At 39.9% G+C, this 60948-nt stretch overlaps 5 protein-coding genes across 8 annotated transcripts; 2 read left to right on the forward strand and 3 right to left on the reverse strand.

The window, feature by feature from the left end:
* Window positions 1-3446: 3446 nt before the first annotated feature.
* Window positions 3447-8217, reverse strand: LOC306834335 (uncharacterized protein). The gene is made up of 2 exons (XM_079360192.1): window positions 3878-8217; window positions 3447-3789 (listed from the first exon to the last, which is right to left on the reverse strand). The coding sequence occupies exon 1, from the start codon at window positions 8212-8214 to the stop codon at window positions 4270-4272; it is 3945 nt and encodes a 1314-aa protein (XP_079216318.1). The 5' UTR covers window positions 8215-8217; the 3' UTR covers window positions 3447-3789; window positions 3878-4269.
* Window positions 8218-19197: 10980 nt separating this feature from the next.
* Window positions 19198-26803, reverse strand: LOC306834511 (potassium channel subfamily K member 15-like). Of its 2 annotated transcripts, XM_079360442.1 has the most exons (3): window positions 26721-26803; window positions 21139-21522; window positions 19198-20967 (listed from the first exon to the last, which is right to left on the reverse strand). In XM_079360442.1, the coding sequence occupies exons 2-3, from the start codon at window positions 21434-21436 to the stop codon at window positions 19964-19966; spliced, it is 1302 nt and encodes a 433-aa protein (XP_079216568.1). In that variant the 5' UTR covers window positions 21437-21522; window positions 26721-26803; the 3' UTR covers window positions 19198-19963. The 2 variants fall into 2 exon arrangements, with proteins under 2 accessions (XP_079216568.1, XP_079216567.1); XM_079360441.1 differs by lacking the exon at window positions 26721-26803 and having other exon boundaries at window positions 21139-21920.
* A 1757-nt stretch (window positions 26804-28560) lies between these two features.
* LOC306834173 (uncharacterized protein) lies at window positions 28561-34113 on the forward strand. 2 transcript variants are annotated; one of them, XM_079359984.1, is made up of 7 exons: window positions 28561-28723; window positions 29412-29477; window positions 29569-29650; window positions 29764-29842; window positions 30285-30351; window positions 30981-31129; window positions 31212-34113. In XM_079359984.1, exons 2-7 carry the CDS (start codon window positions 29451-29453, stop codon window positions 32299-32301), a joined length of 1494 nt encoding a protein of 497 aa, XP_079216110.1. In that variant the 5' UTR covers window positions 28561-28723; window positions 29412-29450; the 3' UTR covers window positions 32302-34113. The 2 variants fall into 2 exon arrangements, with proteins under 2 accessions (XP_079216110.1, XP_079216109.1); XM_079359983.1 differs by having other exon boundaries at window positions 28562-28950.
* A 1980-nt stretch (window positions 34114-36093) lies between these two features.
* Window positions 36094-51934, forward strand: col9a3 (collagen, type IX, alpha 3). The gene is made up of 32 exons (XM_079360397.1): window positions 36094-36472; window positions 37353-37421; window positions 38612-38647; window positions 39534-39605; window positions 39767-39820; window positions 41975-42010; window positions 42471-42494; window positions 42670-42723; window positions 43797-43850; window positions 44138-44179; window positions 44288-44344; window positions 44467-44520; window positions 44674-44727; window positions 44854-44907; window positions 45014-45067; window positions 45195-45248; window positions 45333-45386; window positions 45470-45523; window positions 45607-45660; window positions 45851-45895; window positions 45985-46038; window positions 46189-46242; window positions 46947-47000; window positions 47089-47160; window positions 48134-48169; window positions 48301-48345; window positions 48836-48868; window positions 49539-49685; window positions 49802-49856; window positions 49944-50126; window positions 50536-50613; window positions 50865-51934. The coding sequence occupies exons 1-32, from the start codon at window positions 36407-36409 to the stop codon at window positions 51047-51049; spliced, it is 2037 nt and encodes a 678-aa protein (XP_079216523.1). The 5' UTR covers window positions 36094-36406; the 3' UTR covers window positions 51050-51934.
* LOC306834481 (uncharacterized protein) lies at window positions 51133-55919 on the reverse strand. 2 transcript variants are annotated; one of them, XM_079360399.1, is made up of 7 exons: window positions 55744-55919; window positions 54768-55319; window positions 54475-54631; window positions 54209-54368; window positions 53904-54084; window positions 53158-53299; window positions 51133-52742 (listed from the first exon to the last, which is right to left on the reverse strand). In XM_079360399.1, the coding sequence occupies exons 2-7, from the start codon at window positions 55289-55291 to the stop codon at window positions 52617-52619; spliced, it is 1290 nt and encodes a 429-aa protein (XP_079216525.1). In that variant the 5' UTR covers window positions 55292-55319; window positions 55744-55919; the 3' UTR covers window positions 51133-52616. The 2 variants fall into 2 exon arrangements, with proteins under 2 accessions (XP_079216525.1, XP_079216524.1); XM_079360398.1 differs by having other exon boundaries at window positions 54768-55298; window positions 55744-55916.
* Between the last annotated feature and the right edge of the window lie 5029 nt (window positions 55920-60948).

Below are 60948 nucleotides of genomic sequence, written 5' to 3' on the forward strand. Positions count from 1 at the left end.
TATCATCATTTATGACACCATGTGACCACAGAAACACACTTGTGCACTACTGGGCATTGCATCACTTTAATTGTGTACAAAATGGGCTGTTTTCCCAAAAATCAATAAACCTGCATCAGCAATTAAAATGCTCCATGGTAGGTAGGCCTACAGTCAAAACTTAAAAATAAAAGGGTATTATAATTATCTGTCCAAAAACTTTTAATAAATCCACAAAGAATAGGCAAGCTTTAACAAGATTGTACACTAACAGCGACACAATGAAACACAATGACCCAAGTCTCTTGAAGTACAACCACACAGCTGCTCCAGTGTGCTACATTTTTTTGTATATTTGCCATTTTAGTTCGGTATCATTGATTTGATATGAACTAAATAAATTATAAAAACCTATTAAACTTGGAAAAATTAAAGAAATAAAATGTTTGAACTCATCAAAACGGCTGTCCCCTAAAACTTTGGTGTCTTGTTGCTACCTTAGTTAAATAAGGTCCGCCTTGAAAATGGTCTGGCAAGTATATCTGCAACCAAATCAACGTTTTGCCCTCCTTTGGCCATTGTTGGTTAAAAAAGCAAGTAGATATATCAGATTTCTCTGCTAACCGAGTGTAGCTCTGGTGCAGCTCAGTTGATCTGCATTAGCACTGCTGGCTCTCACAACTCACAAGTGAGTATCCAATCACAGGAAGCGTATGTCACGTTCAACGAGTTCAACGTGAGGCTAGCCAGAAAGTGTACTGTCAACAACTTGTGATCTGATTGGCTATCGCTACTGTCTATCGACTGTATGCGCCCGTTCTCCGACATTGCACAGACAATGACATCCGCATTGTTGATTCTGAAGGCCTCCGGCAGATTTCATCCAGCCTGGCAAAACAAGCTAGCTGAGTTGGATAAAAACTGTAACATAAAAACAACAACACTGGAAGGAGCCTAATGTTGTGAAGAGAATATAAAGAATACTTTTATTGAGGGAAAGTACATTTAAAATTATAATAACTTTCATCAATTTATAATCATAATTTATTTTAGGCCAGCAAAGAAGACCTTGCGGGCCCTGAAGGACCACCACTTCTTTTATTTACCACTTTTACCCTTGTGGGAATCAAAGGAAGACCCTAAATTTTCCCCAATATCACAGCCTGGTCATGTCAGGTTTTCTTCTGGAGGAACTTCAGTCAAGAGATGCTAATTTTTCTTGTGTTAGTTGTTTGAGACTCTTTGTTCTGTATGGCTGGGAAATTAACGAAAAATGTATCTATATCAACATTCGAGACCTCACCTACGCAATCTTGCCCATGTCAATTATTTTCAGGGCAGAGTTACATGACGACACGTCCAATCAGCGGCATTGAAGCAATGTCTGTTATTTGGACACATTCTGTCCTTAGGTGAAGATGACATAATTCAGCATATTTATTTCCACTGTTGAAGAGAAGTTAATTTCTACTTTAAAACTAAAATGTGTTGTTTTCATTTCAAACGATGCTTTGATTTCACTTTGAAAAATGTAATAAATAACTACAAAATAGTTAATCTGATATGCACTCTATCATAAGAAACAATATCCCTGCTTTAATAGTTGAGCATGTTTACAGTAGAAAGCTGTTGTGAAGATGCAGAATGCTGGGTCGGCACTAAAAGCTTTTGGATGCTTCTCCAGGGAGTCTTAAGGCTGTACTTTTACTCATTGATTAATGTGATTTTTGATGTATGAGGTAATTTAAATCAAATAATCTAATCAAAAGTCTGGATCCTAAGGGTAACTGGCAAAATGATGTTCATGTTGCACCACTGAAATTTACAATTACCTATGGCTGACTTTTAACTTTTGCCTCAAACTAAAACTGTGCTCATCCATTTAAGGACTATTTCTAAGAGTAAAACTAACTAAATGTCTGTGGCTCCCTAAAATGTTTTATCTTTCTTAGGATCATCAGGGCTTGGAACTAATGAAGCAGACAGCAGGGAAAGTCAGACAGATTCACAAGGCAGACAACATGTTGCTTTTGGTCCTTTCATTGGACTTGTGTATAGTGGCATAAAATATGAAATAATATCAGCTCATCTTTTAAGACAGACATCGAGAGAGTCTGCCATCTGCTCTTGAGTCAACACTGACTAATCATGTGACTACATTTTTTTAGTTTATAGTTTTTGGTGCGAGGCTCTAACTCAGCAAGGAAGCCAAGTTTTAATGCAGTTGAATCAATACCTCGACATTAATGTGAAAGTTGTTCCCTTCTGACAGCTGCTATAAGCTGTTATTGCTGCAGCAAGAGAAGGGTGATGGATCAGACTGAAGATAACACTGTTATTGCAACGATTAAACGTCATTATGTTAAAATGATAATGGCTTTTATTTGTCATAGAAGGAAATATCCAAACAGGTTTATTTGTTAGAGACTTATTCACCAAGATAGTTTGCTCCAAAGTGTTAAATAATGTGTGTGAAGACAATCCGACTTAAGAAAAACAACATGAAGAATATATTATGAGGCTGGGAGCCATAAATCAAGCAGAAAAACAATGAAAGTGTCAAAATGTTGAATTATTGCAGAGAACACTGCATGTTTGATCACGGCTTTGAATCTCTCATGAAAGCACATTTCCTTCTTCAAATGCTCCCTGCAGAGTGTGGTCTCAGTGAAAAATAAGAGAGAGAGAGCAGCAAGAGAAGGTTGGCTGGCGAGTACTGGCTCCCTGTGCGTCTTTTGCAGCACACAGCCAAAACAGCCATATTGTGTCTCTAAACAAATCGAACGCTTGGCACTGGGACAAGTCAGCCTCTGTGGCATCCGGATGAACCGAGTCAGCACGACAGTGCTCCTTCCTTCCCAGGTCACCTCATGCAGCAGCCAGCAGGGAGCCACACTTGTGTTTACTCAACTGCTGGATGTCAACTGTGTCATTAGTCTCTTGGCTGAGAGTTAGAAATAAATAAATATGCATTCATTATATTTTTCTAAGTCTGAAAAGTAAATGCAGTCCATCTCCTCCAAGCTCATTCCAATTCATCAAGCTATAGTGTGACTCCTCCAAGGCTGAGGCTAAGACCTATTTATATCGTTTAAAGAATGACCATCTAAACAGAGGCCTGAGGCTAACACATAACAGATTCATTTCTCTCTGTAGCCTTCTAACACACACTCACGTGCACACACACACCTTGCACTTTTTTTTTTCTTTTAGATCGCCACAATTATCAAGTCACCTCACTTTATTTTGTCAGACTAGCAGTATCAAAATCCAAATGTAATTTATAAAGCTGTAAAATACTGAAAAGCATCAAATCATCATTCATTTAGAGCTGGATCTTAAAAAATGTCTTATTATTTTTGCAAGAAAATTGAAATCCCTCAATAGGCTACTTAGGGCTTGTAGCAAAAGTGAGTCACCCCCGTGATGTCTCACTTAGGATGGGGGCTCAATTTTGTAATCACATCTTACAGCTTTATTCAAGGCTTTTAGTCATTAATGTCAAGAATCTGACAAACATTTATCCTTTCACAGCCTCACAATCGATTAACAATTGATAGGACAATTGATGCTGAAAAGGCAGCGGGTCACAATTTAAGTAAAAAAATATATTTGATAGCCCATTTGCTCCCATCAATATACAGCTAACTTTAGCATTGAGCTACATCTAAGCTAACATTTATAAGTGTTACTCCCTCCGAGGTCTTAATCAAGGCTCAAGTCGTTCGTTTTGCTCACAGACATTTATTTAGCCACGTCTTCTTCTTGTTACCAACGATGCCAAAACAGTGCCAAATAATGCCGTCAGAACTAATAAAATAAGCAAACAAAACTTACAATTAGTCTGACATCCAAAAAGAAAACACATTAATTTCACATACATCAGAAATAATCATACCTCATTGGCCTCATGAACTCCAAGGGAATAAAGTTTCTTTTAATCCGAGACTCCATTAACTCTTCCAAACACTTGTCGTCCCATGCTTCTTTCTTAATGAGTCACCTACTAATTTGTCCCCCCAACAACGTAATCAACCGGAACAAAAAATATGTTCCCCACTCAATATACATGGGCTTGTAACCAAAATAAAAGGTACATGAACTTGCATAAATTAACGTAAAACATACCCTTTTAAATCACATTTTATGTACAATATGAACTCTATTTATACATTGTATTTATTCACCTTCACCAACTATGGAAATTATGAATTATATACATGTTGCTTCTATCAGCAGCTACACTCCCACCAAATCTAATGTGTTTTCCTAGTTAAAACTAGTGTGGGTCTATTCTGCTTCTAACAGTGTAACTGTCTTGTGAATAGGTCTCTCCAAGTGTGTCTGCTTGTTGAGTCGCGTTCCATGGTCATCTAATGCAGAGTCACTGATTAGCAACTGCACTTTGCGCACACATCCATCTTTACTTGGATAAACTGCAGTGACCTTAGCGAGTTTCCAATCATTTCTAGGTGCTGTGTCATCTTGTATGAGCACTATATCATTGACTTTGGCATTTCTACTTGTTTTTTGCCATTTCTGTCTTTGCTGTAGGCTCAACAAGTATTCTTTTTTCCATCTGCGCCAGAACTCATTGGCCAGATATTGCACTCTACGCCATCTCCTGCGTAGGTATAGGTCTTCTTTCACAAAGTCGCCTGGTGGTGGTGCTATTATTGACGACTTCATGGTCAAGAGAAGGTTGGGCGTGAGTGGCTGAGGTCCGGTAGGGTCGTTGAGAAGGTGTGGGGTGATGGGTCTACTGTTAACTATGGCCATCACTTCGTAAAGATAGGTCCTCAACGATGAAGTGTCTAGTGTCTGGGATGACTGATCTAAAATGGAGGTTAAGACACTTCTGATCGTACGGATTTGTCTCTCCCAAACTCCACCCATATGGCTGGCAGAGGGAGGGTTCATGACAAACTCGCAGCCGAGTTTCTTCAGACCTTCCTGATCCATCTCCTTGATTGCTTCTTGGAGCTCTCGTCTGGCTCCAACAAAGTTGGTGCCCTGATCTGATAAAAGCTGACGCACATTTCCACGTAGAGCGATGAAGGCACGGAGTGAGTTGAGAAAGGCATCAGTTGACAGATCGTCGAGTAGCTCTATATGTACTGCACGTGAGCACAAGCATGTGAACAGCAGTCCATAGCGTTTCAGCTCTTTTCTTCCCTCTTTGACATAAAACGGGCCAAAACAATCCATCCCGCAATACGTGAAGGGAGGAGTCGTTTCCATCCTCTCACTCGGCAGGTTTGACATCTTCTGCTCCTCTGTTCCACGTCGATACTTCCTGCATTTGACACAGTTGTGGATAAAGGATGATACTGCTTGACTATAGCCAAGTATCCAAATGCCGTTTGCTCTTAGTTCATTTGTTGTCAAGCCACGCCCTGAATGTTGCACTTGCTGATGGTAGTGATCAATGAGTAGCCTTGTGATGTGGCTAGTCTTCGGTAAGATAGCTGGGTGTTTGACGTGTGGATGCAACGAAGCCTGCTCTAATCTGCCTCCCACTCTGAGGACACCCTTGTGATCCAGGAAGGGATTGAGTCGATAGAGCCTGCTTGTTTTGTCCTTAGTCAACTCACTTCGGGACTGAAGCTCCTTAATTTCCTTGAAGAAAACTGATTGTTGTACAATGGCTATGATTGCAAGCTCAGCTTCCTGTCTTTCTTGAAGACTTGTGGCTTCATTGGTTCTCTCTTGCATCTTCTTAAATTCTTTCACCAATCTGATGAGCCTTGCGATAGCTTTGACTAATCTTGACCAGCTGGAGAACTTCTCAAAACGTTCTTCCAAAGAAACCACCTTGAGTGTGTGGTGTACAACAGCTTTTCGTACTTCTGGGTCTTCAGCATCAAGTTCTCCCACCTTGACCTCTCCCTCGGGTAGCTCTACTTGCCAGAGAAAACTTGGCCCACTGAACCAGCTTGAGGCGATGAGATCTTTGGCTTTAAGTCCACGCGAGGCATGGTCCTTGTGATATTGTTTTTCTCTTTCAAATCTTTTCTTCAGACACTTAAGTCGATGTTCTGCACATTTCTTGTTGTTCGGTAAGTTTGGTCTGTCTTGTTTGAATGGCAAAGGTAGTTCACAATGACCATCGTCTTGCATTTTCACTCCCCTTTCCATTATTGAAATGAACCGCAAGTCTTCTTGGGAGAAATGAGAGTCTTCTACTTTCCTTTCGTTAAAATCGGACTCAAGCACTTTAATCACCTCCAATGGTGTGATTACTTCTTTTACTTGGGTGCGACAGATGTAGTGCACTTCCTTCAACAACTGATCAGATGATGATTTGGGTGTCACTTCTTTGACAACAATCCTGTGGCTGCATCCAATCGCATCTCCATAGTCAACACGTGGATCAAGTCCTCCAACTATGGTCCAACCAAGATCCGTTTTCTGAGCAAAGGGCTCATTGTCTCTTCCTGACACGACTTCTCTGGGCACCAGAGCTTGTGAACAGTTGTACCCTATTAGCAGACCAACATCGCATTCAATTAGAGGAGCGATCTCATCAGCGAGGTGCTCTAAGTGAGTCCATGCTCTGGCTACGTTCGGAGTGGGAATGTGACTTATATTGGCAGGGATGAACTCTCTTGTATACGTCATGGGAAGAGGGATTCTCCTTGATGAGTAAAAGCCTCTAACTTGTAAACCTGTCAGCTTTTGACTAGGAATGACTGTGTCTTTGGACGACAATGTGGAGAGTTTTAACTGCACTTCTTTCTTGTCCGTTTCCAGTACATCTGCCTTCTCTTGCAGCACAAACGTTGTGTCACTCTGACTATCCAAAAGAGCGTAAACCAGTATTTCTTGTTCTGGATTACTCGTTGCGGACAACCACACTGGAAGAATTGTGGATGTGAGGTCACTGTTGTCACTTTGAATCACACGGTTTGAGATGGCCTCATTTGGTGTTTCTTGACTTAATTCTTTGGTTCGTTTGGTTTCCTTTGATTCACTTGTCACTTTTGTTTCCCTTTGGCTGTCATTATTCTTTCTCAACTCTTTGTCTCGTTCTACATGTAAACATGTTGGGTGTTTCCCCTTGCATGCGTTGCAGATACTTCTCTTCTCACATTTCTTGGAGATGTGACCAGAGTTGAGACAACCGAAACACAAGCCCTTGTCTTTTACAAACTTCACTCTTTCAGCAATCTCCTTTTCCATGAACTTTCGACAGGTTGGAATGTTGTGATTTGACCTTTCACAGAATTCACACTTCCGTGTATCTGTTCTCTCTTCTGTACTGCTCGTAAACGTCCTTGCTCCAATATTCCGATTCTTTGGAGTTTTCGCTTTTTCTTTTTCTGAGTCATTTGCCTTGAGGGCACTTAGCGACGTCACTGGATTGCACGCGATCTTGGCTTCCTTTGCTACAAAGTTAACAAAATGGCTGAATGTTGGAAATGAACCACACTTCTCTTCAATCTCAACTACTACTCGATTCCATCTTGCAGTAAGCCAATCAGGAAGCTTGCTGAGCAGTCTCTGATTCTCATTGCAGTCATTTAGAACTTGAAGACTCTTTATCTGTAGCATTGCCACTTCACAACCTTTGAGAAAGTCTGAAAACTCTCTTAGTTCCGAATTATCCTTGGTTCCAATCCTTGGCCAGGCTGAGAGCTTATCTCTGAAAGCTTTGGCGATTATAAATGGACTACCATATCTTTCTTCTAGAGTGCTCCAAGCTGTACGGTATGCTATTTCTGTTCCCAGCAGGAAGTAGCCTTCAATTGCCTTTCTCGCAGGACCACCAACATACTTTCGGAGGTAGTAGATCTTTTCAGCCACTGGGATGTTCTTTCTTTCAATCAGCATTTGAAAAGACATTTTCCAATCCTTGTACTTAATAGGATCACCATTGAAAACTGCAGGCTCTGGAACTGGTAGACGACTAATATTGATCGACTCTGCCAAGGCTTTAGCCAGTGCTGTCATTCCATCTTCTGGTGCTTCATTGCGAGTAGGTTGCCCTCTTGTGGTATCTTTAGGCATATGGAATGGTTGTGCATATGGATTGAAAACTGAGAATTCCATTTTCACTTCAGGCTGTCTTACAGACTTGTATGGCAGCTTTCTTGGTTTGCTCCTTCCATGCATAAGATCTGACAATTCCTCATCTGAGTTGCCTTCTTGTTCATATACTTCCAGTCGCGCTTTTGCAGCATTCATTTGTTTTACCGTTTCCAAACGTTCAAGCTCCCTTTTCTTTCGTTCCATTTCTTTCTCAAGCATTTCTATTTCATTTTGTCCGCGCTCCATTTCTTCCATGACCAACAGAGTAGCTTGAGCTGCAGCTACTTCCGCTGCTGCGTCTTGTCTTTTTGCGGAGAGCTGACTTGAATGTCGACTACTTGAGAGTTTGGATCTTTGGGAGGCTGCTGGAATGAACACTGAGCGAGCTTCACTCCAGTGCAATGACCTTTTGTCTTGATATCGCTCATCTTCTTCTGTTGCAAGATTCTCTTGTACTTGCTGGAAGATCTTCTGAGAAACTGCATCACACGTATCAACTCTGCGACGAGTGTCTCCATCAGGAGCTTCATGGCTACGTAACTCTTCATACGCTTGCTTGACTTCACCAGCAGTGTCTTGTATTCGAGTAAAGTGACCATGAAAACTTTCTCTATCAGATGCATTAAGTGCTCCTTTGGCTTGTTTGGCAGTAGATTTCCATTTCTCATAACTGCTGTTGAAGCGAGCTTGAAGCTTATTCACAATTTCCTCATGAAGCGCTTGGCCTTTCTCAGTGAGTTTCCTGGGTCTTACACTTTTCCTCAAGCCCTCTTCGTTCACTGCTTGACTTGTGCTAGGCTCATGGGGATTTGGAATCGCAACTTCTTCTTCAACATCTTCTTGCAGCAACACGACAGCTCCAGTGTCAGTCTGTTCTTGGTCAGACATATTGCTATACTATCTATGTTGTGTTTGAGCTTAATTTAGTTTGAATATAACTTAAAGGTTTGATAAAGATGTTTGCTTGTAGTTAAATATAAATTAAAATGTAGACTACTTGTCAACTTAAATTGTTAAGATTTTCTTCTTTCAAAAATAGTTTGTGTATGACACTATTTTTAGTTAAACCAAAACGATATCTTCTTCCACTTGTTATAAACAGAAATAAATTTCAAAGTCAAAAAATGAACCTTGTCCTTTAAATAGGCCTACCTTACTGTACTCTTTTAAATTGTCAAACAAAACAAGCAATTAACTTAACATGAGCTTAGCAATGATAATCACTTTGTATCATATCAGCACTTCTTAAACTTAAATGATTACTTCAGACAACAGCAGGCTATCCTTTTAGTATTCAGAATGTCCCTTTAAAGTTAGCAGGTTAAACCAACATCTTCACATTTAACTTATTTCAAACGTGTTACTTGGGTGTTGAGTTAACCACGCTGCACTGTTGGACCCTGAACGCATCTGGAATGTCCGTGCATGCGGCCTTTGAAGTTTGAGAGCGATGTCACCCCTCAACGAGCTGCTCCTTAACGGCTCCGCGGCTGCGACAGGCTCCTCTCTCTTCTCTCCAGCACGACGCAGGCTGAGTTCTGACTGTTACTCCCTCCGAGGTCTTAATCAAGGCTCAAGTCGTTCGTTTTGCTCACAGACATTTATTTAGCCACGTCTTCTTCTTGTTACCAACGATGCCAAAACAGTGCCAAATAATGCCGTCAGAACTAATAAAATAAGCAAACAAAACTTACAATTAGTCTGACATCCAAAAAGAAAACACATTAATTTCACATACATCAGAAATAATCATACCTCATTGGCCTCATGAACTCCAAGGGAATAAAGTTTCTTTTAATCCGAGACTCCATTAACTCTTCCAAACACTTGTCGTCCCATGCTTCTTTCTTAATGAGTCACCTACTAATTTGTCCCCCCAACAACGTAATCAACCGGAACAAAAAATATGTTCCCCACTCAATATACATGGGCTTGTAACCAAAATAAAAGGTACATGAACTTGCATAAATTAACGTAAAACATACCCTTTTAAATCACATTTTATGTACAATATGAACTCTATTTATACATTGTATTTATTCACCTTCACCAACTATGGAAATTATGAATTATATACATGTTGCTTCTATCAGCAGCTACAATAAGAGACACGGATACGGTACAAAAGAAGTATTAAAATTACTTCTTTTTTTTTTAAGATTTATTTTTGGCATTTTGTGAATTTATTAGAGATGAAGGACAGTGGACAGAAGCGGAAATCAGGGAGAGAGAGTGGGGAACGACATGCGGGAAAAGAGCCACAGGCTGGACATGAGCCCCGGCTGCCCCTGTGAGGACCGTAGCCTCGATACATGGGAGCGCCCTTAAAATTACATTTTGATGTTTATCTTTAACGCTGATGTAAGACTGACTGAATCTATTTATGTCTAGAGCACAACCTTAGCTAGCGTTTTCACACAGAATTCATGAGATGCTGCTCAAACTTTCCACCATATTATGATTGTTGTTACTGTAAACTGGCAGTCTTTGAATATGGGGTCAATAGCAGTGTGTTCTTAAAGTGTGGGAGAAAGAGCCTCCACTGAAACACAAATGTGGTCTGAGGTTTCATTGACATTGTTTTCGGGTTTTCTTAGTGACATTTCTTTGAATCAAAGAAATACAGAGCAAATTAAAAAGCTCATAACTATGGGAAGCTGAAGTTCTGCACAGCAACTTTCATAACCTTGCATCAGAAAACGTCGCTTAGAAGCATTCTCAATCCGAGGATGTGCCACTGCCAGCTAAAAAAAGGAGCTGTTAATGGGCACAGGCTGTAAAACAGCTGTAAAGAAACAAATGGTTGATGTCACAATGGTTCCATATAATGTTGATACATTAAAAATGTAGGAAAATCATTTTATTCACACAATTTATGCTGTTCTCATGGCCTTTTTTTTATCCCATCATGGTTTATGTAAATTGCACATATTCAGATGGATACTATATGAAGAAGCTCAATGTCTCACACCCACTATACAGTGACACATTGAGCTATAACTTGTAAAGACACCAGAAACCTTTTTGCCTGGGAAACAGAAATGGCTGTTCCCTCTCTCTGGGGCGATGAATGTCTATGTTTTACGACAGCGCTGTAAAAGAAATCACACACCCACACAAACCGGATTGCACACAACACGCACACACCTACACACATGCACACACACAAAGAATTGACAGCCTTAGATGCACACATCTATTACTGACTTTCCCAACAATAGCCCTTTACAGGCAAATAAAAGGATTTAGTGTAAGAGCTGTAAAACTGTCACACCTCCAGTTCTATGTGTCAGACAGTCAAACTCGGAGGAGAAAAGCGACGGAACATGTTCAACGGGAGATAAAAGAATCGATAGAGGGGAGAGAGAAAGTAAAAAAAGAGGGCGATTAGCAACGAATCTGCTGTGTACTCACTGGGATGCAAGCAGGCTAATTGCTCAGAGACCAAAACGAGGCACTCAGAGGGGAGCGTCAGCAGCTTCGATCAATAGTTAAAGGTTCTGGTGATATATGTGTATTTTGTGCATTTGGCATTGTGTTTGTCAGGAGAGGGGTGTCATATGTGGCCCTTTGGAAGAATCTAACAGATTAGATGACAAGCATTAATTCACAGTGGAAGTATGTCAGCTATTAAGCTCCTTTTAGTTTTGTTGTAGCAACTTAACAGTATTATTTTTCTGTCATTTATCTAGAGTCAGTCAGTCAGTCAGTCAGTCAGTCAGACAGACAGACAGACAGACGTTATTGATCCCGAGGGAAATTCAAGACTCTGTCTGTCTCTCTGTCCGTCTGTCTGTCTGTCCGTCTACCTATCATCATCTATCCAAAATGTAATGCACCCACTCACCACTAGACGGAGCTGTAGCCATAGACTCGCTGAAACCTCTGCTAGTAGGTCTTCTCCTCTGACTTACCAAATGTAAACAGGCACAGTATAATGATAGTATCTCTATGCACAGGGTGCCTTGCAGTATTTTGATCTAGAAAATGGAAATAAAGTTTTTTTTAACAGCGGAAATTATCATGTTATCAGCCTGTCGCCAATATTTTGGTTTTAATAATTAATGACTTAGCTGGGACACTGTACAGAGCATGCATTTCTTTTATAACTCATCCAAGAGGTATTCATACCCAGGCTCATGGCTGACCTGACTGACGGGCAGGCGTGGTGTAGCAGTTTGCCAGGAGACCTGAGACTTGCCTCAACTCCAGCTCATTGCCTGTCTTTAAGTTGAATGAAAGTTGGGTTGAGAAGCATTTTCAGCATGGCAACTGCTATCGCCATGACGAATGGGTCACTCGGGCTTCGTCCACTATCATTTACAGTCCCTAATCTGCATAGAGGACCAAAGGATGCCGTTACACTGCTAACGCCACACTCAACAAAATCCAGCAACATTCTTTACGACATCGTTTATATATATTGTGCATAACTGGGATTATTTTCTGAACTTTTGAGAAGGTGCTTAGATTGAAATGAGCTCTCTGTTTCGCCAAGTAAGGGTTATCCTCAACTGTTGTCATGACATCCACCCCTGCTGTGTGTCAGACAAAGTAATTTATAGAAGTCTCTAAAAGAGTGTATTTTTTTTCCAAAGATTTGTTTTGCATTTCACATTTGAGATATAAGATAAAGAAGGCTAAGATTATTCTTCAGATAACACTACTTAAACACATACAAGACAAGATGAGCAAAGAGACAAGATGTAGTACTTTGTCCACAGGAGGCTCTAAAACAAATGAAACAACCTCAAAAGTTCCTCCGGAGTTTTAAATACCTGATTAAATGTACTTCAATTTTCTTTGGTCCAAAGATTTACTTATAGCTTACTTTCTGAGATGCCACATGCGTTGATAAAGTATAGTGTTCTACTGATTAAACCGTTGATCATATCAGTTTAATTGATTATTCGTCAATGGAAAGCAGAAAATTTGTGCTGTCAGTGTCATTTGTTAACCAGCGAGCACAAGACAAAAAGGCGTCATTTACATTGGCACAATGAGCAATGAGTATTGGCTATAAAAGATTCCACTTGTCATCCTCCGCCAACTAATTCCATTTCACACACAGATCAGTTGTATCGGCGACAGCTCGTCCTCATTTAAAACCATTAATGACTTTCCTGCAGAGAATTCAGCCGAACGGATGTGATTATTTTGTCCTTTTTCTGTGTGGGGTGTGTGTATGTGTCCGTGTCCAATTTATTTGCTCGCATATCAGTGTGAAGTAAGTGTTTAATTATTGCGATGTTTGAGCTGCACCACAACGTGCTCTGTCAACATTTGTCCTGAAATGAACGATGAAAGACTTTGTGTATAAAGAAAATCATATTGATATTGGCCTCTTCTTTGGTTTCTCTTCAGAGGGATGTTAATTGTTTTTCACTATCGCTTACCTCCGTCTTGTGCTCAGATCAGCGGTGGCAGTAGTAAAGAGGAAGGGGAGCTGTGGGTGTAGGGTGAGAGAGGGTTGATGATGGCAAACAAGCTACAGCTGAGCAAACACAGAAGCAACAGTGTGAGAGTTAAAGTGTGTCACTGCCTCCAAGCGGTGACTGGGAATTCTGCACTTTTTACAGCTACAGAGACAGACCATGACAATGAAAGATAACACGCTTTATTCCTGAGCCCACTTCTCAGTTCATACAGTGCTTACATGTGTTTATTTATTTTGTATGTTCTCTTTCAAACCTTGCTCACTATTAGTCTTGACCAAGTTTTGACTGCAAATGAGACCCAGCGTCTTATTAAGAATACCTGTCTTGGTAAAAGGTCAAATTAAAAATATAAAACTCCACTAGGTATGACTTTGACAACTTCACTTGAATTTCTAATATTTATCAAATCAAAATTAGATAGTGTTGAAACTAATGGTGAATAGTAAATGTGTTGTTCTGTTGGTAGATTTGGTATAAAAGAAAACAATAGAGGAAACAATGAAGGTGCGTTAATGTTCAGTAAAAAAAAAAACCACCCACTATATCTTTTTGTGTACTATCCTGATCAATACAAAAGGTGGTGTTCATATCTTTAGATGTTTTATTTCCTTTTCAAAAGTTAAATCATACACTATTCTCAGAACATGTATTTAGCATGAAGAACATTCATACACCGCTTTTATTCTGAGGTTTCTGAGTCGAGTCCCAGATTGTTACTTAAACTTAAACACAAAGTCTGAAAGCATACTGTATGTCTACAACAAGCAGCAACATCCAGAACTGAAAAATTAAGCAAACACAGAAGTGCCAGTCTTGCATTTTGTTGAGTTGAGTTTTGTTGAGTGTCTGCTTGAGGCGGACTGCAGAAGCACCAGAAGTCACATTCACAGCTATTCAAAAAAAACAAAAAAAACATGTTTTTTATAGCAGAAATGTACATGTTTACAGCCTGGTTCTGAAAATAAAATAGGTGTGAATAGCTCATGTTTTAATCAGTGGGGGGTGAATTTTTTGATATCTCATCTGTTTTGACTGCATGACAGATTTTTGAACGATAAGGAACATGGCTGACATGATGGGCAGAAACGATGTAGCTGTTGGTCAGGAGGCTTTAAACCCACTTCAGCTCCAGCTCTTTGCCTGTTGTTAGGTTGACTGAAAGTTAGTGTGTGACAGCAATTCCAGCATCGTGACCACCATCAATGTCCTTCCAAAGCCCCCTGCAGTAACAAACGAACGATAAACAAACCATTAGCATCATATCTAACATAAAGACATATGACAGTTGTCTGTTGAATTATGGCCATAAAGTTTTGGTTTTAAAGTTACTGATGCAAGCTTTCTTGCCATTTTAGGCAGCTAAATGGAAAAGACAATTTAAATGGTATCCATTATATGCAGCAAAGGAGATGTTTAGATCTTTATCAGGACGATGAGTGTCATCTTCAAGTACAGTACATATATAGTTATTAATAGGGGAAATAAACAGTCACACAAAAAGGGGAGGGAGACATCCACTGCTTATTATGTATACATTTTAACAGGACAAACACAATAACGAGAGCCATATAATGTTACTGTACAGCAGAGAACATTTTTACATTCAAAGTAATCTTCAGGAGAGTATAATTATCTCCCCACCACTACCAGCAGCTGCTCTCTATCTGATTATCTCTTTTAAGATCATCCATTTTAGCAGATGTTCTGTAGCGCCTTACTTTGATCCATGGCCTTGAGCACAAAAAGACCCTCACAAAACCTTAAAATTGTTTGGCTGGATAATGAAATGGCTCCAGAAGATGAAGGGATTCTTCTGTCTGGGAGGATTTGAATGCTTGAGGAGAGAAATATAACCTCTCTCTGTTGCAGTCCACTTCAGACAGGATGAATTTCACCTTCTGGATACAACGGAAAATGCTTCAATGATAACAGACTGAATCAAAAAAAAGTTTTTTTTAATTAGCAGCTGGATAATAGAGGCACTACACAAAAATTTGTCCTTTCCAACCTGAACCTCTTATCCAAGAACATTGAGATGAAAGCAGTATGTAAAGTGGCAGTGAAGTGAAATAATAGACCATACTGGGTAATTTGTACTTTTAGCCTCTTTGTTATAAAAGTTTGTTGTAATCCATCAGTGTGAAGTAATTTTGTCTTGGATTGGTGCCAGTTCTTTCTTTGTGGCACTCAGGGAGTTAGTTTGATTAATGACTTTGGCAAAGAAAATACTTAAATGAAGGCAGATTGCAGTCTACTCTTTATTAGACATGAAAGCTACAAATGTTGGTATGACGTATATCGAATGTCCAACGATATCTCTGCAACCCCGCTGGTCCTGCAAAATGTAAGCAGACAGTTTGCAATGATCTTGAACAAATCAACAAATTACTTACATCCTTATTTTTCACTTTGTTTTCTTCCTTTTTGTACAGCTGCAGATAATATGTGTCGCCAACAGGATGACATTTCAGAATCAATATCTGTATCCTAGAAAATGTGTTAAATGTGGTTTTCTGGTCACTTCCACTTGACAGATCAAAGCCATACCAGGTCTGGTCAGATCAATGCCAAAAAATATCAATGTTAGTGCATCAAAGCCTGGTGAATATCAATAATAATGTCAGTGAGTCACAAATAAGTAGACCAATCTTTTTTTTTGATTACATTATGTACAGATGAATACTCCTGGTGTACATACTCAGTTTTGAATCATGCATGGAGCAATAACCCAATCACTTTTGACTCACCAAACACTTGTTATCTACTATTAATATGCTGTACATCTTTTAACATCCAGATGCAAATCACTGCATCAATATCCTTAGCATATCGCTCAATCAGAGATGTACATATGTTACGATAGCATTAAAGCCACTTTGAATCTCCTTTAACAGGTTTTTAGCTTTTAAGTAAAAAAGAATGAAATAATTACTGATGCCTTTATAAGACCAACAAACCAAACAATAATTCTATACAATTTCATTGTCAGGCAACGATGCCGCCAGCTGAGTGTCAGAAAAAGCTTATACAGCATCAGAGTGGACAGCCTTTGTTTACATTTACCACCGAAAAGAATCACAGTCAGTGATAAATGTTTGAATGGTAAAAGACAGAAGCAGGATCTTTTTGTACCAAAATACTACTAAACAAACTTATTTAACAATACTTTTTTGAAGCAAAACACAACTATTGTAAAAAACTGTTTCCTTGGCAAGAAGAATGTTTAATGCAATTTATTTATCAAGGTTGTTGTTGTTGTTGTTGTTGTTGTTGTTGTTGTTGTAATGTGGCTTGAAATAATCTTCTTCTTTTTTTTAGATGCTGATCAATGGTAAATGGGCTTGAGCCACACCTACCCATTCACATGATGATGGCAGAGCAGGTTGCTATTTAAAGTGGCCATATTTACTAATCCCATCCATACACATTCATACACCCCTACTCAGCAATTTTGGGTTAAGGGCCCAGGACACTTCAGACATGTGGCTGCAAGAGGTAGAGATTGAACCCCGACCTCTAGGCTGAGAGACGACCAACTCTACCAACTGAGCCACAGCAGCCCCCAATACAGAGGAGATGAAATGGTAAGTAATCAACAAATACTAGAACAAGGAAACTATCAATTCAACATTATGAGAGCATTAAAGTTAAGACCTTTATCATGACTTCAGAAAAGAATGGCTGCTGTGTGGAGTATTGGCAATGGTGGAAAGAACATTATGCAGACTTTCTCCCTGATCCATATTTTACATATTTCTATGTACAAAGCCACTGTTGTAGGCAGACATTCCCCCATATGTAATATTTGTTATCTTCACTACTGTACGCACATTTATTGACTTTTTTGTTCATCCTTAAGAGAGACGTCTTGTCAGTTGGTGTCTGATATTTTCCCTGCTAAAATCAAGGAACTAAAGATGGACATTTCATATATTATGAATAGAATTCAAAGCCTTATGAGGCTGTTCGTTTTTTTTATTTTAATGTGATACTGGGTTACACAAACTGACTTGTCTTGTGTGATTCTCAGTCAGTATTTGTGAACTTGTTTGCAATAGCCTGAATCCTAGGTCTGAACTTTTATCAACACTTTATTCCCACTGGTCAAATTTCAGGCAGAAAATATAGTAAATTAAAAAAAAAATAAAAAATCTCATCAGTAAAAAAAATATATTACTGCTGAGAGTTGACTATTCTATTGCGTATGACTCAACTCTTGCTTATTTGCTGAATCAAATCATGGACATATACTGCCCTCTAGTGGCCAAATGTTTTACATTTCAAGCATGACTTTCATTTCCTTTATTTCCCTTTAGAGGGCCTCCTTGTCAAAGTTATCATACATTCTCGTCTTTTTCTGTTCTATTTATTTATTACACAGAAGGAAAAAATCCTGAAAGTCTGTAAGTGGACATGTAGTGGAACCTCATGTGTTGCACACAGTAAGAAACAGATCAGTTAAATATAAAATGTAACCCAGAAGAGTAAATGTCTCTTTCTCGACCCCTGTGGAGAAAGAGCTGATGGGATTTCATAAGAAATCACCATTTCACTTTCTATCTTCCAATCACCTTTACATTTATATGTAAAGTACTATCTATTCCAGCAGATCACCAGATGGCTGAAATGTATGCTTGGGGGACACTTACATAAAGACTTCATGATTTCTCTTCCTCCTTTCAAACTGAAAACAGATTTTCAAATACCAAACGGAGTCAATGTGTAGCTGTGAGGACACATGATGGGATTTTATCTCATGGCAAAAGGTGATGTTTGACATTTGAGATAGTGGTTGCTGCCCTTGAGGAGTTTTCTTTTTCATGTCCATTATGTTGTGAACATCATTGCTCAACCGGATAAGACACGTGTGACAGTTCAGAGTAAAGAAACAAATGCAGGACATCCTGAGTAAATAATTCACTAATGGTGTGAATAATAGGTAGATCAAAATGCTGCTTTCAGTCCAATTCAGCAAAGTGAGAGAACTTACTCAGGTGAAATGTCAGCTGTCATGTTTAAGCACCCAAGTTTTACTAGCAAAATGTACTGAAAGTAAATACAGTCATACGCATTAGTCTGAAAAAACGCCCCCCGTGAGTGCATTATTACAATAGGACTATTGCTATACTGCTTCTCGATTAAATTGCACTTGTGGATACTTGATTGTCAATCAGCAAATTTATAAAATTATCATATTTTTGTTTAAAAATCTGAGTCTATGGAGCACCAGTATAACCTTTTCTAATGGTTATGTCACAAACCCCATGTACAGAGTTTATGAGCATGTCATCGCCCACTCTCTGCTCCAAATATTCTCTCTTCAGTTGTCCTGTCCATTAAAACGCAAGAATGGTCCCTAAAATATTTTAAAAAATAATAATTCTGAGGCTAAAACTTTAAGAAGAGCTTTTGAGAAATGCTTTCCTCTGAATCTCAGGCTAACATAAAAACATTAAGAAATTCCAAATTGGTACAAGCAATTGAAGTTGAACTTAAGTCCGCATTCCTACAAAGTTAAGGTGCTTGATTGGGTCAGTTTTCAGCGTCAGCAATGTCGATTCAAGTTGATTAAATTGGTTTAAAAATATTTGCGCCTGAATCGAGTCATAACTCAATTTAACAAATGACCCTGATACAAAGAAACGTTTGGTATGTAAGCATCCTCGTTGTCTAAAACAACATTTGTTGAAGCACTCTAAAACTAAACAAGCTCTGATCAAATGAAAACAGACACACAAAATATGCTAATTTGCTTTGGTTTAATAAAACAACACTGTAAGAGGTTCACATCAAATCTGAATTGAAACCAAGTCTACATGGAAACAACACCTTCCTGGCTAAAAAGTGACAATTTCCCAGGTTTGTTAGAAGTGTACAAGTAACCTGCTACATATACAGTATGTTGTGTGCTACATCCATCAGCCATGTAACAATCATTATCCCTTTGTGCAATGCACAGAAATGTTTGTACAGCTCTAAGTAATAAAAGAAATTATTAAATTCACTGAGCGAAGAAGCCAAATATATTCTGTGGTTGGTAAAAGTTATTTAAGGCTTTTTTTTAATACAAAAGTGTAATGACATCTTCTAGCTATGGCATGAAAAAGTTTCTGCCTAAAGCAGGAGTCACTTGGATTCTTGACATACAGTACATTCACTGAACAGATATACAATCATTGATAAGCACTATATTCAAAATACTTCCGGAAAAAGTCGGAGATGAAAAGCGAGACCGTTGACATCTTTTCACAGCACTCATGCATTCACATTGTGTGCTTTACATTCTCTTCAGCATGCACTGCACTGTGGCTTACATGCGAGAAAAAACAGCAAAACAAAATTAAAGTTGTTGTCAAAAAAGAGAAGAAATCATCCCTGCTGAACAAAAACAAAACAATCAGCAGCCGCAAAAGATTCAGCTTCTTTCGACATGCAGAAGAAAAAAAATGGAAGTGTAACACCTTGAAAATACTGTTCACCTTCTGTGCAAATGCTCTTTACAAATATAGTTCTCTCTACACCGACTTTCTTCTTGAGCGAGGGAACTCCAGGAAGCTATGCCCAGGTGAGAGTGTGCTTCCAGGGGAAGACAGTCCTGTGTTGTCCCTGAAACCAGGTGAGCAGCCCTGGATCCTATAGGATACTGAGTTATAGTACACAGAGTTAATGTGGCAGCCGTGGTGTTCACTGTTGGACACAAAAGGACTGTCACACATGCCCAAACGGTAGCACACGCACGAGCAGAGGGAGCTCAGGCTGGACTCTCTCCTGCATCTTCCTGTCTTGATTTGAAAATGCAGCCTGTGTCTGCAGGGGCTTCTTTGCCTCTCCTGATCCTCTGCTGGGGAAGAGATGAGGTTTGTGCGGCTGGTCCCCTCCTCGATTGGGAGAAATAGCGTGCTGTGGCTACGAGTGCGACTGTGCACCACATTGCTCCTGTTCCTCTCCCTGTCTCTACTCTGCTCCCCTATGACACGTAGACCCCCATCCAAGAGGCCTCTGTCCCTCTTCAGTGAAGCCCTTTCTTGAGCATCTCTCCTCTCATCCTCGGTGTTCATGGTAAGGAAGCGAAGCACCACCAAGTTCAGAAAGGCCCCGATGACAGTCAGTCCCACAAGGATATACATGAAGCTGAACGCCACGTACGGCGTTTTCTCTTGGAGGTCCTCCTTCTTCTGCAGAGCCACAAAGTCCCCAAAGCCGATGGTAGTCAGCGTGATGAAGCAGTAATAGTAAGCGTGGAAGAAGCTCCATCCTTCGAAGTAAGCGAAGGCTGCAGCACCAACACACAGTGTTCCGATGCAGGACAGGAAGCCCACCAGGACCATGTTCTCCATAGACACCTCTGTGTGTCTGAAGCCCAGGCACTGCTTCATCTTATGGAGGAGATATCGGACAAATGTGTTCATCCTTTCTCCCAGGCTCTGGAACATGACCAGAGTCAGGGGGATGCCCAGCACGGCATAGAACATGCAGAATACTTTTCCTGCATCTGTGCCTGGTGCTGCATGTCCATAACCTTAATGCAGAGAGGTAAAAATGAGAGGAATACAGTGACACATACTGAAGCAATGCTTCGATGGCAAAACATAGTTAATTCTATGACAACAAACAAGCCTTAAATGTTGCATTCAGGTTAAAAAGAAAATTATAATTGTTTAAATCCCTCAGAAGCATTCCATGAACTTACCAATGGTGGTGATGACTGTTATGGCAAAGTAAAAAGAGCCGGCAAATTTCCACTGTCTCCCCGCGCGATGGGGTTCAGCTTGCAGCACCACTCGCTCGATCTCGCGGTAGTCGTCCTCGGAGAAGCGGTACTTCTTCTTCATCTCGTTGCGCTTCTGCTCCAGGATGCGCCTACGAGAGTTCTCGGACTCGGACTCCAGCGCGTCAAACACCGCGGCGCCGACCAGCAGGTAGGAGAACATGCAGAGGATGAGCGACAGGGTCCGGATGTTTTGCTTCTTCATCCTCGCTGCCGGCATGAGCCAGACGGCGGAGCAGAGCGTTGCAGTTACAGGTGTTCGACTGGTTCTTCAGCGTGTAGACTCCACATTGGTGTTGCAGCAGCCTGTTGCGTAAAGCGTAGAAGCGACAGAGGCGTGCAGAGCGAAAAAATAATAATAAAATCACACGATTTGAATCAATGTGTTCAGAAATCACGTTCATTTGAAAACGCGCATGTCGTGCCGTGCGTGAAGAGAGCGATTGATGCTCTCACACGGTCGTCCGTCTCAGCAAGTGGTCGCAGCCTGCTTCTTCGCATGCGCAAAGCAGTCACAAATAAAACGCTGTGTGTAAACATTTCCTCTGAATAAGAATCATGGTTAGCAGCTGTGTGTGTGTGCAACAAGTGAGGTCCTGACTCGACCCAGAAGATACCAATCTAAAACCTGAAGAGGGGGGTTCAGCACCATGGACAGCTACCATAGGGAGCGCGCACTGCGCAGCGGAGGTCAGGACAAACGCGTCAGAGCAGAGGTTCAAATACACACACACACACACACACACCTTTTCGAGACAGTCGTTAAAAGATGAATATATTACTTTAATAAGTTCTTTAAATATCTATTTGTTAAAACATCAACATGTTAAATTACATAACAAATGTGCTATACTTATTAAATTGTAAATACTTAAGTGCTTTAGATTCTATAATACTTATATGGCTATCGTTGAGGTATTTGCCAAACATTAAATGCCTTCAATCCAGCATTAACAATAGAGGGCCTATATTTACAGCATGCCCAATTCTGTTCATAACAAATATGAATGTATTTTAAAAAGACATAATTTCAGTACATAAAATATGTTTTTAACTCTTGTAAAAATTCACCCTAAGTAAATTATGATCAACTTCAAAGCTTAGAAATAATAAATAAATGGTGTTATCAGGGAAAAAAATAACCCAATCTATATAAGTACATTATGCATTCAGAAGCTATTTTTAAATAGGCCTTTTCATCTGAGCTGCTCTTGTTAAATTGGCCTGACAGCGAAAGTGATGCACATTAACTGCTCATGTGTTTTCTCAGATTATGACTTCTTGTGTCCAAATGTTTTGGAGGTGTGTGTTTTGGTGTTTTGTGTCTCTCTGCACATGAGATAACTGATGCAAGTTCAGTGACCATACAAACAGCGTCTGTTGATGCTTTTTTGCAAACCGACTAGGTGATACATGGTTACCATGGCAACCAGAACTTGGACTTTCAGTGAGGTAATACAGTATGTTGAGTGAAATGATCCAGTCTCTTGTTTGATAAATTATGTCATATCAGACAGACAGATACACACACACACACACATACTCACTCTGCAAGTGTCTTACTCTATGTTCTTTTTGTTCCTCTTAAACAGAGCAACCTGCCTGCCAGCCCTGTTTCTGTGTTAAGTGGCTAAATCAGCACACTTACATCCCTGTTGTGATTCAAACCAGCTCTCCATAAATCAATTACATCTCAGCTGAAAAGAGAGGTACCTGCAGGCCTCACAGCCTGCCATCAATCAACACAGCTTGTATTCACAGCCTTTGCCCAAGGACCTGGAACAAAGTGAGGAGGCCCATCAATCCCTAGCGGCCCTGAGCTTAAGGAGCAGTATTTAGACCTATGAGAGAAAGGCCATTGATTTGGTTCTGCTCATGTGTTGCTCTCTCTCTCTCTCTCTCTCTCTGTCACAGGTATATGTTTCAATTAGCAGCTGGCATATGGGGACAACAGTATCAGCAGCTCTAAATATTCTGTTTTCTTTTTCAAAGCTCTCACTTTTCAGGAATAAAAGCCATCTAGTCTAATGTTACCCACATGTTTTCATATTAAACCGTCCATACAAAGCATTTGTCCATCTCGTGAAATCAAAAAGACACCCTCTCTGTTTGGTGAGGCTGTGAGAGAATATGCAGATGGTACAAAAGTGTTTTTAAGATGCACATGGCATCATGCAGACAAAAAAGGGACCTTGTGCCTGGAGGCGTACTTCTCTTCTAAATAAAACCCATCTGCCAATTTTGCAGGACAAAAAAATAAAATGCAAATCTGGCAAAATGCTAGAGGAAGGCTTCTAAAAATTAAGCTCCTCTGTTAAAGCCGAACTTTGAGAATGGTCTTTAGCAGGGAACAGCTGTGCTTTGACAGGGAGAAAATTACAGACAGGGACAACCTGACACAGACAGAAATTGAAGAAAATAGACCTGTTATCAAAGGAGCCGTAAAAAGATGATGAGAACAAATGAGGAAGAGAAAGACATCTAAATTTGGGGAGGGAATATTGCAAAAACCGCAGAGTGAAGGATTACGAGTTATTTTAAAAATGCATACATTCACAGCAGGCAGAGCCAATGCGGAACTTTCCTTGCATTTGTGATGCCTTTAGTTACCTTTGTATGTTACTCAAGCATGTATGCAGCGATCATTGTAAGAAAAGAAAAAAAGGGGGGGGGGGGGGTATACTGCAGAGTTTTTGCCTTAACTAGATTACACACAACTCTAACAATATGCAGGATTAGTGAAAAATTACATTAGTTGCAGAAAATCAGCAAATATAAGGCATGATGCACAATTATAAATCCAGTAGCTTTAGATTTACCAGGCTACCAGCATATCTGACACAGTGCCAAGACGAGGCATACCAAAGCCACTTTAAACCTGCCGCTATAAATGTTTGAGGGGGATGAATCTTTGAGGAACAGCCTAAAGCAAGGCTATAAAATAACAATACTCTTGAGCAAAAGTCCCAAAAAAACACAATCCATATTCTATGGCTCTTAAGATTTGGAACATTAAATCTCAACTTTTATTTCGTTCAGCATATAAAGGTTGCTTAAAGATAGGCAGCATGCATACAATCACTAATGCAGTATTAATTAATCCATGAGTCCAATCTGAACAATACGGTTGTAACAGACGATTGAAGCCACTGTAAACAAACACATACAGTATTTCATTATTTTCATGAGTATCATGTTGCATGAACTAAAATAAGCAAAGTAGAAGTTAAAAAAAAGAATGCACGCTGGCACCGTTTCAGAGATACATACACTGTAGTTACTATGGCGACAGACTATAACTAAACACTTGGTGGTAAAAGCTGTGGCCTTTATCCTCAGAGATCATAGACGAAACAACATAAGACTGAAGGATTATCCCCTCAGATGTGTCGCTGAAAGACTGAGTTATATTTGGTGCTGTATGCTTTGTATCGACACAACAGAGAACAGAACAGATGCACTTGTGACTTGGGATAATATCATAACATAACTTGTTTTTATTGTGTTTGTAGGCCAATGACAATTACATTTGCTCGTATCCTTTTATCTGTTCGGTCATTGCATACTTCCTTAACAGTGTAACATGCTAAGAAAAAAAGACATCCTACCCATAGTTTATCGATTATATAGCAACCATATTAGCAAATAGAGACTAATGATGCGACTACATACAGGTCGCTTTATGACAGGTTGGTTTATTTCTTACAGCGTAAAATCCACAGGTCTACAACACACCCGTCGCTATCGGTGGGCCACAGGGGGCCGGGCCCGCCTGCATAAATGCTTGTGCCCCCCCACTTGAGGTACAGATCTTTTTTTTTTAAACTTAGTATTATATTATCATAGATCCAAATTATGTTGCATTCTTTATCGGTAAACCATCAAAAATATAAAGGAACAATGGTGTGATTGTGTTTGATGGGAATTTACACTGCAACAGCCTATTACAGACTGACTAAAAAGAAAGTTAAGCTACGTAAATGATGTAGCCTGTAGCCTCTCAACTTTACTCATTTTTGAAAGCTGGATGATTTTTTTGCCGCTTTCTCACTTAATTTCGCCCTGGATATCTATATAAATCAAGGCTATGCCGACTGTTCTCACAGCACACACCTTTGCCCTAACTTTAGGAGCTTCTACAGTCATGTGTGAAAACTCATTTTCCATGCTCCAAAGCATCTTCTCAGAGTGTCGGCGCAGTATGCTGCTCGTAAGCAAGGCCCAGCTGATTCAGCTTGCTTTTAAAAAGAACCTTAAAGAAGTTTTGGTCCGGATGGAAGGATGAGAAGGTTCTCTGACGCTGCATCCAGCTGTACTGACAGGAGGACTGGCGAGAGGACAGCGCTGCGCTGCTGCCACTCAAAGTAGGCCTACTTAGTTTCAAAGTCTCTGTGTGTATGTGTGTGTCACATGTCAATGCATATCCCTCTTTTGACTGCTTTAAAATGCAATATTTGAGAGTAACTCTATATGGCGCTGATTTGTATGTGTACACAGACAAATTTTTTTGCGCGACCTCTCCTGAGCCCGCATCACGCCCTTGGGGGGGGGGGGGGGGGGGGGGGGGGGGGGGGGGTCGCCCGCGACCTCTCCTGAGCCCGCATCACGCCCTTGGGGGTGTAAACGTTATCGCCTACACAAAGTAACCAACGTGGCCTATTGTCGACATTTCACAATAGAGCATGAAGCGAGACCCGAGGCCTATTAACAAATGCAGGAAGGACAAAAAAAAAAGGAAAATCTGCGAGTAAAAACTGCAGCTTATATTTGACTTTGAGACATTAAACTTTAATGAATATACAATTCAAAGCCACAAGAAAATATTCGCAATTGTAGCCTACATCTTCAACTAAAATGTTACGGCGCTTTCTTCAGTCTCTGTTGAAGGATATCAGTGAAACATAATCATAAACTACACGGACTATAGTCTAATGTAAAATCGTGCGGGACACATAAAGTGTCCTCCCCCCTCTCGATCAGCTCCGAGAGCTCCACGATCAAAAGATCTGATTGGTCAGTGGGCGGAGATTTTCAAAGTTTGATCTCTTATCTCCAACATAACCTGCTCCGGAGCAGGTTAGGTGTTCAGCATTAGTTACCCAGGTAAAAAGTAATCGACCCTCGTAGGAGTGAAAACCCAGGGTTAACCCTGAAGTTACCTCGCTAAGCTCAAATCCTGCTTCGTCGTATAGGCCTCCGGTTTGAATCAGTGAGTTGTTTGTTCCGATGGTGCCATTTATCTTTGGTTGATTGGGTAGATGCGCATGCGCAACAAATTTGAGTTGGTTTCATTTGTCGCCGACGCTTAAAAGCAGCATTTCATTTAGCAATCTACAGTAAATTTACACATAATAACTTGGTGACAAAATAGGAATAGCTGGAGTTCCATCATAAATAGACTGTCCTCAGGTGACTCCGCCCACAGGGCTCGTGCTGGAGTAAACGGGAAGCAAGAAACTTCATTTTTGATGTGAAAGTATAGCGTTAGATAGTCTTAAATTCACATTCAGATTTCCTTCAAAAACAGCCAGCCAGCCTTGGTATACGTGTTATAATTTCTCTGTGTAATAAGAAATCGTTCCACGTGTGTGTTACATTTCAAATATTCCAATATGGAATCCATGAAGCGGAGGCACTAAATAGCAACAGCAAATAGTGGATGCTTGCAGAGCCCCTTGGTTTCCACAGTAACAAAAGCCAAAAATAGAAACCCACACCAGTGGCGATTCAACATTGAATCCCTTGTGTTAATACACAGCTCTATTTATACCTGCTTCTAGTGAAAATTGTTCCCATGGGTGAATGCATCTGTGCAATTACTGAAAAGATGGACATCACGGTCCAATTATATGATCACACCTCTGACTCTGTCTTTGCACTGAAGGTCTTTACAGGCTGAATAACAGAATCCAATTTACGATGTGATATGCTGAAGATATTAAGCATGTGAGATGTTTCTAATGACAAAAGAGAGTGTGTCACCAGAAAAATCAGACCGATTTTACGCAGTGACTGGTTATGGCTACATTGTTTGAAGGTTGCAACTTGTAATGCTGTTATATGTTTTTCATAAAATTTATTATAAACTATTTCTATTTTACCCCTGTTCTCATATCATGAAGGGTTTTTAGGCCTTTTTTATTTTGCAAGAAAAAAAACAGAAAGGGACGAATCTAGAAAATGACCGTTGACTTATTGCAGTCCACATATTTCATTATAAAGCGCAAGATCAGTGAAAGAGCTAATACAGTACATACCACCTTGTCCACAAGGGGCACCAATATCCACACAAAACAAACGTTACTCACACAGGCTTCAAATAACTTGATTGTCATTTATGTCTTAGCAAACAACTAAAAACACAATCAATTGTGGACCTCAAAAGGACACCAATTTTACCATGACCTCTCTGCTCGAATTGAACTCAATATAAACAGCCCCTGTCAACAACATGTTACTTTTTTTTTGTTTTTTCTTATAATTTTGTATTGCACATATTGTCAATTTGATCTTTTTTTCAACAGAGTTTTAGCTACTTTTCTGACTTGAATTAACCAAAGTCACTTTCTCCCTGCAAAGCGTTGCTTTGATGTAAACTTTTTTTCAGTGTGAATTAATTGGATGCTGCTTTTCTGCTTTGGTTTCACTGTAAGTTGAGTTGTCACTATCTGCAGCATTATTGTTATTATTATTCGTAGTTATTATTCGTAGTTATATGGACATCTGTTTCCACACACAGCAAAAAAGAAAGAAAATGTAGTGTAAATGTATATTGTAAAAATACATACTATAAGTAGCTTGATTCCTCTTTTTTTTTTTAAAACCTCTATCCGGCAAAATCCTGAGGGATTTTTAGATTGTGATAAATTAGTATAAGCCTATTCTATGTCGTGTTGTGCAGTACGTGTGTTTGTTTATAAAGTTCAAAAAGCTTTTCAGCATTGCTCTTTACATAAGAGTCCAGAGAGTTTTCTTGTAGCTAAGATAAGCTTCCTGACTCATATCAGCTGGTTTATCACCTTCAACCAACACAGCAAGTGTGTTGCGTTCCTGTTGCGTCGGAAAAATTAATGCTTTATAAAAAATAAAAAAAACACCAGCCATTTCGTTTACCGCAACATATCCCCACAATAAAGACATTTTTATTCCATCGCAGTGACCGAAAGAGGACAAAGGGCTTTGTTTCTGCCAATTGATGAAGAAGACCAGGGTCAGGATTTATTACTTGTTTAGGCCACCGTACGCCAAACTCTTCATTGTTAAAGTGATCCACAGAGGCATAAACCTCAACTCACTTGTTTTTTTATCAAATTAAATAACTATTAAAATATACTGTTTAAATTAACTTCTTTTCCCGTTTAAAGTGACGGCAAATGTATGTCAAGTAATGTAGGTGTGGAGAATTTCTTCTTTTAAGGAAGCACATGAAGGCGTCTTGGTGCCGCTGTCTGACGATGGTAGACTGGATAGACGGATGGTCAGAGCCGTCCCTGTTTAACCTGAACATGCAAGTGTAACTTGACTCTTGTCTGTTTGTTTACTTCGCCTAAACAAGGTTTGCACACGTATTTAGCTTTAGTTAGTCACATTATATCGAACATTATGGAGGACGACTGTGTGTGTGAGTACGACTCGACCTGGGACACAGAGAGTGATGGAGACGACCCGGCCGGAGAGAGCCAAACCCGCCGCTTATGTCCAGACAAAAACAAGTCTGCCTGGACTTTAGTAACTGTACGCCTTTCTTGTACTATAATCTAACCCATACCGTACCTAAATCCTGTTACTGTGTTAGATACGTGGACTAGAAACACGCTGGTTTGCACCCGGCCAGGCTAACATTGCCATGACTGGAAAGCTAATGATAGCTTTTTTTTTGCCTCTGCTGCAGGATTGCTAACTAGCCCGGCTAGCAGTTGATGTTAGCTTTATTCTCAGGGGCTGGATGTAGCTGATGTGATGTTTCTGTAATCATTTTAGCATCTTACATAATTTGATATACATATCCTGTTATGATCAGCTCAAGTTAAACACCCTAAACGAGCATTTGGACTTCATTTGTGAGCCAGATCATTGGAGCTCTACTAACTATAACTTATCACGACATGGTTGATTTTTTAAATGTGACTTTAAATGTGTTTCAACATCCAATGTGGAGTATGTCAGGTTGATTTCACTCTCACTCTCATTTATAGTGGCATCATACGCCAAGAAACATAAGAGCAGCAAAGGACATGCAGACCTACAGAAGAGGATACCCGGTAAATAACAGCCAAAGAATCCAGCAGAATATCTTCAATACCACAAATGACAGATGTCAAATGATCCACTTTCTTTTTTTTGTTCTTGCAGAATGTCGCTGATGACGAGTGCTCCGAAGACAAAATGAACAATTTGCAGTTTTATCTTAATAAATTTCCCTCTGCTCCAGATGGTAACATTTTTAGATTAGTTTTTTTTTTTTTTTTTTGTGTTTTTTAAACATGTTGAACATTTTGGGAACGTGAGTGCCCTGTTTCCTGATGTTGTCTTTGTCCTGTGGCACAGATGTCTACATAGAGTCATTTCTTAAGGAATGGAAAAATGACTACAAGCGATTGGAGAGAGTTCACTCGTACATCCAGTGGTACGTATTGTTTGTGCTGTGTGGAAGTAAAGCTATTTTAACAAAAATGTCTTCTTGTGACACAGCGGCTTGCGACCATAAAATAGGATATTTTAGGTTTGGATGGGTTTTGATGTCAGTAATAAGTCAATGAATCTCCTGCTCAGTGATTGAAACGTTTGTGAAGAAGACTACATTCATGTTTTGCCCTGTGCATCACTCAAACGTTTTCCCAATAATGACACAAATGTGGTAAAACGTCCTAGCAGTGCATTAGTTTTGCAGATTAATTCAGGGTCAGTGAGGCTTCAAAATTGTATGTGGTCATTTTATTTATTAAGGACCAAAAACATGTTTTATATTTGGCTTACAGAGAGTTTGAAAAGCTGACATCGTCTTAATTTAATCACTTTTAAGATGCTCACAGATTCTGTTTCTCTCTTGAATCCTCTGCCATCATAAGGCTGTTTCCACTGCGAGAGCCGGGGGTTAATTACATGGCTTCAGAACTCACCAAGAAGGAAATCGAGGTGAGTCTATTGTTAAGCCCTGTGTGTAGCAACCTGAATAAAGGCCCCAAATCCCTCACTTCCCAAACAGTCACTGTTTTCACCGCAATGTTGTGTATTTACAGGACAGAAAATAGTGAACAGCAACATGTTAGTGAGATAACAAGCTTCAGGGGGAATCAGTGCCAAACATAACTAACGAAACCGAGTCTGAAGGTTAAATTAGCTGGATAGTTCCCCCTAAATAACCTCACACTTAACTGAATAGACTTAATTAGCTAACAAAGAAAAAGTGGCGAGACATGGAGTTCCCCTCGAGCGCTGCAGTGACGTCATGTTCCTGCGTTAATGGGGGGTGGGGGGGGGGAAGACCTCTCTGTGTTCTTTCATCAGCAATACCAGGAAAAATGAATCGGCCAATCAGCTCCTGGGGGCTGACACACCTATTCACACTGAAAAACAGAACTTCAACACATCCGAGCCGGAAGAAAAGTAACAGCTGGAATGTGGACTCACTAGAGTACATTGACTTACTAGAAAATGAGTTATAAGTTTTTTTTCTTTCAGTGGTAATGTTAGGGGTAGTCATTAATGGACAAACTGTGATGCATTTTCTTTATATTATTGCCTCTGCTGTATTTGCTCACAAGGCCTTCAAGAAGAACGAGGACGCCAAAAGGAGACTTGTCGAGTCCTATGAGCTCATGTTGGGCTTCTATGGCATCCGTTTGGTCAGCAAAGAGACGGGTGAAGTGAAACGAGCAGATAACTGGAAGGAGCGATTTGGAAATCTCGAGCGGTAATGATCCAAACTTTTTCATGGTAGCAGTATCGCAGGTATGTCTTTGTGGTTTGGAATTTCAACTCGCCCTCTCTTGCAGAAACATGCACAACAACCTGCGCATCACTCGCATCCTGAAGAGCCTCGGCGAGCTGGGCTTTGAGCACTTCCAGGCCCCTCTTGTGCGCTTCTTTCTGGAAGAGACTCTAGTTAAAAAGACCCTCGGCAGTGTTAAACGCAGCGTCCTGGACTACTTCCTGTTTGCTGTCAAGGACAAGCAGAAACGTCAGGAGCTTGTGCGCTTTGCGTACCTCCACTTTGAGCCAAAGGATAAGTTTGTGTGGTGTCCCAGAAAGATTCAGAAACAATTCAGGAAAGCAGAGAAAAGATTGGATGCAGTTGGGAATGGAGATGGAAAAGAGGAAGTGATTACAAGGGGTAAAAGCAAAGATGGAGAAACTGTTGGGCAACAAAAAGAGGAAGGACTTGATACTATTTCAAAGGCTCAGAAGGGAACTGATAAAACTGTGTGTAAAGAGAAAAACAAAGAATCAGAGGCGTCCCCTGAGCCAAAATCAGACGCTGAGACTGTCAGTAATGGAGATGCTGAAGCAGAATCTAATAATGAAATATTTGGTAATGGAAGTGACTCAACAGAGAATGTTGATGAGATGGATCAGTCACCCAGTCCTGAGTCTGTGACGTCAGAACCTAAGCCCTGCGCAGACAGTGGGGAGAAACTTAGCAACAACTCGAAGGACAGCAAGCAGGAAGCAGACAACATTATGCAAACAGATGGCGACATAGACACGGAAAAACCACCGAAGAAGAAGAGGGAGGATAATAAGGTGCTGCCAAGCAACGGCTCCGCTGGGGACTCGGCCGGTGGGCAGATGGAAGACAAAGCGGGGTCTAATAAAGCCTCTGGTCAAACGAGCCCATCATCGCAAACCCCCCTTAAGACTTCAAAACACTCACCCTCCCTTTCTTCAGGAAGGGAGGAAAAAATCCCAAGGACCGATTTTAATCAAGTGCCAGATAAAAAGGAAGAGGAAGAAACGTCACAGGAAAACGGGTCAGAGACGAGCGACGACAAAGGTGTGGACGAGCAGGCGAACGGGAAGGAGTCAGAAGATACTGAGATGGAATCGAACCCCTCAAGCTCAGACCCACATATGGGGAATTCATGAAAAAAAAAGTGGCTGATAGAAGGAAATACAGTAGTTGAAGCTAAAACGAAATGTAACATAGGGACAGAGTATGATTTTTCTGGGCCTTATTTCTACTATGTTTGACGTTTAGATGTGGATTCTTTTTACTTTAAAGGAGAATATGAACTCGTGTGAGACTGGATGAGACTCTATATGGCCATCAGAAAATATGAAAGGACGAGGCTGGTGATGGTCGATTTTGTTTTGGATTGTTGACAACAAATCCTATCATCATTTAAACACTTAACATAAAACTTGATCAAGACCAGGGCTGTAACATATCTTTAGGCTAATTGTCACAAGCTTTTTACTCGTGTTGGAGATCTGTGAGGAATTGGCCGGTCTGCTGTCCTCAAAAATTCAGTTAGAAACGTTGGTATAACTTTATCTCTGCAATAATGCTGCAGCTCGGTCGCCTCTATTCAGTTTTGAAGAACTGTGATGGGAAAACAAAGAGAGGACACAACTATGGTAACAGAAATATATGCATTATAAATGTATGAAATCAGGAAACAACTTCTAGTTGATTAGATTTAAAATGGAAGTGACTTTCTCAATTTCAAATACCTCACTACACTTTTATCATAATGTCTTGAGGGCGGCTAATCGTTCCAATCAATCTCCTTTCTTTTTTTCTTTTTTTTCCTTTTTCTTTGAAAGATCTTCACAGGCATCGGAACCAAAGGCCCAGAAATGTAATTTTGAATCCTGTCTTTGTGCTAACGTGTATTATTAATCGTTGCATATTGAAGAAACCACGCTTCGGTAAGCCCATAGGTAGCTTGGTCTTAAAAAGTGTGACATCCCTGCAGGGAAAACTAAACCTCATTGTGCTGCTGACGGTGACTTCTGTACACTGGCTGTGTCACAGTTTTTAAGACGTAGCAGCTATCTGTGGTGTTTATCAAATGGTTTTTAAACGGGAGGATTGTTTTAAGCTTTGAATTTATGAACACTAAGAGCAGCCCGAGCATGTATGTGGGATGTTAACATCTACAACAGTGTCTCCTTTTTGTTAAGTTTTATTTGGGAGTTTTTAGTCGACAGTGAAGTTGTGAGGCACAGATGAGGAAGCTCCTAAATCCCAGATAAAACTTTGTTTAGCTCCGACTCAATGACCAGAACAAAACAAACATTTATCACCAGACTCGTTCTTTACATTTGTAATAACTAAGACTGTCAGTAACTGGTATTTAATACTAAAGCACTATTATTAATGTTTATCAATGAAATGGATTGTTCTCAGCATTTTAACACCTTACTACTTTGAAGAATTGAGCTCTTTCTTTTTTTCTCTTTTTTGCACTGAAAAAAAAAAAAAAAAGAATTACTTTTCTTATCTTTCTTTTCTTGTGTTTATGCTGGACCCTGCTGTCCCAATGGGTTTAAGACTGAATGTCATCGAAGACAATGTGTTTCCATAATCTTGCACATCATCTGTGTTTTCATGCAGATTTGGGAAGTAGACTTTTTGAACATTGAGAATCTTGCCAAAAAATGTGAAAAGACTGGTTGATTGTACAAAATGTATGTATGTTGGCAGGCATGAGTAAGCTTTCGTTATGATTTAAAGTCCACTGTATATTCATTTGACATTTCACAAGCCAAGTTGATGTTGATGCATTTCTTGACATTTGCACTTTTAGTTTTCACTGTTCATTGTTGACGTTTTGGTATTTATAGAATGAAATGTTAATGACTTTTCAAAAGTGCTGAATTCTTTATAAATGAACTTTCCCTACTACATATCTAGCTGTTATCAAATCAGAATAAAGTGCTACTATTTTTGGATGTTTTTATGAAACTGATGTGTATTTAGCCAAAGCCTGGCTTCGGTTATAGATTATTCAATTGTAACTCTCAGGATAACACTGTGGTAGATGTCAGCTTTTGCTCCTATTCCTGAGACTCCTTTTGTGTTTTTTAATATTCCGGTGCAGCATAAAGTCAGACATCCGTCTTTTTCTCCAGCCTCAGTGAAGACACGACTCACAACAGAAGAAGAAAGATGCTAGAGATATCGATGCAACACAGTCTGTTCAGACCTCAGGATCAGTGTGCATTCGAGGCTGTGAGTCAGGAGGAAGAATACATACTGTTCAAGTTTGCTGTTTGTTTTTGGCCCCCCCCCCCCCCTCTATCTATAGACCTCCCCCTCCTTGTTTGGAACATTATAAATAAAACGTCTTAACAGTTTCTGCTGACTTATTTTAAGACGTGATCAGGGCTCAGATTATTCCTGTTGTCTTTGCCAGGGGAAGCAATTCGCTTTTCTAAATTTACAACTCTGCTCAGTGTGCTTCCATTTTTTGACATGACGTTTGCAGGCTTTGTCTTGTATGGTGCAGAAATAGTCAATTTAACATGAAAGATCTCAGAGTTATACCATTTTAATAAATTTTAACATGTTCATAAAACAGTCAAAAGAAGATATTTGACAACACTGCTTATAACAGCCAGGGTTGCGATTGTTAAGGTTTTTAGGGTTCTATATAGATGAAAAGGCGATTTGGACACTGCAGGGCTAGCATGAAGTATGCACAATCACACAGATGAATTCTATGTGTTTACCCTTTTCTTTCTCCACTACTCAAATCTACCTAACTACTAAAATAAAAGTTTGATACAGATGTTAAATCCTTGTGAATTTATGCATTAATAAGTAATGCAACAGAGTAAGATCAAAACTTAAAAAAAGGATGTAAGTCCAAAGTCACAATTTAAGATAGAAATTGCATGCAAATTATTTATTTGCAATGTTTTGGTATACCTGTGAAAAGGATTTGTAAAAGCTTGCCTTATCAATTGCACACATCTCATAGTTGAATTCTGAAATAAAGTGTGCTTTGTACCTTCCTGTACATGTTTTAGTGTAAAATGTGAGAAATTTGTACAAATAAATATGAATGCAGATTATCCATCACATCTACTTCACAATCATGAAATATATCTGTAAAATCTCATTCGAACAATCAAAGGAGAGGTAGACCATAGCTCAGTGGTTTAGAAACTGCCCAGTGTATCTAGTACTGTTTTTAGATTTTGGTTAGTTTCCAACATGTGCTGACACAGGAGCTACTCCACTCTGGGAAGGTAGAGAAAGATTTTCTAAAATATTTGACCAAGAAGATTTTTTCTTTTTTTTTAAGGAGAAGGGCCGAATACAGGGCGGAAAGGATCTCCAATTACATGCTATCAGATTCTCTGGCATACATTTTCAAATACTTTATCAATTTATTTATTAAATACTGTATACTATAAGGTGACTGTAGATGAACAATCCACTAGCCAAACATACTTTTCACTGGTCAAAGATATACATTTTTGTTTTGGTAGGCCTCATGTCATCAAGTATTTTGTTTCTAGAGATATGGGTCACCGATTTAGGACACAGATTGGATAATTTTTTCGTATAAACAAAAAAACAAAAACAACATGCCTGCCTGAGTGTGTATATGCTGTTGTTTCAATAGTGTTATGTTATGTTATGTCATGTTAGTGTAATATTAAGCTAAGTTAAGCAAAACAGACGGCTATTTAAGTTAAGATTATCACTGCACTAATATTGTTATAAATTAAAGGCATTTCCACGATAGCTGATAGACAAAGCTATACATCCTTTGTGGGAAATAGCACCCCCCCTGGCGAACACAGCACAAGTCGACCCTGGTTGGGGCTCCACAGTGATGTCTTTTTATTAGGCCCAGGATTCCTGGAGACGCCCCTGCCAGCCAGAAAACCCCAAATATTTTTCACGTTTTACTTTTCTTTTCTTTTTTTTCTTTTTTTTTTTTTTAGCACAACCCACTTTCTAGGTTTCCAAAATGATCTCCCTCTACCTACTGCCTGCCTCTCTCCTCCTCGCCCCCCTTTGCCCCTGTGCGCAGAGCTTCGCTTTGAGTTCAGCCCCTTCGCCTGGAGGCTCGGGTTTATTTGGGACCAAGGAGGAAATCATTCAGGAGCTGTGCGCCGTCAGGTGAAGGAAAGCTCCGTTGCGGACGCTGGGGGGGTTTAAGAGAGGACCTGGAACCAGGGATTTGACCTTTTCCGCTTTAACTCGGGTTTGTGAAGGCGACAGGGAGCCATGGCGGTGTTCTCTGCTCTTTGGGTGCTCTTACTGTGTCAGCTTTTGACGTCCTCCTCAGCCCAGGTAAGACTTCCTCGAGTTCATCCATCCCTTCATTGGGCTGCCTGCATCATATCTCCGTGTGCTTTAGCTCGCAGCATCGTTAGACTAAACTTATACTGAAGTGAGTTAACGTGTCCTGCAAGTTCACTGACTTCTAATAGAGTCTATCAATTTTATTTTATTACAGTTTAAAGGGCTGACCTGCACGCAATTTATCATACAGCCTTCTATAAGCTTATTATCTTAGACTAAATGCAGACGTGTTTTGTTGTCCCTCTGACTCTGTGGGCCTGTTATTTGTGCCCTCCGTCTGGCAGATTGTGTGCAGGTGTCTGTGCTTTTCGCACTCGTTGGTGATGTTGGGGTTATGTTTTCTCTGAACCTGAGGAATGCGAAGATTGGAGATCAGTGCCACAGTGCACAATGCCACCCCTGTTCAGTCAGAAACCCTGACTGAGCTGAATCTCAGGAGCTTAGTCCATGTCCTCCCTCAAATAAGTTGAATGTGTTTAGATGAACTGTAAAACTGCTGGTGTAGTTTCGTTTTTGAATTAAATATAGTTTAACCTTCGTCTTTAGTGTGCAAGGGTCCTAATTGTATCTTGGTTTAAATTGACATGCAGCCATCTTAAACCTAGTTTCTGTCAAGTTCTTTCTTAAAGTGATGAACACATTTACATTTACGTAGCTTTTAGGGTAGAGTTTTGTAACATTTCTTAAGGCTTATAATGCTTTTTTTTTGCCAGAATAAAACATCTCAAACAATATGTTTGATGTTTCTGTTTAATCGGATCATATTGCAACTTGTTGATATGTTTCTTTATGCTGCTGTAATTAACAATGAAGACTTTGTATTCCTAAAACATGCTGTATTCCTGATTTGATCAATTTCATGTCACAGAGACCGGGCCCCAGAGGAGCCACTGGGCCACCAGGATCCCCAGGACTGCCGGGAAAGGATGGCACTGATGTAAGCTAACCGGAGTTCAACAGAGTTTAAACATCTTTACAAATGTGCCTTCAGACATTTAGATTCAACCAATTTAAGTGAATAGACAAGCTGTACACGTGTGAGTTTTGAGTTGAGTTTCTTTGAGTAACAAACTGATTTATTTTCCTTCTCTTTGAAGTGTGAAATAACAAATTCCCCCCAAAAATTAGAAAAATATTTTGACACTAGCTCAGACGTTTTCTCCTCTTTTCTGATTCACTTCTTAGTTTCCTTCGGCATAAAGTGTGTTCTTTGTGCATACATGTGGATGAAAGGTGTCAAATGTTAGTTTTGATCACACTGACTCCTCCCAACACTCCTCCCTCAGGTATGAAATCACAATATTGTGCATCATGTAGGCAGAGTTTAGTCTCGACTCTGCTTAATGGATCTTTGTGTTTTTGTGTCTGGGTAAATGCATTTTTAATACCACCCTAAAAAGCTTCGATTATGTCTATAATCTATCATTTGTGTTATTAATTTGTGATTGGATGTATTTCCTCCGTACATTTTTAAATCACAACGTATAAAATCAGCCTACCTGAGATGTGAAGTGACTTTGTTTGTTCTGAAGAAAATTGGATTAAGGGTAATCCAAGTAGAAAGAAAAACACTTGTTGACTTACTTTGTAAACCTGATAAACTCTTAATTCCTTTATATTCATACCTGAAATTTCTTCTTTTACACCAATTCAGCAACTATTCAGGAAGTCACAGAGGTTTTTTTGTGTGCGTGTATGTGATTATTTTTGTGACTGGTAAAGTTTAGGCACACAGAGGGTCCATTCATACATTCCCCAGCCCAGTGAGACCATCTAGAGTTTCTCCTCACACCTCCAGCCCCCCTCCTCAAAACCAAGCTGGAGCTGTGATCATGTGACCATGTGGACTTTGGGTCACTTTAGTTGCATTTGTTCTTCCACCAGCCTCTGCAGGGGCTCAACGTCGAATCCTCTGTTTAGTAAGGCAGACCAAAAACTCACTGCTGCTGTTATTTGAACAGCTCTGTTGTTGGCACAAAGTTATTGATCAATTAGAATTTAATTTCAAAAACTTGAATCTGATATCAAACACTGTCTTTGCTGGAAGTGATTGCACCTGTATGGCAACAAATTCAAATTGAAATGTATTTTTGTCTGCTTTAATACATTTTTCCTTCTCATTATCAGGGCAAACCTGGACCTGCTGGTCTCTCTGGAAAAGCTGTAAGTACTCCAACAATGGAAAATGACGTTGTTTATGTGTTTGTTTAATTATTGTTTTCTTTAAACTCTTCCTTTGAGCTTCACAGCATCCTCTACATAAATCAAACCCCAAAAGAATGAATCTGCTGTCCTCCCATCAGATTGCATTTTGAACAACTGCTGTATCTGTATGTCACTTTTTATGCCAGTATTTCTTTTGTTAAACAATGCCAAACATAAAAAATGTAAACGCAAAATTAGAGGGGAAAAAAGGACTATCCTCCCCTCCAAAAAAATCTACTCTCTCGCCAGCATTTAAACTTAAACACCCTCTCCCTTTCCTGAGCCCCTCATATGAACAATATTATTCATTATAATACGACACAGTACGTTACAATAAGGTACAATACAGTACAATATGGTACAATAGGCAACAAACAGTTACAATGCAACACAATACAATTGGAGAAATGAGTCTTGGACTCCAGTGCTGCACAGGTTTAGCTGTGTCTAAACAGAATAATTTACATGTAATCAGAGAAGCGCATACCAATCTCAGCCATAAACAACATTGATTGCACATTAGTAATATAGCACAAGATCTACATTAAACATGCACATCATAAAAAAGGGAGAGATGACAAAGAAAGAAAAAGATGAAGATCGAGGTGGGCACAAACAGGTTTTTGTTACAAACGTTTACATTTGCATGAGGAGATTATTTTCACACAGTCCTTATACAGTTCATAATCACTTTTACGTGTCAAAGGTTCAAAGACTATCTGTAAAGCATTTTCTATCCTTTAAGTGGAAAACGTCCCAATAAACCTCCTGGTGTTCAATTCAAGGTGGTTCAAGTCAGCTCTTCAGTTGACCAAATTACTGATTTATAAATGCGTCTTTGCAGGGTCTCAAAGGTAAAGCAGGAATACCAGGGGTAGCAGGAAAACCAGGCCTGCCAGGACTTCCAGGGGTGGACGTAAGTGTCCAATCAACACGAACACAGAAAACTCTTACATCCACACAGCATGTGCCTCTTTGCAAATAAAAGTCAGAAATAAATGCTCAAACAGTAGTGCAGTGTTGAGGAGCAGAGCACAAGGAAGGGAAGTGTCTCTGACTGATGTGCTTCCTCTTCAGGGTTTGACGGGTCCTGATGGTACCGCTGGGAAGGATGGACCCCCAGGGGAGGCGGTAAGTGTGTCTCAGTCTTATGATCTTTCTCAGATCACTGAGGATGTGCTTAAAGATGGACCCAGCTTCATGGTATGATTTTCTTCAACCAGTTAAAGTTAGACACTTAATGTAGCTTAAAGACACCTATGCTTGCAAGAAGCCTGTGTGCTGATTGGTTGCTGTTGTATGAAGATCTGTAGGCGGGTCTGTCGAGGACAAGACCCGTGTTTCCTCTGTCGTCCTCAATTTGTCAAGGCAGCTCAGCTTCTTGGGGGGAAATGTTTTTAATGAGGGATCAGAATCAGGATTTATTTCTGCTGCTTTCTTAATCCGGCCCGGAATGCACGTTGTTTCCCACCAACGTGTGAGACTGCAGGGGGATGATCTGTTGTCCCCTGTGAGACAGAAACAGGTATTATTGTCAGAGCGAGACAAGAGAGAGAGAGAGAGCATCAAATGATATGTGCACTGCTACATATTGTGATTAAACAGGAAGTCTGCCGTTTCCCACATTAGATGTACGATATGAAAGGATACAGATTAAGGGGCCTTTCGCTGTTAGGAGGCAAATTCACTGTCAAGATAGATAAACCTCCCTCCTGGCAATTCAACTAATTAGCTGATCTAATGAGGAAGCTTGCGTCAACCAGTTTCCCTAATTACACAGATTATGTACACTGTCATGGCTGCTTCATGAGGCTGAAGAGTCGGGATCAAACAAGCGGAGATTGAGTCGAAGCTGGAGCTAACGATAGGAGCTCACTTAGCCAGATATACAGAATCAAACTGTTTCAAATCTTGGCTTGAAGAAAAATCTGCTTATTTTATATGACGTGTCGACTTTTCAGCTGCATCACATCACGTCTTGTGTTTGATTAGGATTTTTAAGGTAGTGTACCCTGCTGTCTTGTCTACCGACGGAGGAATGCTCCATATAAGTAACGGCACTGTGTTAGGCCTGTTTATTTGGAGTCTTTTCCCTCTCAGACAACACAAATACAGCTGTCACGAAGGTAAACAAAGATGTAGAAGGCGGAGCACCACAGTGGACCACAATCTGACCATGTGTTTTGCTGTTACAGAAATGTAAAGAAACTGAGAAAAATACATAAAAAGAAGAAAAGTGAAGAAAAGTAATTTTATTGTGTCTTTCACAGCCTTCAGTTTTTTTAAAGAACAAAACAAAAAATGCTATCAAAGGCATTTATTTTCTTATAAACAATGGTTACTGGTAACACTGGTTATTTTAACTGATGTATTTACTGCCATGCTCCAGCAAAACCTTTCCTCTTTTTAGTAACCTACAATCAGGTTACTACACATCAGGTTTCTTTTTTTTACATGTTTTTGTATCTTTTTTTTAAATTAGCTATCCATCAGTAAAGCTTCATATTAAAAAAAAAAAAACAGCTGGCAAATGCTTTGTTTCCTCTCATACCAAATCGACATTCATCATTTGAGTTTCAGCCAATTTGAAGGAATTTCAAAGGGACACGACATTCATTGTTTTTTTCCCGCTGACTTTGTCAAGGCCCACACACACACACACACACACATCAGTTCCTACACAAAGCCCTACAGTTACCTACATTAAGATAATGGATAACAAGGCTAGCACAATCATTATTTAAATCTCTTCTAAAGACACACTTTCATAAACAGATTCTAATGTAAATCATCTCTTCGTGCCCTGATCTGATGTTATTGTATCAGACGAAACCTTTTTTAATCTCAATCTGATTTCAGCTGGACCTCATCATCTCACATATAATCCATCATTTTCTTCGAACAATGGTGTATTGCTGCACGATGCAAAACACTTTGTAAACTGTGTTTTAAAAAAAAAGATGCTTCACAAATAAAAAGTCGGAAGTTATCTTCTCATAGCCTGCAAAACACACGCTGATGAAAGAAGCTTAAGTGCACAGATGTGTATTTGATTCGGATAATTAGCACGAATTGTACACGGTAAACACTGACTGCCTCTCATTAACGGATATGCACGAATTTCTTTGTTCAATAACCGCGCCCGAACATCAGATCAATCCAGCAAAGGAAGAAAATCTGAATTCTTTGACGTCCCTTCATGTTGAAAAGTTTTATGTCTTTTTCTTTTGCTCTGGTTGGTTTCATCTGAGAGTTTGATTGTGGCGTTTGTTTTGCACTCTACAGGGTGATGCTGGACCTCCTGGGCCTGCTGGACCTCCTGTAAGTACCCCCACACCGTTTGAACAACACATGATCATGCCATAATCATTCCTCTAGTCCTCCGGTGTGTAACCACTTCACTGTAAAGACTTCCGTGTATGCACATTTAACCTAACACCGATCACATGACCGAAGGCAGTGCACAGAGAATCAAATGTTTAGTGCAGAGACAAGAACATAACTCAGCTCTATTCTGTGACAGCCTTTGATTCAAACAAAGATAATGAAGACCCCTTGGAGCTACATGGTTTCATATTATCTAATAATCATCAGATTATAGATCGCTCTGATCTGACTGGGTGGCAGAGGTTCATATCCACCTCACAGCGTCAACCTGAGACAAACTTTCAAACTGGATTTAATGCAGTCACGCATCCCAGGCTGGATATTGATGCTCTGAGTAAATCTAATAATGCCCTGGGTATTTGTGACTTAATTTGCCTTCCTGTGTCTTCCGTAGGGCAGAGGGAGACCAGGAGCTGCAGTGAGTACAAAGCACCGTCTATTTACAAAATGCAAATGTGCACCACGATGGAGATTGGGATGTCTTTTTCATTATTTTTTACATATTACTTTTGATTACATCCTTGAAGAGGATACTTTTGAATGTGATGTCTTCACCCTGAATGTGCACATTGATCGAGGTTTTTGTCTTTTAGGGACTACCTGGAACCAACGGGTTGCCAGGCGGAGACGGACCCATGGGTCCAGCGGTGCGTATCTGTATCTACACAATTACACTCCATGCCATCCATAACATCAATAAATGAGCTGTTAGAGCCCAGTCAAAAAAAAGTATTGCTATGTGCTATTTTAGTCGATGTTCGTTTCCAACCCAGTTGTCCTCAGATAACATTCATCAATACACATCATCCAGTTTGTGTAATGGAAGCATCATTAATGAAGGAGCTCCTCCTGCTCAAACAGTGAAGCAGAAACTGTTTGACCTCCATCAGTACTCTGTTGTAACCAACCAGTTCATTGTCCCAAACTCTGCTATCATGGAGCTGAAGCAGGAGTACAGGCCTGTCTCACTGTGGATTCCTCAGACGTTACACTCAAATTTTATGTTGCCTGGTCTCCAAAAGTTTCCAAGGAAACGACACTCTTCATTGTGTGTGTCAGACTTCCTTTTTAGGACAGGTTTAACATTAAACTCACAACTCACAGTATGTAGTGATGTTTGGTAGGCTTATACACGACCATAGTTTACAAAGAGTCACATATTTTTACATTTATTTTGTATCCAAAGCATTTCTGGGCGGCAAACAAAATCTTAAACTTCCACTTTTGCTGCAATAAAAAAGTGGAAGTTTAAGATTTTGGTGTTCTGTCCTGAAATACTTTGGATACATTTTGTGGTTGAGGATTTAGCACCCATGTAAGTTACTGATGGTGAGGTTTGTAACGTTTAAGTAATTTGAGTGGTTAAATTCAGATTTACAGTTGCTGGTCAATGATTCATGCATGTTTGAAGACATGATAAAAAGCTTCGCTGGGGATATTTTTTTATGTCTGATGTGGATTTTTTTTTTTTTTATTCAAATGTTCAGTTAAAACCTTAGAGGCCCGTCTACAAAGCCGAGGGAAATATCCAAGATCTGTTAAATATTCTTTAGTGTATGTTTGTGTGTAGGTAGATTCTACGTCACCATTTTGAGTGAAGGACTTTAAGTGTCACGTTTCCATCAGCTGAACTGAACAGATGACGTCACATAGCTGAAGTGTTTCATCTGTTATTATAAAATGAGAGTCTGAAGATGTTTGTAATCATTCTGTTTCTCAGGGTGCTGAGGGTCTTCCAGGACTTTCTGGACCTCCTGGCCCTGATGGACCACCTGTAAGTCACTTTATAATAGAATATTGTCAGTTATTTATATATTTGTTTTCTTATTTATGAGTGGGGTTAGCCTGAGATGCAGCAGAGTGCTAAGTGTAAGAGTCTGACCCAGGCTGAAGCCTTTAGCCTCTGTACATGGGGAACAGGATATGACTGCTAACGCTCCCTGTACATTCTTTTTTTCGTTCCATATGGATTTCTTATAGATTATTTCTGAATTATAAACACTATAAAGTAATGTCATTTACTCTTATTGAATTATGTGTTGTCTTTTCCCCTTCTGTCAGGGTCTTCCTGGTACTCTTCAAGACCTCAGTGGTGACCTCCTGGTAAGTTTCAGTGCCCCTGTTAGAGCAGCGTTCCAAATCTAAATGCCTCCTCTGTAAAAAAGTGAGAGTAGAGTAGAGTCCTCAGAGTTTGGTGTGTGTCTTCTGCAGTGTCCTGCGATCTGCCCCCCTGGTCCCTCCGGCCCCCCTGGGATGCCAGGATTCAAGGTAAACAGAGCTTAATGGTCATGAGGTCAATGCTCAGTGTGTCTATGAGAATAAATAAAACTCACGTCTTCATGAAGAGTCCTGCCTATATTGGAGTCTGTGTGTTTTTTTTGCTTGTGTAGGGTCACACAGGGCATAAAGGAGACAAAGGAGAGCTTGGAAAAGATGGAGAGAAGGTCAGTTTACAACGTGCACATGTTTATTTTACTGGAGAAAAAAAAGGATATTGAGTTTATTCCCCAAAAAAGTCACCTTTATGTGCAAGAAATTCCTTGTATTGAGTATGATCTGTATGATTAAATGTCCAAGTTGCCCCGCTTTGTCTCTAGGGGGATCCTGGTCCACCGGGGCCACCAGGTATTCCTGGGACTGTAGGTCTGCAGGTGAGTTTAATCCAGAATTTTCGATTTATCTGGTGAGTTTCCAAAAGGCACTTTTTAAGGAATCTTGAACGTCCTATGTGTTTGGTGTTTTGAAGTCACTTTAGATGCTTGTGTGCTGTGTTTTAGGGCCCACGTGGTCTCAGAGGTTTACAGGGCCCAATGGGAGCTGTAGGGGACAGAGTAAGCACCAATAAGAACACAATTACTTCCTACGATTTGAGCTTTCAGCTGCTCCAAAAGCAGACATTTCTATCCATGTGCTTACTGCAGTTTCATCTTTCTCTAGGGTCTACCTGGTTTCAGAGGCAAACCTGGCATCGCCGGCATCATCGGAAAGACAGTGAGTCTTTCTTTGTTCGTATCATACTTGAAATTATAAGATGCAGTGATTGGTAGTACTTTACTGCCAGAATAAACGGCTGGTCCCATCAATGAATAGCTGTGTGTGTTGCATCTGATGTCTCCAGGGTGACGCTGGAGAAAAAGGACCACAGGGCTTCAGAGGACCCAAAGGAGAAATTGTGAGTTAAATACTTTGATTTGTGACTTTAAGGTTTATATTTTAGATGGAAAAAAAAATAACACCCCAATGTGTCTTTAAATAGGGTAAAATCGGTCCTAAAGGAGTCCCTGGGGGAGCAGGACCCAAAGGAGAGCCCGTACGTAAAAATCACCAAAAATGATCTCCATCTAAAACATCACGTGTAAGATCCACAAGAACTATGTTTGATGTTTTCTCCAGGGTATCCCTGGCAGAGATGGTAAAGATGGAACACCAGGATTAGATGGGGAGAAGGTAAGTGGTTTCTCTCTACAGGCTCTGGGTTTACATTAGATGCTTATCTAAAGCTGGTGTGACATTGTTGTGTATGTCCACAGGGGGATGCTGGACGCCATGGGATTGTCGGAGAGAAAGGACCCAATGGCCTTCCTGTAAGTCTTTTGAAAATAATTTGTCTATCGGGTAATGAAGGAAATTTAAATCCCTTTTATTATTATTTGTATCTCTAATTAGCAGAGGCCTTGTTATACCAACTCTCAGCACTGTTCTGAAATTTGCTCTGGTTTCATGGGCTGTATACATGAGCTCCTTCAGAGAAGTCTGTTTTTTTTTTTGTTCCAGGGTCTACAAGGAAAGGCTGGTGCAAAGGGCTCCAATGGAGGAGTAGTAAGTATTACAGAAAAATAAGAAACAGAATTTAGCCTTAAAGCTTAGATAAGAACCTTGGAAAATAACTTCACCTTCTTTTATAACAGGGGGATCCCGGAAAGCCTGGGGAGACAGGACCCTCTGGAGAGCCAGGTATTCCTGTATGTATCTGATAGGCTCTTTAAGTGGGGGGGGGGATTACTGGCTCACAGCCTCTCTGACATGTCTTTAACCCCACATGGACGTTTTAACACTCTGGCGCCCTGACTCTAAACTTTCCTGACTTTTCTGTCTTTCGTCTTCTTTCTCAGGGTGATATTGGCATCCCAGGAGAGAGGGGGATAGCTGGACCCAGAGGAGTGGCTGTGAGTTCAAACCTAAATAAATGAATGTTTATTCTTATTGTCACACTATTTGTGCGGCTATATACGACTTGAAAGCATCCACTGTAAGACATTGAAGACATGAATAATCGCTGCCCCATCAAACTTTAAGCTGAATAGATCCAAATTCACCAAATTTAGAATCATATCCAACAAGTATCATTTTGAAGCAATAGTGAGTGTGGATATTTGAATGCACAAGGACATAAAAACAAAATGGAATTCATGTAAACCACCCATCTCAAAAGACCCGAATGCGTGGAAGCATGCAGCATTGCTCCTTGAAGTGAATGATATTTTCTGCACAAGTACAGAGAGTGCTGTTGCTGATATGGTGGCTTGTTAAGGTTGAGTTTGTAAGTCATGAATGGTCAGTGATTAGAGCAGGTTTTCATGAAGCAGGACTTCAAAAACGAAAGAGCTTTTGTTTTTTTACATGAGACCCTGTGGCAAGGAGAAAAAGTCGAAACAAGAACAGGAACTAACTCACTTCTGTTGTACGACTGCACTGCATAATGAATCATACCTTATACAACCAAAATACAAGTTGTTTTTAGATCTTCTCTGAAATGTTAAAAAAAAGAAAGAAAAAAAAACAATTGAAGGAGGAATCGTCCATGTTCAGTTTGTTTTACTCCTGAGCGCTCTCCCCTTTAAGATCACCTGACTATTTCTGTGCTCAACAGGGAGGAATCGGACCAGCAGGTATCCCTGGGCCTCAGGGAGTCAAAGGCTTCCAGGTCAGTTTCATGACATTAACAATCATTTTTCTATTTTTTTTGTTCTATTATTATTTCACTCACTCGATTTGTGTGTTGTACACGACAGGGGGTGCAAGGAGCCTTGGGAGATCCAGGTCTTCCAGGTCCAACAGGAATCCGTGGAGACTTCGGTGAAAGGGTGAGTGTGACGTGTGCGACTATAATAAATGTGTCCCTGGGATACATGACATCATGCAGTGTTATCTAATGTGCTGTACAGATTCACATATTTTTTTGTAATCAAACTTTATACTTCTCTTGATTTTGATCAGTCTCCCTGCTGTTTACTTCATTATTATCTTGCTCTTTTAAATCTCTGCAAATATTGAATCCTTTCGTCATCGCTTAAATTGTCATGTGTAATGTCTGAAATCAAGAAACAAATTGTGTCTAAAACCTAACTGCGCTTATTTCCAATTATGTGAAGTCAAACTGCCACAGGCTACTGCTACTATTGATTTGACTTACACTGAAGTCACTCAAGTGAATCAATAGTAAGAGTACACATCCGTTTCATTTCATCAATCAGTCTTTCTTTATTATATGGCGCCAATTCATAACTGATGTCATCAGTGTAAAAGTAATGATTTAAGGAGTTTGCACATTATGCTGTGTATTTAAGAACCAGAGCCTAAAACTGTTTCAGGTTTATAAAATATGAACATGTGAAAAGCTTGGGGCGCAGTCCACCTAATGGTTAGGTGGGACAGATGCTTTAATCCTCAAATCCTTCTTAACAACAAATCATTAGGTGCCTTTCTGAAAGCACTTCAACACATTCTCTGCTTGCAGACAGTCAGTCCAACAGAGAGACGACAAAGTCCAGCTAAACTTATGTGAAGGTGACTGTATGTCAATAACCAGGTCGCTTCTCCTCGGCTTCGAGGTAAAAACTCAAAGTGAAGGCAGGAGAGAGATCTCAACACAAAAGTGCCTCCTGTTCAGAACCCGAGGACAGAACAAAGCCGCTCTTTATGCCGCTCCAGGTTCCCCTCAACCAGCCCACATCACTTCCCTTCATCCCCCCATCGTCTGCCACAGCGGGCCCTCCACTCTATGTCTCTACATGACTCTCATTTATTCTCTCTCTCTCCCCTTTTTCAACCATGTAGGGCCCGGTTGGAGCTTCTGGAGCTAAAGGAGACATGGTAAATATTTCTGAGAGGGCCTTCTTTTCCTTTAAGAAACTAAAATGTTGTTTCTGGTTTTATTCACAATAAAAACCTTCTGGACTTTGTGGATTCAATCAAATAAGTCAGATCCTGTGGTGTGTCCCTAGGGTGTGGCAGGAAGTGATGGTCTACCAGGAGAGAACGGAGAACCTGTAAGTATTTTTATTGACTCACTTTGTTCTGAAAAACACAAACACGTAGAACAGAACGACTCCAGAGACTCATTACTTTGTCAGCAGTTACTGGCGTAGTTTAAAAGTATCGATGCAGAACTGTGCAACTGTGAAATAATTAAGATGCACAGTACACTTTCTTAAAAGTCTTATACAGTATCAACATGTCAGGGTATTTTACTGCTATCAAGCCACTGTCTAGTCAACAACCTTTGTGTGCTGATAATTTGGTGTGCCAATCATGTTTTATGGCTTTTTTTTTAAACGTTTGCACTGCATCTTTTCTATCTTATTTTCATTTTCTTTTATATTTCATTGGTATGATTGTATCGCTTTTGTCATTTATTTGAATTGCACCAACCTGAGGGAAAGATTTCTTACTTGTTAATCTTAGTGACTGATGAAATGTGCCCTCTGTTTTATTATTTGAACTAACTGTTATCTTTTTAATATGTGTTCCTATTTTTAGGGTCCCTTTGGCCCAGTTGGACAGAAAGGAGAGGTGAGCTTCATCAGCGTCGTGATTTACATTTTGTGTCGTCCGACAGCGTTTTAAAACATAAACTCATTTTCTCCACACAGTAGATATCTGCTTGTTAGCAATAAATATAGTCCGATCAGATGTTGTGTGTGGGTGTATAAGTTTGCAGCACAAGTTTGGACCAAACTCTCAGACTCTCTCAACACTGAAACCTGGTGCATAGTTTTGAGCCGTCGCCCACTTGTCAGACGCATTGCACATGATTCTGCTTCACATTCCAGGTTTAATAGGATTAATTAGAGATTGGTACTGCTGCTGTAGCTTTATTGGCCTGTTCGTTGCTATCGCCACAAGGGAGAGAGACGAGCCGTATTAAGCTGTTGCACAATTTATGCCATTAGCGACACAGTAGTGATGAGCCTCGCTCTCCTGGTCTCATTTACTGTTTGCTGTGCTTGTTGGAGTAATTATCAAGCACCAAGATGCCATATGAATCCGCCCCTGTGTCGTCTCAGCAGACACAGATTGCTGTTAGGTTGGTACTTACTGTAGTCAACCGTTATATAAGAGGCTCATGGATTTTATTTAACTGCAGTTGAAAGGAAATTAAATTAAGCTTTTTTTTTTTTTTTTTAATGGAAATTTGAATGCTTGTATTTATTTACTTTTGTTATTCTTGTGTTGATTATAGTCAGGGAAGCGAGGTGAACTGGGGCCTAAGGGTGTAACCGGTCCACAAGGGGAGCTCGGGGCAAGAGGCCTTCCAGGAAAACAAGGACCAATGGGATTCCAGGGGGAGCAGGGTCAGCCTGGTATTTCAGGAAAGACAGGCGTACCTGTGAGTGCATTTGAAATCATCACAACTTAAAGTAGTGAAGCATTTTAAATATCCATGTTATGTGCCTGGATGAGTCAATAATTATGCTTTTATTGTCTTACTCACTTGATTTTTAGGGTAAACTAGCAAGTGAGCAGCACATCAGAGAGCTGTGTGGCTCGATGATCGATGGTGAGAAATCTTGTTTAGTTTGACAGTCACTGAAAGATTGGCTGAAGGTAGGTTGATACATAACCTGCTTTGTTTTCCATCTTGCAGATCAGATTGCACAACTGGCTGCTAACCTTCGGAGACCTCTGGCTCCTGGATTGGTGGGTCGCCCCGGCCCTGCTGGATCTGCAGGACAGCCAGGAGTTGCTGGCTCTATAGGACATCCGGGTTCCCGAGGACCTCCAGGATATAGAGGACTTCCAGGAGAACTTGGAGACCCAGGTCCCAGAGGTATGATTCATGAATGTTGCGTTGGCGTTACTCCTTTGGATATTGTAACCCATTACCTGTTACTAATAGAGCCCTACCTTTTAGCATTCAAGAAAATGGCTGTATTCATCTCCAAGGCATCCATTTTCCAACATTACTTAACGCTATATAGAGCTACTTATAAAAGGCTCAACGTTTGAGGTGTCATGACTGTATGCTTACTGAAAGAAACTTTCTTGCTTTCTGCAAAGAATTTAACGAGGCTGTGATCCTTTATTTCATTGTTAAATTCATCTCTAAAAAAGAAACTAACCAGTCTTACGGTGTCAAACAAATGTAGTGGACTCATAAGAAAATGTTCTGCCTTTGGAACAGATTAGGGATATGAGGAAGCATAATCATTGATTGAAATCTTCTGTTTTCACTACAGGGGATGTTGGAGAGCAAGGTGACAAGGGATCCATTGGTAAAGCCATTGATGGGCCTCCTGGTGACCAAGGGTACCAGGGTATGTCCACACTGTGATCACAACTAGAGCTGATTTAATCCAGATCTTTGACTACATATTTTCAAATTGTGAAAATATCCTGTGCGCTATTGTGATTTCATTTGTTTCACTATTATGGCAGATGGTCCAGTCAGTCCTTTCAAAAGTTGAATAATGCCAAATTCATTATCTTACTTTAAACCTTTGTTTCAAAATCACTCTGGTTACAGCAGCACCCTCAGTTCGGTTCATTTCCTCTATGTTGTTCACAGGTCTTCCAGGTGTTCCTGGAGTAGTGAAAGACGGGCGTGATGGATCTCCAGGAGATCCAGGTGAGTCCGGAGAGCCAGGCAGGGTAGGCAGAACTGGGCACCATGGACCTCCTGGAATCTGTGACACAACAGCCTGCCAAGGAGCAGCAGCCGCTGGAAAATCCTCCAACCCCAAAAATCATTAAAACGTGATGTCCTGCCAACTGTCACCATCCAGCCAGGAGAGGAAGGCCGATACGTGAGGGAAGGAAGGAGTGAAAGAAGCAAGTGATCATAAAAATGTCCTCTTTATTTAAATACATGCATCACAGGATGGGAAGAGTAACATCAACAGGTGTGATATTTTGAGTGGAATAGAGGAACATCTGAGGATTGGCACGAAAAAACCAGAGCAACTAAGAGACAAAAACGAGACATCCAGAAAAAAAAAAAGTGGACAGAGTCGAGGAAAAGTTCAAGAGATCTAACGCATTGCTCCAAATCCTACAGTATCACAAACAAGACTTGACTTACAAACAGCTGAAGATGAATGATGAGTCCTTTGTGTATAAAAACTTTGTACATGTTTTTTCCATGGCCCAGTTTACCTTGGTTAGCAATCTTTCTGGCAGATGACACCTTTAACACATCGACTGTCTGTGCAGTGAATGTTCATGTCTCACGGCCCCATTAATGTAAATGTCAAGTGTTACCTCAAAATACGAGCTTTCAGTGTAAAATATGAGATGGAGGTAGAGGTGAAACGCCTCTGTTTGAGGAGCTGTGTGTGAACTGTCAAAGGAATAAAAAAACACAAACACCCAGGTGTTGTGATAATGGGGTCGATTAATACAAAAAAATATATATATGATAGCCTTTTTTAACAGCTTGTTTTTTTTTTTGTAATTACATGTGAAGTTCATTCTCTACATTTGAGAATCAGAAACCAAATAAAACGTGTGGATGCATACATCAGTCATTGTAAGATCAATCTAAAGGAGCAAAGGAATCTGTTTATTAACCTGCAATGACCACATCCACTATGTACTACCGGTGCTGTAACGATTAAATATACATGACCTTAAATACTATTTATTATTTGTGGGTGACTGTTGTATGTACAGTAAGATGCTACAGCGACATGTTGTAAGAAAGAACAAATAAAGCCACTTTTCAGTAAAACATTACTCTTCTCTACATATCAAATGAACAGTCTGTATTTCAGAGTAAGAAGGTAACACAGTGAAGTTAAATGATCCCGTTAATTCACAAAATAGCAACACTTCTTTCCATGAAAAACCACTTCAACATGTAAGCTGAACGACATGAACAGTGTAACTGAAGTATTACAAAACCTGTTGAATCAATGTTAAAAAACTAACAAACATTGGTTAATGAATCATTCAGATTTACTAAATGTATGACATATTTGGTATTAAAAGTATCATCTTATCTCAGATGTTTTTCACAGTGAAACAGTGCCACCTAGGTGTGACTTGCTGAATGGCTCTTTTTTTAAATGTAGATGTGTTCAGAAGAAAGCTGCGCAGTCGTGACACAATCGTGTTTTTAGGTTCAGGTGGAGAGAGAGAGAGACAACAATATTTCCAAATTTATAAAACCGTCATGTAGATGCAAAGGGGGAAGCTTTTTGTCAGTGAAAATATAAAATCACATAGAACTGTCCTACAGCCACACTGTAAAAAATAACCCAATGTTAAATCAAAACCTATGCAAACATCTGTCGTGTGAATTTGAATGAACAGTGAGGAGCTATTGCTCTACAGTAAGAGGAATGGTGAGGGTCTCATCCATCTCTTGGTGCATCAGGTCCTGGCCTGAGGAAGAGCAGGATTTAAAAAAGCGTCCTTTTTCATCACTGAAGGCCATTCTGAACTCCTGTTAAAGGGTAGAGTGGTAGATTATTATGTGATAACACAATTGTTTGTTATCATTTAGATACACATGTAGTTGTATTATGTAAATCAGTGTCTAAAGAGTGCAAAGCTGCAACACAGGGCGATCCATCGCAGTAAATACAAGACGTTTGTTCGATTTTGAACAGTTCAAATGAGAGAAATGTGATGCTGAATATGAAGATGAGCTCTCTGAATGAGAAAAGTCAAACAGAATCAGCTCCAGAACTAATTATTCATGCAGCGAGAGATCGTGTTATTAAGCTCTTATCTTCCAGCCCAAGGTTCTGGTCTCAAATATTCATTTATTCTAGGAGGATCAGGAAAAAAAACCAAACAAAAACCCTATTGACTTAAATCAACGCTCAAACTCAGAAAGTCAAAGAACACAAACTTACGTCTTTGAAGGTGTCCCCATAGGTGTTACTGATGTATCTGAGGAAGGTCGTGGTCCACTGCAATGTGGTGACTTTGTCTGTATCCGGGTTACAGAACGGAACCAGCATGTTCAGCTCATCGCAGCACAGGCGGATCCTCTTCCTGTGAAGCAGCAGAAAGATGTTGACCCATCAAATGTCCTTCTCTTTATGGCTGCAACTTAGCCATAATTCCACGATTGATAAATCTGGAGATTCTGTATGTGATTCATTCATGAACATTTTTGTCGATGAAACCACTTAGAGCAGTGGTTCCCTTTTTTCCTTGGAGCCCACCTTTCCCTGATTGTAGGAAAAGCTGAGCCCCCCCATGCGTTAATTCTGACAATCAGAAACATGCACCAAGCAAACATGTTTTCTACATAAAAGACTTCAACAATGAACTAATCATTGCAGCTTACCTCACCCTTTCTGTGATCATGAATCAACATCGAACAGTTAAACACCAGGCAGCTGAACACTGACAGCTGATACATTTGGTTGAAGAACACGTTTTCAGTAATCAGTCTCACTAGAAACTTTGTCACAGTCAACCTTTAAAAGGCAAAGCTCAGCACATATTTCATATGTTAAACTAACTTCACCCCAAAGTTATAGACGTTCGACAGGGACTATGGACGACAGGAAAGCTTTGAACTGCGATTGCACACAAAAGGTGTTAAGTTGATCTTTACACAATCTGTCAGCTGTTGGTCACGCCTGCTCACCTGCGTTCCCTCTCCTTGCTGTTATGTCTCTCCCTACGGTGGCTCGGTGACATACACGATTTTTTCCTCGAGCTGCTTCCTGACCCTACAGCAGAGTCTGGAGCAGCCTTCGCGCCCCTCATGTACTGAGGGTTGCGGGTGATAGCAAGCTTCTTGGAGGCAGTAGAAGTTACCACATCAGCTGGGAAAAAAAAAAAAAAAAAACAACACAAAGAGGATGAATTTGTGAGGAGGGGATGAATTTGCATTGAAGTTCCACAGAAGACATATAAATACAAGATGAGTTTAAGACTGAAGATAATTACTGTTTATGTTCACCAACTGCTGATTCTCTGCCAGGTTGCTTCTACTTGTGTTGGGAGCTTTTTTGAACACCCTGTCCGGACAAAAATTGATTGAAAAACTTTTCGGGCTGTTTGCACCCTGACTCTTAGAGTCATTCATGTGAGGAAGATGGCCAATTACCTGTAATTAGAAAATGACATGTACAATGAGTACCTTCTGTTGCTGAAATTAAGGTGTAAAACATTCCAAAAAAAAATAAAAATAAAAGGTTTTGCTTTTATCATACTTGTTCACACATGTTGGTGACTGGGTTGAATACACCTCCTACAAATGGGCAGGAAACCTCCAAAGGATTTGCTCTGTCTGTTTTCATCATCTTCTGCATTTGAGAATGTGCATCTGTTTCTTGATTCTCTGAGGACTGCTGAAGTATTGTCAAAAAACTGAAACGGAACAGAGATTTTGCAGTTTAATTAGAAGGTACGACATCAGCATTTTTATTAAGGCCCGTTTTTAAAATGGGTAGACACTATATTAGTAAAGGCCTCATTGCTAAGAACTGCGGACTGAATATCTTACTGTCTTGGAGTATCAGCGGACATGGTGTTAAACCTCGTCTCCAAGCAGACTCGAGCAGCCGATCGCTTCTGTGAGGAAATGCTGCTGTTGGTACGTGCTTCAGTTGTATTGTCTTCCCCTCTCATTCTGGCCAGCACAAACCCTGGGACTTCACCGAAAGATGCCGGTGTCTTCTCTCCGGGCATCAGCAGGCTGTGCTCATCGGTGGAGGTCGAGAGGTCCATAGCTTGGGTGGTTGTGTAGGGAGAAATCACGGCGGATCCAGTCGTGTCTGGATCGGACGGCGTTCTCGTATCCGTCCCATCTTGAGATTCAGCTTGTGTCTCAGTTTGTGACTGAATAAGATGCTGGAGGTGAGAATAATCCACCTCTGACATCTCCACGACACCAAGCTCGGGTCCTAACATCTGTCCCTGGTCATGGGTCAAACATCCACTTTGGCTCAGATCCTCAGAGTCACAGGCGTGCTCTCTGTGCGAGGGGGACCCATGGATGGTTTTATAAGACGAGAAAAGGGACGACATCTTCAGTCTGGAGATGGGATGGACACATCTTAGCAAAACACCAAATCAGGTTCAGTAGCATTAAGATAGTGAGCGGTAAAAGATTTGACAAAGTAATCTTTGTATCGTATATTTGGGATTTGTTTAAGTTTACAAGACTTACTACAAAATACAACTCTGGCAATAAACAATCTATTAACAACACCAGGTTGTAATTCACGTCCGTGATTATAAAAGCTGGTTTGTAAATGTACGCTAGCAAAAAGAAAAAAAATGTAAGCTAACCTTAACGTAAATAAATTTAAGAACATGTTTGTAGTTTACGTTAATGACAAACTCGATGTAAAACGTCGGCTGCTGAAACAGAGAATAAACACTTACACATAAATACACTGTATTTAGTTTGAGCTAAAACGTTATCACTTTAATGTAATATTCAGCTTTTGCAATCCTATAGATCATCTTCTACTTACTTGTAATCCGCCTTCAAACTAGCCTCCTACGATGGCCGGAAGGAGTCAAACGCTCGGCCACTGATGAAACAATTTAAACATTTAGAAAAACGCGCAGCATATTCAGATCCTCCCAACCACAACAGCCCATGACCCTGCCACTCAACCGGAGCAGAGGAAAAAAACAACTGATTCAAATTCGAAACCAGGTAAATGAGAGTCAGCATTTGTTCAACTTGTAAATCTACCTCCGGTGTTTTTCCTTTTTTTTTTAGGAAGTTGTTAATTGCTTGGCTGACTGTTGGTTGGAAAGGTTTTGTGGTTCTAACAAAGTTTGCTAAATATTTCTAAATGACGTCATCATCAGCTCTTCTTCATTAGCTCCTGTGTGAACTGCTGGACTCTGGGTGCGTGGAGAGGAGAGATGACTGTCGTTTGGCTTGTCACTGTTCCTCTCTGCAGCATTATTCCAGTGTCACTCTGTCAAACAACAGAAAACGAGATATTCATAATAAATCAGAAATAAACAATATATACTCAAAAGCAATGCTTATTCAGATAATAAAACCAATAAAAGAGAGCCGACTGACCTGTGTGAAGTCCCATTCAGAGTCGGAGGGTTTCTTCAGTAGCATGGCTGCGGGAGACTTCTTCTGGACAATAACATCTGTCTTCTTGGACGTTTGAACCAAAATCAGCAAGACATGTAAGTTCAGATACAACAGCCAAAGTGGTCAAACTACACTTTGAGAGGACAAGGAGGACACTTTTTGAATGTTTGTAAAACTCCAACAGCAATCTGGCAAAACATAGTTAAAATTTAAACAAAGTACATTTGTATACATTCACCTATGCCACTATTGAGACACAGTTATCAAAATAGTACTTGCAAGAAATAATACATTAAGCAAAAAGTGTCAAACAAACAAAGAGACTGAGCTCTAAATACCAGTCTGGGCCCTTCAGCTCTGTGATAAACTGTTGAAACAGCTCTGATCCTCTACTTCAGAGGCTCCCCAGCCTCCTCTTATGTAGGAGCTGGAACCAACCATAAGGGTGTGGAAATCAGTTCACTCTCAGGTGAGTATTATCCGTTCTACAAACAACACAAACTATCTGCAATAAAGCTAAAGCATGTCAAAATACATTTCAGTTAAGGAAATACTCATACTAAAATACTAAAACTGCCTTTCAAATAAAATTTTTAATCTCAACAATCTAAACATCCCTCCACTTCTACCAAACATGGCACCTTCCACTTGAAACCCCCCATTAATCATATGAACCCAAGGCTGGGTTCACCTCTTATTGACACTTCCCGGTTGAGAGAGAACAGTGCACTTAAGTCTGTGGAGCAACAGGTGACTGGAAAGATATATTTGATGTGTATCAATAAATAAATTATTTTGATGTACAATAGTCAATGTGTAATGTGTATAAAAGTACAACCGGAGTCCCCAAAAACTCAACATGTAAACTAGTCTAATATAGGTGTACTGTCCTGTTTAAACGTTGCAATTACCATGTGCATTTGTCATGTGGTTAGCCTTTTGTCATTCTTATCATTTCTTAGAAGTATGACCATGTACTTAAGTGGCTATGTGTAGCGTTAGCCTGGGAGTTTTGTGTCATACATTTCTTCTGAGCTTGTGATGTAGCATAGCATGTTGCTTAGCTTGAGCATTAGCCTTGTTGCTATATTTTATGTGATGCAACTGAGGTAGCATAGCATGTAGCATAACATTAAGATGTAGCATAGCATTAGCGACAACTACATATTATTTTTTATATATTTGCAGTACGTCAGGATTTACCATTTAGTTAATAATTTGTAATTCTTTTAGGGATGGGACTTTACCAATTGAGTATGATTAACTAATTACAAGAAAATAATTTAATCACAGTTTGCCTCATAAACAGCGCAGAACTGTTTGTCATTGCTCCGCACTCGCTCTGCCACTGGCTTCAGGACCAAAATTAGTAATTCAACGTCTGATAAACTTAGAAATTCACTCGCTAAATTGGTTGCTCTGGAATGTAGACCACTATTAGTAGTAGAAGATAAGGGGTTAGAAAATGTCCTAAAGGTAGCAACATGTGATCCAACTTTCCAACTGCTGTGCAGACAAACTAATTTCAAACAAGATCCAACAGCTTTATCAAACTGAGAAGCAAGTCAAATTGCATGTATTGTATTCATTCATCCACTAAAATCCATTTACCGTAAATTTCGGACTATAAGCCGCTACTTTTTGTCGCGGTTTTTAACACTGCGGCTTTTAAAACGATGCGGCTTATTTATGGATTTTTCTTGCGGGACAATGAGCTTGTGCCGCAAAAACATTCGACTTCGTCACATCGGATCTTAATATCAGTCATTTTGCGCTTTATGCACGCACCCTCATCATGGAAAACACACGGAGAAATACATATGATGCAGCTTTCAAGTTAAAGGCGATCGACCTGGCTGTCAAAGAAGGAAATAGAGCTGCTGCACGTAAAGTTGACACTGACAGCGACAACGAAAAAGAGATTGAGGAAGTGAGTAATGAAGTCATTCTGAGGCAGTGAATGGATGGACTTTTTCCTGTGAAATATATTACAGTAATCTTTTTCATCAGCCGTGTTACAGACACTGTTTGATAAAGGATTTACAGTAGGCTTCGTATTTGCGGATGTTACCAGTAGTACGTATTTCATTAAAAGTTAAAAAAATGTCTTTGTGTCACGTCTTTCTGTGTAAATAGCTCTTGTTTTAACGTGGACACCTGCGGCTTATAATCAAGTGCGGCTTATATATGTACAAATACATTTTTTTACCTATTTTTAGCCGGTGCGGCTTATATCCAGGTGCGCTCAATAGTCCGGAATTTACGGTAGATTGAAAAGTGTTGCTTTTTAGGGCAAATATTGTGATGCACTTAAAATGTGATTCATTTCGATAAATTAGAAAGCCCTAAGTTAATTAGTTAATTTTTTTTAATCAAGTCCTACCTCTAATATTTTTTACATCAACCCTTTTCATGACAGAAATCTGTGCATTTTCTTTTGTCTTGTAGTTTTCACTCCTTATTCAATCTGGTGAATAAATAAAAGAACAACTAACTACCTGAATCCCTCACTATTAAATTGATGCACTTCTCGGGACCCTATCAAACTTCCTGTTGTAGTTGTACACTGATGTGTCTGGTGGAGCCTTGATGCATACATGTATGCCATCAATGGCTCCAGCAACAAGGGGGAAATCTCCATCTATCTCTGAAGCACTGTACTATAGCTCTAAACTCATCAGCACAGGGTGTTTTTAGTTACAGTGGTATTAAGATGGAATTTATATTTATGGCTGTTATAACTTCCTTAGAGGCAGCACATGGACGCTCCAAAGAGGTTGGAGATGGACCTATATTCCAGATTAGTTTCCAGCCTGCACACACAAACTGCAACCCTCACCTGTACAGAGACCTTCGATATCTGTGTGCTGTTGGGTCAAATAGGATCGGAGGATGCCGAAGAGAGGTTCAAAAGTGCCTCTACGCATTCTGAAATTCAATAACATCTTTCTGTCAGTCCACTCATTGTGAATGAGTTGCCGCCACTGACCCATATTCTCCTGATAAGAAAGTAGAAATTTGTTTGTTTAGTGTAAGCACAAATATTTTGTGACGATCAGGAATCAACTTTATGAATTACCTTCACACCTGGTCCGTCTTCTGCAAAAAAGGCTTGCAATTAGCATGCCATGGAAGGTGCAAATTATTGCTCTCCTCCTCAGCCTTCTTGCAGCATGTCTTCCTCATTGCAAAAGACAAGTACCGGTATCATGTCATAAAGCTGACGTTGTAATAGATGTTTTCGCTGCTAGAAGTGTTCTGCAAACAAGTGTAACTGTATGAACCAAACAGTCAGACTTTTTTGTCCAATGATTGAAAAATCTTTGCACACATGGTTTTGTTTACAAATTCTGGGTCTCTTGCAAAAAGTGCAATGTAAAAAACTAACCACACCAAACCAAAAAAGAAACGTTGTATTTGGTCAGGACCAAAGAAAGCGAACTTTAAGACTTTCCTGGTGTGAATACACCCTAAAAACATTGCAATTGTTTAGGAAAGCTGCCTCAACAATCCTGCAAAAAGACCACTGAAAAGAAGTTTTGTTATGCCAACCCCTGGGAATACATATACATCTACCAACATTGATTTCTTCCAAAATCAGAATAGTGTTAGCACAACACTCATTTCAAAAAATAAATAATAATAATAATTCCAATGATTTAAGGGATACCCACATAACTATCAAGGAATATAAATGGTGATGGAAAAATTATGATACGAACTGTTTTAAAAGTTGAAAAGTTCCTTTTATTGTCTTATATTTAAAAAAAAAAATCAAGCCATTTTAATCAGAAGACAATAAAGGCCATATAAAGGCAACTGTACTGACACTAAGGCTATGTTTAAAACAAATAACTAAAAAACATACATTTCTGTACAAAACATTTCTGACTAATTCCAACAAAAAAAACCTAAATAGTTGCATAAATCAAAAAAAAAGGATGCATTAAGTCATAATCAAAAAAACAAAAACACAGCTACCTCACATGTAACAAGATCAACCAAGATATAATGAACTAAAAATCTCTTTACATTTTCATATCAAGCATCAACAATTTAGCCTTCACATGGTTTAGCCTGTAGCTCACATTGAAATGTAACTAACAACTTTCCATGACAATAACAATCAGTGTGATATGCTAACAAATATTACAAACTTTTCGCAATGGCCAAACTGACCATAGGGGTCCATATTTTCCAGCTTGGCTGAACTCAGCTTTTATTTTGTATCACTGCTTTTACTTTCATCTGTATTAGTTTCAACACAAGAATCATGAACCCCCTGTTTATTTGTTTCATTTTTCCTTTCTTTACCCACCCTGCCTCCATCTATAGGTGTGCTTATTTTATCATCAGATGTTTTGTCTTTGACCAACTGCCTTTCACAACTCACTTGCCTATTCCTACTACTTGTTGGGGTAACTGTTTGTTTGTGTTTTGGGCTGTAGAGATCAGGCTTGTTGATCATCCGATTTGGGAAACATACGAGACCTGTTGGAGTTGGAAGCAAGGCCGCTCTGTGTCTCTGGGGTTTTGTTACTTGCTGATTAGGCTGGTTATCAAAAGTGTGACATGCATTACTTCCAATGTTTTCAGATGCAACAAGGGGCCCATT

The sequence above is a fragment of the Symphodus melops genome (assembly GCF_947650265.1).
Source record: "Symphodus melops genome assembly, chromosome: 13".
NCBI lineage: Eukaryota > Metazoa > Chordata > Actinopteri > Labriformes > Labridae > Symphodus > Symphodus melops.

Excerpts from the sequence above, each read along its gene's own strand:
- LOC306834173 (XM_079359983.1), top strand. The coding sequence starts at position 28,819 with ATGGAGGACGACTGTGTGTGTGAGTACGACTCGACCTGGGACACAGAG. Across the intron at positions 28,951-29,411 it reads CTGCCTGGACTTTAGTAACT|TGGCATCATACGCCAAGAAA; the intron begins GTACGCCTTTCT and ends TCTCATTTATAG. Across the intron at positions 29,843-30,284 it reads GTTCACTCGTACATCCAGTG|GCTGTTTCCACTGCGAGAGC; the intron begins GTACGTATTGTT and ends TGCCATCATAAG.
- LOC306834335 (XM_079360192.1), bottom strand. The coding sequence starts at position 8,214 with ATGGAACGAAAGAAAAGGGAGCTTGAACGTTTGGAAACGGTAAAACAA.
- col9a3 (XM_079360397.1), top strand. The coding sequence starts at position 36,407 with ATGGCGGTGTTCTCTGCTCTTTGGGTGCTCTTACTGTGTCAGCTTTTG. Across the intron at positions 42,011-42,470 it reads CTGGGCCTGCTGGACCTCCT|GGCAGAGGGAGACCAGGAGC; the intron begins GTAAGTACCCCC and ends TGTCTTCCGTAG. Across the intron at positions 48,346-48,835 it reads CAGGAGAGAACGGAGAACCT|GGTCCCTTTGGCCCAGTTGG; the intron begins GTAAGTATTTTT and ends TCCTATTTTTAG.
- LOC306834481 (XM_079360399.1), bottom strand. The coding sequence starts at position 55,291 with ATGTCGTCCCTTTTCTCGTCTTATAAAACCATCCATGGGTCCCCCTCG. Across the intron at positions 54,632-54,767 it reads TCCGCTGATACTCCAAGACA|TTTTTTGACAATACTTCAGC; the intron begins GTAAGATATTCA and ends GTTCCGTTTCAG. Across the intron at positions 53,300-53,903 it reads AGCAAGGAGAGGGAACGCAG|GAAGAGGATCCGCCTGTGCT; the intron begins GTGAGCAGGCGT and ends GCTGCTTCACAG.
- LOC306834511 (XM_079360442.1), bottom strand. The coding sequence starts at position 21,436 with ATGCCGGCAGCGAGGATGAAGAAGCAAAACATCCGGACCCTGTCGCTC. Across the intron at positions 20,968-21,138 it reads AACAGTCATCACCACCATTG|GTTATGGACATGCAGCACCA; the intron begins GTAAGTTCATGG and ends CTCTGCATTAAG.